Genomic DNA, 60967 nt, shown 5'->3' with positions numbered 1-60967 from the left:
GGTTTCCTCCGGGTGCCCCGGTTTCCTCCCACATCCAAGAACATGCGGGTTAGGTGGATTGGAATCTTTAAGCTGTTCGTAGGTGTGCGTCTGTCTGTGTTTGTTTGTCTGTATGTGGCCCTGTGACAGACTGGCGTCCTGTCCTGGGTGTACCCCGCCTCGCGCTCTATGACTGCTGGGATAGGCTCCAGCCCCCGCGACCCTTAATTGGACTAAGCGGTTGAAGGTGTGTGTGTGTGTGTGTATAGATAGATAGATAGACAGATAGATAGATAGATAGATAGATAGATAGATAGATAGATAGATAGACAGACAGACAGACAGACAGACAGACAGACAGACAGACAGACAGACAGATAGATAGATAGATAGATAGATAGATAGATAGATAGATAGATAGATAGATAGATAGATAGATAGATAGATAGATAGATAGATAGATAGATAGATAGATAGATAGATAGATAGATAGATAGATAGATAGATAGATAGATAGATAGATAGATAGATAGATAGATAGATAGATAGATAGATAGATAGATAGATAGATAGATAGATAGATAGATACCCAACTAACCTGTCAAGAAAACAGTATTTCCATCATTATCAAGCGTTCATGACCATAAATGAGCGCTGGAATGTGAGTGAGTGACAGTTTTCACCAACCCAAATCTGCCTGTCAGGCTGTAACCCCATTATTCCTTCGACAATTGAGCAAGACCTCAACATATTTATGTCCCTTCACTTGTGGCAGAAACTTGTTTTAACCCAAAGGAGCCAATCCACTATTGCCTCAGATCAGATCCCGCCCCCTTCAAACCGTTGAACATTAGCCTCCATAAATACAACATCGTCTGCAAAAAGAAGAGACGTGTTCGACTAGCTATAGCTGATACTTGGTTATGATGATTATTCACATGACAGGATGCACGACTTATGAATGACATCCCCCCCTTCACCCCCGCCACCCCACATATACATTTTTATTGTGTGTACAGCAACTGCAACCTAATAATTACATGATTATTGCTCATCATTGCTCATGTCCTAGACAGAATGACAAAAAAAACAACACTTCTCTCTTCAGTGCCAATTCTCACGTACGATGCACGCACCCCACCCTGCTGCTCCCTGGTTGTCACCCAGAGGGAGTGGCAGGTAGAGCAAATGTGCTACATGCATTCTGTTTTTTTACCTCAGGGGTAGGTATGGCACTTACGCAAACATTGCTGTGCCAGACTTCACAGTCTGAAGTGTCTCACAGCTCCCTGACTGCTAAATAGTACATGCAAATTGCTGCAGGCATGAAAACTATAAATTCAGCAATATCAGGATTTAGCAGCGCACCACAGCACTGCACTGACTGGTTCACAGTTAAATGCATGAACTTACAAGCTACCTTCATAATTTCAGGGCCATGCCCTAGTAGGAACTTTTATTTATTTATCTGCAAAATCCATTTTAGCTTTCTCTGCACACAGCCTGATTGCAACACCGACAACTTTCATTTCACTTTTGGGAGTGACAGAAGTGCACTTTGCTGATTCTCTTTTTGCATCAGATTTGAGCCCTTTAATTACCTCCACGCTCATGACTCAGAACAACACAGTTTTCCTTCACCTTTCCTGCCGCCTTCCTGTCAAATCACATTCAAAAGCCTGATTTTAAACAAGAGCCGCCTTATTTCTGCTGGAATCTAATGGGACGTGTTTTACAGTACTTAAGCGCAGTACTGCTGACTCTCACATTCGCCTTTTTGTCAACGGTTTATAGTGATAGTGTGAAGTTGGCCGTGAGAGCAGAGCCTCCCCTGATTCGGTGCACATTCCTGTGGTGTTACTGAGGAGCCCATTTTGTTCTTGTTCCCGCTCCCAGCGTGATTTAGTGCAGCAGAGATATAGGAGGGGCAGGCAGGGGTCAACCTCCCTGCAAGCCTGCACACAAACAGAAAAACAAGTGAAAATACTCAGTGAACCGAGGCTGATTTCTGAAAGATCTCTTATTTCTAAGCAACAAGTGCGTTGCTAATGAAAAGTATCCCCTTGAATATAAGGCAGAGAAATCAATAAACACTTAAAGGTATATAGTGGGGCAGATGTGTGAAAAAGATGTTCACTTCTGGCAGAAAGTGAAATTTTGCATACAGGGGTATTTTCACATACTGAATTCAAAAATTGCCAGATCCATCAGGTTTAACCACTGGGTTGGCTGCCATATTGAATTCCAATATGGCTGCAATGTTGAAACATTGATAGTCACATACTCACTATCTTGGGACACAGGTTACCGAATTTTAGTACACAAGAGTATTTTGATATGCTGAATTAATAATACAGTTATTAATATATAATTACTATATTGTTTAATACATTAGTTATTACTTTATAATACAGTTAATTTAATTCTACTCTACATTTCACCCGCCACCAGATACCACAAGTCCTGAAAAATAAAGAACATAAGTTAAGACATTACTGGAAAGAAGAGTGTCAGGCCTACTGTTATCCAAAACCTCTATTGCCTTCAAAAATATTACTGTATTATCAACAAAACTGAAATGGACGCTTTAACAAGCCTTTCACAGAACAGCCAACTGAAAATTGATAAAAATGACAGGTTAAGGTATGTCAGCCAGTCTTAAGTGTAAAATATCTGCCTAATTTACCTGTAAATGTACTCAGTGATATTCTACGCCATCAAAATATTGCTGCATATAATTTGGATTTCATCAAAACCAACAGCGTGTTTACCCAGGACTTCTGCTTCAGTTCATTTGAACTGGTCTCCCAGGAGAGTCTGTATTTTACCTGGATTAGTAGACCAACACTCTAACCACTGAACTGTCCTGACTCCTGCTGACAAATTGTCCTACTGACATTAAAGTGGATGACATGTCAAAGACTGGAGTTTACAATCTAATGAACCAATAACGTTGGCAGCCATCTTTAATTCTCGTTTTACTTCTGGATCCTTTGGGAAAAGTGCTTGGATCCGGCAAAATCTGAAATTAGCATACCTCAAAAATTCTGTTTGCAAATTTACATGCTTTCTTCTGGATGTAAACATCTCAGGCAATTTTTGTTACATATCTGCCTCATTAATACTGTAGGGCCACTGAGCTTTTAAAATTAAAATTAGCCATTATAATGTTAGGATTTCAGCAGAAGCTAAATGTTGGCAGTTCAGTAAAATGTGTGTTGCACTGCTTTATTAATATAGAACCATGTGGTCCAAATGCACAGCAGTTTCAGTCTTTCAATATAGTTCTTTACACATCTAATACAAAACCCTGAAAGTTTTTTTTTTTGCATCCTGTAGATGTTCTTGATGAAAGAAACTGAAAAATAATCTAATTTTAAGATGCATGTACCTTCAGCCACACCTGCTCCTAATTTTCATCATGCATGTGATGATGGTTGCTCCTTTCAACACGAAGGGACAGCAGCTCTACTCAGAGTTTGATATTTGAGCTTTTCACCTTGTGGCTTAGTGTAAGTCCAGATAACCCAGAGAGGAACCTCATTAACACCACTTGCATCAGCAAGGTTGTTCTTCCAGTCAGTACCCAAAGCTCATGACCATAGGTGAGCATGGGTGCGCAAATGGAGAGCCTTGCCTTCAGGCTCAGCTCTGATGGAGCGCCAATCGTGCTGTCCACTCCTGGGAATTTGCCACTCTGGAGTTCTTTGGCTAATCCGGTGACTTCTGCCAGGGAGACAGCACCAGATCCACCCAAGTCTTTCATCCTTGACTCCTTTAAGGAAGGCATGTCATAGAGTTGAGGAGATTCTGAAAGTGTTCCTTCAACTACCCAACAATATCTCCAGTCTAGGTGAGGAACGCTGTACTCTTGCTGAAAACAGCCCAGGTTAAGAATTTATTCCCTTTCTTGACTCGTCTTGCAAATTTCCAGAAGAGCTTTGAGGCTGACCGACAGTCATTCCAAACTCCTTCCACACCCGAGTTTTTACCTCAGCACCCACTCAGGCTGTACTCCTTCTGGCCTTTCCAGTACCTGCCTACTGATTCTGGAGCCCTCTGTGCTAAAAAGACACAAAAGGCCTCCTGACGGCTTCCCTCACTGCAACTGTCTACCAGTGGGTTCTAGGGTTACAACTGTGACAAGCAACGGCAACCATCTGGAAAGTCAGAGCAGCTGCTTCAACAATGGAGGCCTTGAAGATAGACCATTCCAACTGCACGTCCCTATACCTCCCCCAGAAAGCAGAAGATCTTTGGAAGTTTGAGTTAAAGGCAGTCTCGACATGTTCTTCCACCAAACATTCCCAGAAACCCAAATACTCATTTATGTTTTCCAGGTTGGATTGGTGGCTTGCCCTGCCATCTGGCCCTGCTCATGACAGTTGGGTGGTCTTCCAGGGATGTCCAACTGGGAGGAAGCCCCAGGGGAAAACCCAGGACATGCTGGCTCCCAGCTGGCTTGGGAATGGGAATGCCTATGGATTCTCCAGGAGGAGTTTAAGGGCCTGGCAAAGGATAAGGAAGCATAGGGTGAGCTGCTTAGTCTGTTGCCACAGCAACCCAGACCCAGATAAGGAGCAGAAAACTAATGAATGAAACCGAGGTATCTCCCACAGGTGGAATACAGATGTCTTTATTCAGGATATCCTGGCTACCTACAAAACAAACAGTGTGCACAGAATCTATTTCCAGCAGGGACCTCATACATTCAACATTCATTCAAGTTTCACATTCATCCACGTTCACACACGCATAATGAGTGTGTTTGGATTGCGGGGGGAAACCCCCAGAGACATGGGGAGAACATGCAACTCTACACAAATCATGACCTGAGCATTGTGGGGGGAATTAAGCCTTCGACTTTCTTGCTATGAGTTAAGAATGCTAACCACTACACCATTCAATTAAATTCAATTCAATTTCAATTTATTTTCATTTATATAGCGTCATATCACAACAAAGTTGCCTCATGGCGCTTCACACAAGTAAGGTCTAACCTTACTAACCTCCAGAGCAAGCACACAGGTGACAGTGGTAAAGAAAAACTTCTTCTGATGATTTGAGGAAGAAACCTCAAGCAGACCAGACTCAAAGGGGTGACCCTTTGCTTGGGCTATGCTACAGACATAAATTACAAAACAGTTCACAATACAATATCCAGGAAATGTTGGCGGTGCACATGAAATCAGGTTTTCCACAGCAGGATGGAGCTACACCTCAAACAGAGAGAAGAAACAGAACCAGGCATCAGAAAGACAACAAATACAATATAACTTGTCAGCATTAAACAACAAGAAAAACAGGAAATGCTAAGGTGATCACCGGCCACTAGCCCTAAGCTTCGCTAAAAGACCCAGAATTTAGATAAAGCTGAGGCCACTGCCCGCACTGTTTCCTAATAAAATGAATTTAAAATGTAAAAAGCATAGTTGCCAGTATGCTAGCCATACGAAAGGGAAAATAAGTACGTCTTAAGTCTGGACTTGAAAGTATCTACAGAATCTGTTTTATTGACGCAGGGAGATCATTCCACAGAACAGGGGCATGATAAGAGAAAGCTCTGTGACCCGCAGACTTTTTAATTCACCCTAGGGACACAGAGTAGTCCTGGACCCTGAGAACGCAGAGCCTGGGCCGGTACGTAGGGTTTAATTAGGTCAGCTAGGAAAGGATGTGCCAATCCATGAATAATTTTATAGGTTTGTAGCAGAACCTTAAAATCTGAACTCAAAGAGACAGCAAGCCAATGAAGAGATGCCAAAATGGGTGTAATGTGGTCAAACTTTTTGCTTCATGTCAAAAGTCTGGCAGCAGCATTTTGAACCAGTTGGAGAGCCCTAATGCTGGACTGCGGTAAACCACAAAATAGAACATTGCAGTAGTCTAATCTAGAAGAGACAAACGCATGAATCAGGGCCTCAGCATCAGACATGATGGGATGAATCTTTGCTATATTTTGCAGGTGAAAGAAAGCAGTCCTCCTAATATTTCTAATGTGGAGGTCAAAGGACAACGTAGGATCAAAAATTACCCCAAGGTTCCTCACTGTGTCAGTGTGATGTATGACACACAAGCCTAGGCTAAGCGTTAGCTGGTCAAATTGATGCTGATGTCTTACTGGACCAAGGACCATCATTTCAGTCTTATCAGAGTTTAAAAGTAGGAAGTGGAAGTTGGAAGTAGGAAGTTCATAATGCAACTTTCTTTGGTTACATCACCCATCACAGCTTCATGGTAGAGTGAACTAGACTGGGAAGCTTTACTACAAGAAGACATAAAATATACAAAGTGGTTGTCCATACATAGCCATATTAATAAAAAAAAGTATTTGTATGTAGCACAGCTCTGTTAGAGGTTAGAGTTAAGGTTAGGCATTAAATTAAGTTTAAAATTTCTTGTGGGTATGTATGATGACTTCATGCAATGACCCCATTGCAGAGTAGGTGCTGTGGTATAGGTGGTAGGGGGGCAGCCTTTTGACCCAGATGCGCAGGTTTCTATCACAATCATGTTATAAAGTTTCTTTATCCTACTTCAAATATTAAACATACAGTCTAAGCTATTAAATGACTGTGGTAAAGTTAGAAAGATAGAGAATTACAAATATTTTCAAAACACAGAAGTGTTTAAGAATTTTAGCCAAAAATACAGCTGTAAGACAAGTAAAGGCGTGTAGTACAATCATAATCACATGACCTAGGCTGACCAATTAGAAACACTATAGAAGTGCTCAGAATTTTGACTTTATTTCCAAGAAATGAATTGTCTCAGCTTTGATTCAGCACTTTAATTATACTTGTAGCTCGCGAAAAGAGCTTTGTCTTGATTACAAGTGGTTCAGAATAAGACTATAAGATTCATGTTAAACCTTCCTCCACATAGTCATATTGGTACTGAAAAATTTTGAAAAAAAAATTATACCTTAAGTGTTTATTATCGAGTCAAACAATTCAAACGAAATCATGTGTACAATATCTATAACAACAGCACTCAGCAAAACCAGTCAGTATCTGGTGTGACCACCATTTGCTTCACACAGTGCAGCACATCTCTTTCACATAGAGTTGATCAGCAGCCAGATGCCATTGAATGTGAGCATTTGCCCATTCAAGTTGGCTACGACGACGAACTGCAGTCAGTTCAAGACGCCGATGAGGATGACGAGCATGCAGATGAGCTTCCTTGAGATGGTTTCTGACCTTTTGTGCAGCAGCTGTTCGAGTGGCTGGTCTCAGTTGATCTTGGAGGTGAACATGCTGGATGTGGAGGTCCTGGGCTGGTGTGGTTACATGTGGTCTGCAGTTGTGAGGCTGGTTGGATGTACTGCCAAATTCTCTGAAATGCCTTTGGAGACAGCTTATGGTAGAGAAATGAATATTCAATTCACGGGCACCAACTCTGGTGGACATTCTTGCTGTCAGCATGCCAACTGCACGCTCCCTCAAAACGTGCGACATCTGTGGCAATGTGCTGTGTGATAAAACTGCACATTTCAGAGTGGCCTTTTATTGTGGCCAGCCTAAGGCACACCTGTGCAATGATCATGTTCTGTAATCAGCATCTTGATATGCCACACCTGAGAGGTGGAATGAATTATCTCGTCAAAGGAGAAATGCTCACTAACACAGATTAAGACAGATTTGTGAACAATATTTGAGAGAAATAGGTCTTTTGTGTACATAGAAAATGTGTCAGATGTTTGGGTTCATCTCATTAAAAAATGGGAGCAAAAACAAAAGTGTTGCATTTATATTTTTGTTCAGTGTAGTAGTGAATGTTTGCTGTCAACCATGTTGGTTCTTTTCGTAAAAAAAAAAAAAACAACTTTTATCATACTGGTGCTAAATTGTGGAATGATCTACCTGTTTCTTCCAGAATGTTACAGATTCAAGACTTTTTTAAGAAAGTTGTTAAATAATTTTTTTATGTCACAAATTTTAGTCAACATCCAGAATGATTGTATTAGACCTATTTTTTTAACCTGTTGTTACTATTATGTTATAGACTAAAGACTATTTTAAGAAAGTTGTTAAAGAATTTTTTTCTGTCACAAATTTTAATCAATGACAGGAATGATTGTATGTATGATTAGACCCATTTTAATCTGTTTTACTAGTATGTTATCGCTTAAAGACTCTTTTAAGAAAGTTGCTTAAATTAGTTTTTATGTTTTTCGATGACCTGAACGATTTTATGTTTTATAGGCCTATTTTACCTAAATTTTACTCTTTAAAGAAAGCGTTAAAAAACAATTTTTGTTACAATTTTTTTCAATGACCATAACTATTTTATGCATTATTAGACCTATTATACCTGTTATTACCAGTATGTTACAAACTAAAGACTCTTTTAAGAAAGTTGTCAAGCTGTTTTTACTCTTTTAAGAATGTGGTAAAAAAAAGTCACAGATTTTTATTAAATGACTGTAATAATGTTATGTATGATTAGAGCTATTTTTGCCTGTTAGGACGAGTATGCCACAGACTAAAGACTCTTTTAAGAAAGTTGTTAAAGAATTTTTTTATGTCACAAATTTTATTCATGAACAGAATGATATTTTGTATTACTGGGCCTATTTTACCTGTTTTTACTAGTGTTTTAAAGACTCTTTTAAGAAACTTGTGAAGTACTTTTTTATGTTAATAATTTTATGCAATGGCAGTAATGGTTTTACATATTTACCTATTCTGCTAACCCTTATTTTGTTTTGTTTTGTACCTTGATTATTATTATTAGTAGTAGTAATTTTTTTAAATCCATAGAATCACAATGGAAATAAGTTTTTTTATTATGCTATCCTTGGCAATGGCTGTTTTACATATTTATGTTTATGTTTATCTGTACTTTTATTGCCAAAATAAATCTAATCTAATATACACATAGTATTTTGTATTATTAATATGGCTACGTACAGATAGCCACTTCCTAAAATATAGGCTGGAGTCTCCCATTTACCTTCTGCCAAACTAACTAAGGTGAAATTCTTACTTGTAACTACCTACTTAATCAGGGGTGGATCCAGAATTTTTTGGGGGGGAGAAGTCTGATTCATTGCAACTGGGAAATCTGCTGAGTAGATTCTGCTCATTCATGAAATAGCAACATAATATTGTCACTGATATTTGAAAAACAGAATACTTTTAAGGAACTCTTTGCACTGTGAATACTAAAATAAAAAGGCAAATTTGTAAAGTAAAATATTCATTTGTATTTTAACCATATCTTTTATAATCACCAATGAACTTTTTACAGATTCAATTAAATTACATTTATTTTATTTGTATAGTGCCAAATCACAACAATGCTGCCTCAAGGCACTTCACATGAGTAATGTCTAACCTTACCAACCGTACAGATTGGCTGGGAATCTCTATAAACACTTTAATCTATAATAGTATCATGCAGATCACAGACATTTATCCTGTGTCTATGGACTAAACAATCAATCAATCAATCAACATTTATTTATAAAGCGCTTTACAGCACCGACTGGTGTCCAAAGTGCTTAACATTAAAAACACAAATTTACAAAAATAAAACACATATAAAATAAAATTTTAAAACAACACATAAAAAAAGAACATAAAAATAACAGAACATGTCACCTCCCCACTAAGTGTTAAAAGCCAGTTTAAATAAATAAGTCTTTAACTTAGATTTAAAAAGTGCTAGGTCAGGAATAGTACGTAACTCAAGAGGTAGCTCATTCCACAGTCTGGGGCCAGCTACCGCAAAAGCATGATCACCCCAGCGTTTATATCTTGACCTTGGAACATCTAAGTAAAGCTGGCCAGATGCCCTTAAGGTCCTACTGTAGGTGCACAAAGTTAAAATTTCAGTAGGGAGGTGCAAGGCCATAAATAGCTTTAAAAACAAACATTAAAATTTTAAAATCAATTCTAAAACAAACTGGAAGCCAGTGGAGTGAGTACAGGATGGGCGTAATATGCTCACATCTAAAAGTGTTTGTCAAAAGACGAGCAGCATCATTCTGCACCAACTGGAGACGTGCAAGAGACAACTGATTAAAGAGCTCTGGAAGTGTCATAGCAAAATGTTTTGCACGTGGAGAGAATGTGTGCACGTTTCATGATATTGTGCACTCATTTTATTATAATGTGCACACGTTTTATTATATTGTTCGCTCGTTTTAAGCATCGTTTGAGTAAAACAAGGGTACGATCTACTTAAACGTGGTCATAATTTGTAAAACGTGCACTCATATTGTCTTGACACATAAATGTTGGCTATTAGTCAACAAACCAGGAGACAGTGTGATACATTTCCCAATTAGAAATGGATCTGGTCAGAGTGTATCATCATGGTTTGGGTGCACAAGGACATACAGAGAACTCCAGCTACCCAACATGATATCATATGGAGCTTAAGCACATTAAAAAGGATGCTGAGGGTGAAGCGTCTTCCCATCGTGAGTATGACAATTTAGGTCATAATATGGAGTTCATTTTGAATGAAAGGAAAACATCCATCCATCCATCCATCCATCCATTCATCCATCCGTCCATTTTCTTCCACTTTATCCGGAGTCGGGTCGCGGGGGCAGCAGCTCAAGCAAAGCTGCCCAGACCTCCCGATCCACACACACCTCCCTCAGCTCCTCTGGGGGAACCCCAAGGCATTCGAAAGGAAAACGTGCACTCATTTTATTAATTCAAGGGCTCAATTAGAGGAAAATATGTGCATGTTTTAATATTTTGAGGGCTCAATTAAAAGAAAATGTGCACACGTTTTATTAAGTCAAGGGCTCAATTAAAGGAAAATGTGCACACATTTTATTAATTCAAGGGCCCAATTAAAGGAAAATGTGTGCACGAATTATCATGGCCAGGAAAACGTGCGCACGTTTTATTAATTTGAGAGCGTGTTTTATTAATTTGAGGGCGCAAATAAAGGAAAACGTGTGCACAAATTATCACAGCCAGGAAAACGTACGCACGTTTTATTAATTTGAGAGCGTGTTTTATTAATTTGAGGGCTCAAATAAAGGAAAACGTGTGCACAAATTATCATGGCCAGAAAAAAAAAAATCACTTTAAGCGACCTCTTCCAGGTTCCGTAATGGACAGATGACACAATGAAGAAATAATTTCATATTATTGAACACAGTGAGATATGTTCAGCTTTTTTCAATGAAAGAAGAAATTGCAGCAAACATAGGTTATCAAACTTAAATACTTTCCCTTGTTTTACTTTCTTTATTTTTTAAACCCTTTTCCTTTCATTAATTTTTTCTTCATGTTTTTTGTTTGTTTACATATTTTTATTTTTTAATTTTTTTTAACTGGTGGGGGTTGGATCCATCCCTGTATCTAACTAATTAATGGTGCCGTCATCTAGCTAGCCCCACCAAGAACAAAACCTCTGGAGCCACCCCTGGCGTAGGTGGGGCGGGGCAATGAGGCGCCCATCAAAAAATTTCTGTCTGCGCCCCTGCTGAAAGTACAATAATAGTATAGAGTCTGTGCCATAATATCGCAGGGCATATTTCCCCTTTGTTGGTAGGTGGAATATCCGTATGCGATGAGACGGATGAGCGAATCTTATAGGAATCCAGCAGCAAAGTTTTTACCGTTGTGAAGTTCGCTGTCAGTTTCAGTTTGGGGCGGGGCCGCCAAGGTGTGTCCGGCGGCTGAGTCACGGCCAGGGGCGACAGACAGCGCCGCTCAGAGCAAAGTACCTGCTCTCTTTAGGAGAAAAAAAGTCTGTGAATAACACACGACTTCTTTCTCTTCACTTATCACCCATCTCTCACCTGTCGCAAGCTGCTTTAACAGCTTTTATTTTGCGCAAAAGTGCGCGCTACTTCCTGCCTGACCAGTCCGCAAAGATGGCGAATACTTTAATTCTCTCTGTCTGCTTCATGCTGGTAAGTACGTTCAGGTTTTGTTTGGCGTATTTGTTGAGATAATATCTTTCTGAATGTTGTTTTTATTCGGGGGGACGTTTTATTCTTCTTTATTTTTGTTTTTAAGATGCTGTCCCGCGCGCTCTCCTGTTCTCTCCCGAGCTCCTTGACCGTCCGAGTGCCGCAAATGATCCCGAAACACTATGACATCGCCCCGAAATGTACGTATTGTGTTGATTAAATCTCAATGAAGCTACACGTAACTTAAGTCTAACGACTTTATTTTAATCACTCTTCGCCCCTTTGTGTCTCTGGATCCAGTTAACCCTCAACACTGTCGCATATTTGGCTTTTCTTTGAATGATCCAAGTTTCAACGTGAACCGACGCACCGGAGTAATTGAAGCAGTGTCCGATGTTTCAGTGGGACACGGAGGACGAAACATGAGCCTGTGGGTTTTCTACAAAAAGGCACCTGGAGTTTTACTCAGTAGCAATATTGAAGTTGTGCTTGTCCCTAAAGAAGTGTACAAAAGAGATGTAAGTAAATGCACGATTGTGTCCCTGTATAACTGGTTTGTAGGTCAGTATTGTGTTGGACACCGGATTTGACGCAACACCAGCTGCTTATGCGACTTATGGGACTTCTTTTAAGTAATAAATTAAAATGCAGGAAATAATATCTTATTGTACTTTCAGCCAAGGGTTTCAAATTACAAATGGGTTGCTTTCTCCTTGGTTGTAGATGCGGCAGCAGAAAATAGTGATGGGGTGGGCGGTGGTCTTTTAGTAGGTGTTGCACAGTAAAACTTTGAAGCAGCTTTCACATGTTGGCGGTAAAAAAACTGTCATACCAGTCCACACTGCAGAATAGGTGACGACATGAGGCGTAGTCACTTTTCATTGTTAACGGCTCTGACAGTAATTCAATTAAAACTGTACGGTCTTTGTTTTTTGTGTAAAAATGTAAATCATAAAAATAATTTTCTTTGGCACCACTATAATTTTATTTATTAGCCTTTTAAGTAGGGGATTTATAATATAACATTGCCAATATGATCAAAAATTTGCATTGTCTGGAAAAAATTAAAGTTCTCCTGAGGGGAAAAATTCAAAAGAACAGACATCCTTGAACTACTTACCGTAGCAACCCATACGGTCTATGACTACGTTTACATGCAGCCAATAACCCTTTCATAACCGGAATATTGGCAATAACCCGGTTGTACACAGCCATGTAAACGCCCGCAAAACCCGAATATGCTCATATTCCGGTTTTTAAAAACCCGAATAAGACCCCTAGGTTACTCCTTTTCTAACCCGAATATCAGGTCATATAAACGCGCATCGGGATATCCCCATAGAGAGGAACATTATTTTGTGTTCTGCGCATGTCCTATCCGCAAGGAATCTTGGTCTTTTGAGTACAGCAACTACTTGTATGCGGCGCGTGCAGCCCAGCGGACACCACAGAAGCAGATGTAAACAGTGTATTGTGTTCTGCGTCCTTATCAGGCGGGCCGGTCGCGGCAGCGGTCGGCATATCACCGCGATTGCTCTGCCTCTGATGCGCTTACCATCTGTGGCTCGGTAAACGCCACAATGGACCACTCTCACTGCCCCCCGCTATTCTGCGCGTAGCTGCGCCAAATCTGGCAACAGGTCCAGAGACGCTCGCTGTTTTGATGCGGAGGCAGCCCACAGGAGAGAAAAATGAGAAAATGTTAATGCCTGTTTGAGAAAAGTGTGTAGTGAGGGATTTTACACGAAGCAGGATTTGCACGAATGCCAGATCAAATCAAACACCGGTGGACGACGTGCGTCGCTGTTTAGACGGGGATATACCATAGGTATTAAAGGCACTGCGCTGCGGTGGTTTGAATCATATTTATCTAATAGATTACAATTTGTTCATGTAAATGGGGAATCTTCTTCACAGACTAAGGTTAATTATGGAGTTACACAAGGTTCTGTGCTAGGACCAATTTTATTCACTTTATACATGCTTCCCTTAGGCAGTATTATTAGACAGCATTGCTTAAATTTTCATTGTTACGCAGATGATACTCAGCTTTATCTATCCATGAAGCCAGAGGACACACACCAATTAGCTAAAGTGCAGGATTGTCTTACAGACATAAAGACATGGATGACCTCTAATTTCCTGCTTTTAAACTCAGATAAAACTGAAGTTCAATCAATCAATTTTTTTTATATAGCGCCAAATCACAACAAACAGTTGCCCCAAGGCGCTTTATATTGTAAGGCAAGGCCATACAATAATTACGTAAAAACCCCAACGGTCAAAACGACCCCCTGTGAGCAAGCACTTGGCGACAGTGGGAAGGAAAAACTCCCTTTTAACAGGAAGAAACCTCCAGCAGAACCAGGCTCAGGGAGGGGCAGTCTTCTGCTGGGACTGGTTGGGGCTGAGGGAGAGAACCAGGAAAAAGACATGCTGTGGAGGGGAGCAGAGATCGATCACTAATGATTAAATGCAGAGTGGTGCATACAGAGCAAAAAGAGAAAGAAACAGTGCATCATGGGAACCCCCCAGCAGTCTACGTCTATAGCAGCATAACTAAGGGATGGTTCAGGGTCACCTGATCCAGCCCTAACTATAAGCTTTAGCAAAAAGGAAAGTTTTAAGCCTAATCTTAAAAGTAGTGTCTCCCTGATCCGAATTGGGAGCTGGTTCCACAGGAGAGGAGCCTGAAGGCTGAAGACTCTGCCTCCCATTCTACTCTTACAAACCCTAGGAACTACAAGTATGCTTGCAGTCTGAGAGCGAAGCGCTATATTGGGGTGATATGGTACTATGAGGTCCCTAAGATAAGATGGGACCTGATTATTCAAAACCTTATGAGTAAGAAGAAGAATTTTAAATTCTATTCTAGAATTAACAGGAAGCCAATGAAGAGAGGCCAATATGGGTGAGATATGCTCTCTCCTTCTAGTCCCCGTTAGTACTCTAGCTGCAGCATTTTGAATTAACTGAAGGCTTTTCAGGGAACTTTTAGGACAACCTGATAATAATGAATTACAATAGTCCAGCCTAGAGGAAATAAATGCATGAATTAGTTTTTCAGCATCACTCTGAGACAAGACCTTTCTAATTTTAGAGATATTGCATAAATGCAAAAAAGCAGTCCTACATATTTGTTTAATATGCGCTTTGAATGACATATCCTGATCAAAAATGACTCCAAGATTTCTCACAGTATTACTAGAGGTCAGGGTAATGCCATCCAGAGTAAGGATCTGGTTAGACACCATGTTTCTAAGATTTGTGGGGCCAAGTACAATAACTTCAGTTTTATCTGAGTTTAAAAGCAGGAAATTAGAGGTCATCCATGTCTTTATGTCTGTAAGACAATCCTGCAGTTTAGCTAATTGGTGTGTGTCCTCTGGCTTCATGGATAGATAAAGCTGGGTATCATGTGCGTAACAATGAAAATTTAAGCAATACCGTCTAATAATACTGCCTAAGGGAAGCATGTATAAAGTGAATAAAATTGGTCCTAGCACAGAACCTTGTGGAACTCCATAATTAACCTTAGTCTGTGAAGAAGATTCCCCATTTACATGAACAAATTGTAATCTATTAGACAAATATGATTCAAACCACCGCAGCGCAGTGCCTTTAATACCTATGGCATGCTCTAATCTCTGTAATAAAATTTTATGGTCAACAGTATCAAAAGCAGCACTGAGGTCTAACAGAACAAGCACAGCGATGAGTCCACTGTCTGAGGCCATAAGAAGATCATTTGTAACCTTCACTAATGCTGTTTCTGTACTATGATGAATTCTAAAACCTGACTGAAACTCTTCAAATAGACCATTCCTCTGCAGATGATCAGTTGGCTGTTTTACAACTACCCTTTCAAGAATTTTTGAGAGAAAAGGAAGGTTGGAGATTGGCCTATAATTAGCTAAGATAGCTGGGTCAAGTGATGGCTTTTTAAGTAATGGTTTAATTACTGCCACCTTTAAAGCCTGTGGTACATAGCCAACTAATAAAGATAGATTGATCATATTTAAGATCAAAGCATTAAATAATGGTAGGGCTTCCTTGAGCAGCCTGGTAGGAATGGGGTCTAATAGACATGTTGATGGTTTGGATGAAGTAACTAATGAAAATAACTCAGACAGAACAATCTGAGAGAAAGAGTCTAACCCAATACCGGCATCACTGAAAGCAGCCAAAGATAACGATACATCTTTGGGATGGTTATGAGTAATTTTTTCTCTAATAGTTAAAATTTTGTTAGCAAAGAAAGTCATGAAGTCATTACTAGTTAAAGTTAATGAAATACTCAGCTCAATAGAGCTCTGACTCTTTGTCAGCCTGGCTACAGTGCTGAAAAGAAACCTGGGGTTGTTCTTATTTTCTTCAATTAGTGATGAGTAGAAAGATGTCCTAGCTTTACGGAGGGCTTTTTTTATAGAGCAACAGACTCTTTTTCCAGGCTAAATGAAGATCTTCTAAATTAGTGAGACGCCATTTCCTCTCCAACTTATCTGCTTTAAGCTATGAGTTTGTGAGTTATACTACGGAGTCAGGCACTTCTGATTTAAAGCTCTCTTTTTCAGAGGAGCTACAGCATCCAAAGTTGTCTTCAATGAGGATGTAAAACTATTGACGAGATACTCTATCTCACTTACAGAGTTTAGGTAGCTACTCTGCACTGTGTTGGTATATGGCATTAGAGAACATAAAGAAGGAATCATATCCTTAAACCTAGTTACAGCGCTTTCTGAAAGTTATTGTACTTGGCCCCACAAATCTTAGAAACATGGTGTCTAACCAGATCCTTACTCTGGATGGCATTACCCTGACCTCTAGTAATACTGTGAGAAATCTTGGAGTCATTTTTGATCAGGATATATCATTCAGTGCGCATATTAAACAAATATGTAGGACTGCTTTTTTGCATTTGCGCAATATCTCTAAAATTAGAAAGGTCTTGTCTCAGAGTGATGCTGAAAAACTAATTCATGCATTTATTTCCTCTAGGCTGGACTATTGTAATTCATTATTATCAGGTTGTCCTAAAAGTTCCCTGGAAAGCCTTCAGGTAATTCAAAATGCTGCAGCTAGAGTACTGAGAGGGACTACAAGGAGAGAGCATATCTCACCCATATTGGCCTCTCTTCATTGGCTTCCTGTTAATTCTAGAATAGAATTTAAAATTCTTCTTCTTACTTATAAGGTTTTGAATAATCAGGTCCCATCTTATCTTAGGGACCTCATAGTACCATATCACCCCAATAGAGCGCTTCGCTCTCAGACTGCAGGCTTACTTGTAGTTTCTAGGGTTTGTAAGAGTAGAATGGGAGGCAGAGCCTTCAGCTTTCAGGCTCCACTCCTGTGGAACCAGCTCCCAATTCAGATCAGGGAGACAGACACCCTCTCTACTTTTAAGATTAGGCTTGAAACTTTCCTTTTTGCTAAAGCTTATAGTTAGGGCTGGATCAGGTGACCCTGAACCATCCCTTAGTTATGCTGCTATAGACTTAGGCTGCTGGGGGGTTCCCATGATGCACTGAGTGTTTCTTTCTCTTTTTGCTCTGTATGCACCACTCTGCATTTAATCATTAGTGATTGATCTCTGCTCCCCTCCACAGCATGTCTTTTTCCTGGTTCTCTCCCTCAGCCCCAACCAGTCCCTGCAGAAGACTGCCCCTCCCTGAGCCTGGTTCTGCTGGAGGTTTCTTCCTGTTAAAAGGGAGTTTTTCCTTCCCACTGTCGCCAAGTGCTTGCTCACAGGGGGTCGTTTTGACCGTTGGGGTTTTTCTGTAATTATTGTATGGCTTTGCCTTACAATATAAAGCGCCTTGGGGCAACTGTTTGTTGTGATTTGGCGCTATATAAATTAAATTGATTGATTGATTGATATTCCAAATGATACCAGTGACCATGTATACAGGAGTAACTCTGCCTGCTTAAGCATGTAAACGGGTTATTCCTAATGATTCAGAAACCAGAATATTGACCTTAACCCGAATATTAACGCCATGTAAACGTAGTCTATGATAGCGACCATAGCGATTCACAGATCACGTGGGGGGCTTCCCCCAATTTGCACAAGGGATGCTGGGAAGCACATGGTGACAGCCAATCAGAGTAGAGAGGCACAATGATGTCAGCTGGCTGCTTGCTCAAACAAAATAATCCAAGATGGCAGAAAAAGCTCCAAAACAGCTTATTTCTGGATACATCTAATATCATATATTTTGTAAAGATTAGGGAGAAATAAACACCTGTAAATCTAAAAATGCTGTTTTTGTAACCAGAAAACACCTCTGAAGTGATTTACAAGACGTTACAGATCTTAGCATGCACCATCCTGTGTGTGCATCACGCAAGGTCAATTTGAGGTAATTTCAAAACCTCATGTATGCGCACATGCACTAACTCTTGCAGACAGCGTGAAAAGCCAAATAAAATTTTCATTATGGTATTCCCTTCAAGTAAATATGTTCTTGTCATTTAAATGAGCTGTCATTTTGCAACATGTTTCAAAAATAAACCAACATTAAAATGCTTGGATTTCAGCAGAATCTAAATTTAGTCAGTTTTGTGAAATTTGAAAGGCTGTACAGCTTGACTGAAAAAATATGGAGTTTTAATGTTTTGTACAGTGTTGTATTAACACAGGAAGCTCTGGCTCCGATGGGAGCTTAAAAAGTAATTATTTTGTAAGGTTAGATTAATTCCTCTCTGTAATATCACACAAAATATTCATGTTTACCTGCTTAAAACAGGATGAATCTCCACATGGTAATAGTTCGTATCTCGCTGTCCATCATTGTTAAAGATAAAACAACATCCATTATGTTGTTGTTACTGCGGCAGGTAGTAAAAGTGTAAAATTTGTAACTTTTGACAACAAGTGCTGTTGCGGTGCGCAGTTGTTCATCTTGCATAATTTTCTATAATCCTCTCATTGAAAAATAGTGGAGCACCCAGTTTATTGTCTGTTGTTTACAACCAACATGTGACTGCAGCGTTAAGTCATGAGTGAGATTTGTGTAACATCAGCAATAATTACAAGCATTTTAATTAAGATAACTTAGTTTTAACAGGGGCCTTGTGGTACCTATTTATCAAGTAATTTAGTGGCTTAGTTTACATTTGTATAATTTATTATGGGTTCAAAAAAGTGAATGTTTTACATGTACAAAGCTGTGGGCTGTGTACCATTTCTTTAAAAAATGTCTGCAGCATTGATTATTATTTATATTTGTTGTGCTCAGATGCTTGTTTTAATGTGTTTATGCAAAGTAACATTTTAAAAACATAAGCTAGAATGTTCAAGATGTGGAAACTGGCGCTGCTCTTGCCAATTGTTGAACATTCAAGTGGTATTATTCAGTTATTGTAATTTTGAGTAAGGAGTTTTTGTTCTGTAATGTGCCACGATTGGAACCATACTGTGACTTTGAACCCATGATTTGCACCAAATGGAGAGAGGTGTACTGCTGCACCCCAAGTATTTATGAAGACCTTTTCTTACTCTGTCCTTATTGCACAATTCTCTTTTCAGCACTTCTGAATTTCACAGTAAGGAGAAACAAACCTTATGCACTCTGACAGGGTGGTTATTTTTGGGAAACCTTTTGAATTTTTTTGGGCAGGTACTAGAGTGTTTGGTGCAGTTGAAGACTGGTTTATATAGCACAGGATCATATGTTGCATTTTCCTCAATGTCAAATATGACGTGAAAAATTAAATTTTATTCTCTGACTGTGCAGAATTGTCTCATGGGTTATTTGTGGCGCTAAATCCGTATTTTAAGCAAAAGGAGTTGGTTACTACTTTACTTTTCCAGTAGTACAGTAATACTTGCACTATAACATCATGTCAAATATATGTGTCTGTCTTGGCTATTGTAACTGTAATACTTTTCCTCCAGGGTACAATAACGTGCCTTCTTAAATGTTACTATAGGCACCATCTGAAGGTTTACTGAGGCGCTCCAAAAGACGATGGAGTCCTCCACCTTTTAACATATTGGAGAATCAGCCTGGGCCTTATAACATCGAAAAGGTAATAAGGATCTTAAGTTTGAAAAATACAGACTGTATGAGACGATATTCTCATCAAAATATTCTAGATCTCATGAGACGGGCTTCACAATATTTCCATGATAGAGTAAATTCATCAAGCAGTCTATGCAAGTCGTGTGAAATATTTGTTCTTTTTTATTACAGCAAAAGAGAATCGATGTTTTTTTAAAAAAGCAGTATGTTTGTTATTAGACTGAATATACAGCAATACAATTTACATACAAGAAAACAAAAATTGAGAATCTCTCTCTATCTGACTATCATATATATATATATATATATATATATATATATATATATATATATATATATATATGCATGCACACACAAAATGCCCTCTTTTGGATAAATGCTAAAACATGAAAATTCAGTAAGGTATATCTTCTATTATACATTTCAAATCCAAGGTGGAACTCTACTACTGTTTACTAAAGTACTCCTGAATATATATATATATATATATATATATATATATATATATATATAATGTCATTGTCAATGTCAGAATTCTATAATGTCATTTATAGTATAAAAAATTGCAGCTATTTCTTTGATAGAAAGGTCAAGCCAAGTTGTGTCTCACAAAAGTTTCTTTGAAATTTGTTATGTTTGTGTGTTTTATCAGTTTGAGAACACACACACACACACACACACACACACACACACACACACACACACACACACACACACACACACACACACACACACACACACACACACACACACACACACACACACACACACACACACACACACACACACACACACACTACAGCATATTGTATGTGTACATTGTTTATATACCAGTACTTATTACATGTTTTGGGTGCTCAGTCAAACAGTTGGAAAACTTCTCTTAACATAAGCCTTTCCATACTAACAGTTTTCCCATGCAAATCAAATGATCTGATTTTCACACCCAGACACACCCATAAGTAATATTGCTTTCTGTTGGCATCATTTAAAAGCACATTCTGTGCTTTCTTTTTCTTTTGAAAGAATGCCATTACTTCAACAGATTTAGCAGGACTGCAAGATGTTGGTTGTTTTTTTCCCCTTCCTTTTTTAACCTGGGATTTACCTGAGGCAGATTCTAACAGAAGTTGTGACACAATTGTATTTCCTTTTCTTTGCCTATTTCAAAGTGTCGCATACCAAAAGCAGTGAGTTGATGTAGATAAGTGATTTGTGAGTGGTGATTAAATTATGAGAAAAAAAAATTGATTGATATAAAACTAATAAAATCTTTCATTTCTTTTATAACCATGAGGTGAAATTATTAGAAAAAGAATTAATAGAAAACTAACAAAGTCTTTAATTACTTTTAGAACCATGTGATTAAATTATTAGGAAAAATAATTGATAGAAAACTAATGAAATCTTTAATTTCTTTTATAACCATGTGAGGAAATTATTAGAAAAATAATTGCTAGAAAACTAATGAAGTCTTTAATTTTTTTGGAACCATGTGATTACGTTATTAGAAAAATAATTGATAGAAAACTAATGAAGTCTTTAATTACTTTTAGAATCATTTGATTAAATTACAAAATTAATTGATAGAAAACTAATGAAGTCTTTAATTTCTTTTAGAACCATGTGAATAAATTATTAGAAAAACAATTGTTGAACTAATAAAGTCTAATTTCTTTTATAACCATGTGATTAAATTATTAGAAAAATATCTGAATGATAGAATATGAATAGCGCGAAACACACGCACATGTGTTGTGGGGGGAGCCGACATTCTGGCACGCCACATGTGCACAGTCGTGGGGCACTTAGGCAAATTTCACATCCAGCTTGACAGTGATTGTCTGCTGACTGTTGTGCTAATAGTACGACTGGCCACACATTTTCTAAGTGCCAAACGAGCGGTGTTAAGATATTCGTTTGTGTCAGTTGGAATTTGGCTGACATCTGCCGTGATAGGTATCGATGGGCTCGCACAGCGCACACTCTGTCTTTCAGCCGCTGGTGTGCGCAAATAGTTGTAGCAACAGGTGTACGAGGCAGCTACCATTTTACACGATTTGCACACGATTCCTGCTTCATGCGCACTTTATGCACAAATCGACCAAATTCGAAATATGTATGAAGGGGCTCTAACCAAAGCCACCTGCTTTAAAATAATTTTCACTATTATTCAGGATAAAAAAATGCACAAGTTTTGACATTAAAATTCAAATTCTACATTTTCTTTTTAAATCAAGGTCTTGTATGATGCCATTAGAAATTGTAGTGTGAAATAAATTCCTGTATCTGCCCCTTCAGATCCACATGCCATAGGTTCATTCTTGGCCAGTGCTAAATCGTCATAAAAATCAAAATTACCACATAAATTTCTTAATAATCTTGTTGACAAACAGATGTGACATGTGAAAACGTTGGACTGGATCAGGCAGTTTGGCAGTCATTAATGATAGGGTGTGCCCTATTTCTTTTTTTACTATTATTTTTTACCTACTACTTGACATATCACCCAAGATGGAAGGCAAAAAGTTTTGTCGGTTCAAACTGCTGAACATGTTTTTTATCTGGGATAAACTGGCTGATATTTCAGGACTGAGCCACACCTTGTGTCAAAATCTCAAACCAGCCAGAGGCATTTCTGTACAGACACAGGGAAATAATCTTGAAAGAGGCAGTCTATCTCAGTGGAACAAAATTCTTCATTAAAAACCAGAAGATTCAGGCTTCGATCTGGTCAACTGGAGCATGACGACACTCTACACACTACTGTATGTTTTTAATGTTGCATATTCTTAAAAAAAATTCAAAATCCCACAGGTGGACTCTGATGCAGCGTTAAAACAACAACAACCATACATTTCCAACAACACACACACACACAAATGGACCTACCTGCCCAATCTGCCAAGGGATATTCTGTTCATTGGTCCTGTGTACGAGTGAGATCATTTCAGGGTTTTTTTGTTTTGTAGATTGCCTCAGATTCAGAAGCTAAATTTGATGTGTACTACACAATCAGTGGTCCTGGTTACAACAGGCCTCCCGTGGGAGTGTTCAGACTCAACCCTGAAGACGGGATGTTGACTGCACTCAAACCAGTTGACCGTGAGGAGTTTCCAGTCTTTACCGTGAGTATGAAGCTATGATTATTTTTGGTCAGTGTTCTTAAGTGGAATTAGCTATTGGAAAGATGGTTTTGCTGCTCTTCTGTACTGATCAATAAAGTGTGACGTGACACATTGTGCATCTCGTGTTAACAGTATACAATGAAATGCTTTCTCTGTAGTTAACTGCCAGAGTTTTTAGAAAAGGCACCAATGAAGAGACAGACCTTCCTTTAGACATTCAAGTGTTTGTAGATGACGTGAATGACAACAGCCCAACATTCACAGACCCGTTGAAGTTTCAAGTGCTGGAGCAGAGTAAAGCAGGTGAGGCGGTTATGTGCTAGCATAGCATTTGCCGTTAAGCATAGATGATATTAAAATGACAAGCGACCATGTTTGACCCCACAGGGACGGATTTCGGGAAGGTAAATGCGACTGACAGAGATGAAGCAGGCTCACTTCACGTCAAAATCCGATATTCTCTCTTGTCCGGATTAGACCTATTTTCTATTCACCCAGAGACGGGTGTCCTCTCCACGAAAATCAGCACCCTGGACCGAGAGGTGAATATCGGCCTCACTGTGTTTTTAAAGTTGTTCATCAGTTCAATCTAACATGAAAGGGTTGCAGAAGGTTTGCCATTGTGGTACAAATTATTTCTATTTCATTCTGAGCCTCATCTCGTCTCTTCATTTGACTTATTTCTTCTTCAGGTAAAAGATAAATACTTGGTGACAGTCCAGATAAAAGACATGGATGGTGCAGACAATGGACTGTCCAACACGGCCACAGCTACCATTATGGTGACGGACATTAACGACAACCCACCAGAGTTCACCAAGACGTCTGTAAGTGATAACGTAACTTCAGACTAGACCAGCACACAGTGCATTCTGCCCGCGATGCCCAGTCTGATCTAAAAATGGCGCAGTCCATGATTATAATCATTTTATGGTCAAGTTTTATGGAAATTGGTTTTAAACTCAAGTTTGGTTGCTTACAGATAAATTAAAAAGGACCTCAGGTTAGCATGGTGCAGATATAGTAACAAACAAACAACTCAGTGGCCTGCTCAGGTTAAAAAAATGTTAAAATTCCTCTGTTTTTCTCTTTGTGGTGTACTGTGGCTTCCGGACTGTAAGTCGCATGTTTTTTTTTTCTGTAATTGATTTGATTCCTGGGAAAGTCCAATATAAATATTCATTGTAGTTATTCTTATTAACAACGGATGTGTGATATTTCGGTATACAGTAGTGTTCAGAATAATAGTAGTGCTATGTGACTAAAAAGATTAATCCAGGTTTTGAGTATATTTCTTATTGTTACATGGGAAACAAGGTACCAGTAGATTCAGTAGATTCTCACAAATCCAACAAGACCAAGCATTCATGATATGCACACTTGCCAGTTGATGTGTTCTTTGGCAAATTGTAACCTCTTCTGCACGTCTTTTATTTAACAGAGGGACTTTGCGGGGGATTCTTGCAAATAAATTAGCTTCACACAGGCGTCTTCTAACTGTCACAGCACTTACAGGTAACTCCAGACTGTCTTTGATCATCTTGGAGCTGATCAGTGGGTGAGCCTTTGCCATTCTGGTTATCCATTTTTATGGTTGATTTCTGTTTTCTTCCACGAGTCTCTGTTTTTTTTTGTCCATTTTAAAGCATTGGAGATCATTGTAGATGAACAGCCTATAATTTTTTGCACCTGCGTATAAGTTTTCCCCTCTCCAATCAACTTTTTTATCAAACTACGCTGTTCTTCTGAACAATGTCTTGAATGTCCCATTTTCCTCAGGCTTTCAAAGAGAAAAGCATGTTCAACAGGTGCTGGCTTCATCCTTAAATAGGGGACACCTGATTCACACCTGTTTGTTCCACAAAATTGACAAACTCACTGACTGAATGCCACACTACTATTATTGTGAACACCCCCTTTTCTACTTTTTTTTTACTAATAGCCCAATTTCATAGCCTTAAGAGTGTGCATATCATGAATGCTTGGTCTTGTTGGATTTGTGAGAATCTACTGAATCTACTGGTACCTTGTTTCCCATGTAACAATAAGAAATATACTCAAAACCTGGATTAATCTTTTTAGTCACATAGCACTACTATTATTCTGAACACTACTGTATAAGTTGTACCAGAATATTAAGTCACAGGGCCACCCTTACTATTTAAAAAAAAAGAAAAAAAAGAGAAGACAAGTTAATACAGTAATAAGCATTTTAGTACCTGTAAACATTGCCAGCTATCTGACCTCTATGTAAGTATTTTTTATCAAAGAAAATGGTTAACTTTAAGTGTAGTTATTTGGCACTTTTTCCTCCTCTAATCATTTTGAATTTGTTAATGTTTGGTTTTGAATGGTTGGACAGAGCATTTTAACTCTTCATTTGACGTATAGAAACTTTAAATGAGAGCATTCATTTACACTTATCTTTTTGTTAAACTTAATAATTAAGTCTCATTGTTAATGTTTTACTAGTTTGGGAGGTCCTGTGACTTATACTTCGGTGGGACTTATATACCAAAAAAAAAAAAAAGAAATCACTCATTTGTTATTAATAATGACCATTTATAAATGAAATCCCAGGAATCAACATGCTAAACAAAACAAACTCTAATAATAAAGAATATACGCCAATAATAAAATGTACACTGCAACAATGCATAAAAATCCCAAATTAAAGAGCTGATAATACAGAAACTTGTACATCTGTGCAACTTATACTCAGTAATCATAAATAATTAAAAAATAGTTCATTGTGAAAACAGCCACTAGTTGCAGTTTTTTTTTTTTTTTAACAGTTTTCACCCCGTGAAGGTAATTGCAGGGTTTTACACTTGTTTCCCGTTAAAAGTGGTGATTTTCTTTGTGTCCTTTAGTATGACGTTAGCGTTAATGAAAACGAAAACGAGAAGCTTCTCCTCCGGATCCCAGTTACGGACAAGGACTTAATAAACTCACCAAACTGGATTTCTAAGTTCTTCATCACTAAAGGAAATGAAAATGCTAATTTTAGGATCGATACAGAAGGAAACGATGGGCTTCTGTACATTTCAAAGGTAAGCAGTAATATTATACTCGCTGTAGTCGTTGTGATGTCTCACATCTGTTGTGACAGCAGCAGCTGATTTGCATATTTTGTGTCTCTCCGTGTGGCAGCCTTTAGATTATGAGAAGACCAAAATACAACAACTGGAGATTGAGGCTCGTAATGTGGCTGAGCTGAGTGGCACCCAGGCCACTTGGGCATCCATCCCTGTGCACGTAGCCGTCACTGATGTCGATGAGGGCCCAGAATTCACTGCTCCCACTGTCTTCTTCACAGTCAAAGAGAATGAACCTAATGGCACAACGATAGGCCGTTACACCGCCGTCGATCCCGAGACCAAGAGCAGCGACGGCATCAAGTGAGCATTCTGAAAACCATATGTAGTTAACAGAAACCATTTTTGAAAATTGCTTCTATATTTTTAATGAGTGTGACTGCAACTCCGTACTAGGAACACTTGAGGGCAGACTTTGACTTCAACTAAAGATTGCTCCTTTCCACTCTCTCCCTGTCAGGTATTACAAACACATAGACCGGGCCTCTTGGATCAGCGTGGACAAGAATTCAGGAGAGTTGAAGGTTGCAAACACAATTGATAGAGAGTCACCTTTTGTCCAAGGGGGAGTTTACAACATCACTGTGAAGGCTGTGGATGCTTGTAAGTTGCTTGTCATAGGCCTCCAAACACTGGATTCCATTCAGAGTGAAAAATTACAGTATATATATATAAAAAAAAGACGCATCATCATGCATAAGTGGTCAGTTCCACAAACCCCTGTCCCGCCTCCAACTCCCATTCAGACACGCCTCACCACTTAAACTTAGTTCATTTGGACTGACAGGCATTCTGAAATCTTTGCAGTTGCAATTTTCATGTCAAGGTATCAGTAATTATTTTGAACTAGAACGACCAAGAGAAACTCTCAAAACCAACTTGGTGCAAAATCAGAAATATTTTGACATCTGTCGACCTGTAAACCGGACTTTAGCTAAGCAGTAAAGTGTGTTGTTTAAATGACAAACATTACAAAGCGTTCGCCACACTGCATGAGGTTGTCACTTTCACAATAAAGGTCTGCTACATTGCTGCCGCTGCTTTTACTTTAAAATGTTATTTACAGTAGAGGACATTTAGGGAGATGAATAGGTAGCAGTGTTGTACTTTTAACTTTACTACCTGCAGCAGCATAGAACTGTTTACAGCAGATGTAACTTCACTTTATCATTTATATTATAAATAGCACACAGTTATTGTGAGAGGGTCACATTCACTCATGGGCGTGAATGTCATGATGATACAACACTTATAGTTCTTTTTCTGCTGTAAAAAATAAGAATTTGCTCCACAGACTTTTTTATTTTGGGTTTTGTGACATAAAGACAGGATCAAAATGATACAAATACCTACTTAGATTATTATTTCAGTAGTGCTGAAATTTTAAAATGTCTCAACTTGCCAGTGCCTCTTAGCTTCCTGTTAGTGATCATGATTAACAACAGCTGGTAGCTTTTGTGTGCCAACATAAAAAGCGTTTGACAGCACTTATATTCAAGAACGTGGTCTTTCAGTTTGAGAGCATGATTTATAAATTTCACTGGTTCTAAGACCTACCATGTCTTCATTCTCTTCTTGTGCTACGTGTACTTCTTTTAGTAGTAGTAGTACTGTTGATTTTTCTTCTACTGCTGCAGCTTATACAGCAGTTGGCATCCAGTTTAATGTTGCATTGCTCCCACCTTCTGCATTAGAGTGTGGATCAAACAGTTCATATATGATCAGATTAGATGGAGACAGATGATCTGTTTTGGTGACCCTCATCGAACAGCAGTGGCCAAACCATGGGGAAAATTGCAGTTGATTTCAGAAAACCGCAAATAAATAGCTTGTGCTTCTTTATTAAAGATGGTTATATTTGCTGCTTCTGTTTGCTTGTGGTCACCACAATGGATTTGTAGTTTGAGTTGGCCCAAGTTTATGCTGGATGCACTCCCTGATGCAAGTTCAGATGTATTTGGAGAGGATTTGACAACTCGGTGGATTAGTGGTTAGCACTGTTGCCTCACAGCAAGAAGGTCATGTGTTCGATTCCCACCTGTGGCCTTTCTGTGTGGTTCTTTGGTTTCCTCACACATTTAAGGTTAGGTGTATTGGAAACTATAATTGTCCAGGTCTCCCTTGCAAAAGAGATCTTGATCTCAATGGGACTAACCTGGTTAAATTAAAAGGATTTGAACCCATGATGTTCTTGCTATGTGGCAAGCGTGCCACCCGTTGCACCACTCTGTTGTGCAATCATTATACCCCGGATAAAAAACACTTATGAAAGAAATCAACATTCAATCGGAGGAGATGGTCTAGCGGTTAAAGCGGTGTGTTTCAGACCAGTGGCTCCTTGGTTCAAATCCCTGGTAGAGAGGGAAATCACAAAGGCAAGTGTGCTGCTCAGCTGCACACTTCAGGATAAATAATGGAGCAACTTCAGGATAAATAGCTTTTCTCAAGGGAACTTTAGTGATTTTCTTTTCTGTTCAGGGATTGAACCCGTGACCTTGTGGAGACAAACCTGCTTCTCTCAGCAAAAATACATGCATAATTACAATCATCTTAGCCTCAGGCTTTCCCCTGGGCTCTGGCTTCCTTTGTGGTATGGTGGAGAAACTGCAGTATGGGAAAACAACTAATGTCAATACAACGGCTTACTCACAACGCCAGCTCCACCCTCAGCAGTGACTGTCTGAACAAACACTTTCACCTGAAAACACCTGTTAAGGTGCGACATGACCCACTTTGTGACTGTGAAATTTGGGCTTCCCTCCCAGGTACCTATGGGAAGGCAACGTTTGTCAATAGTTAACACCTACGGCCACTGTTCCACTGCATGGTACGTGCTCAGCTCGGCTTTTTCGGGTTTATATGAGTAGGTTTCAGAGAAGCTGTGTCAGGCCTAACTGATGATTAAAGCAGGAAAACACTCAGAATTGTGAGACTTTGGTTGGAGATGGTTAACATTTAACCTCCAACTGATTCACATGTAAAAGGTCAGTTTAAAACTGGTTTTACGTGACATGACCGTTTTAATAATTACCTTATCTGATGAAGAGTTTAACATCATCGATTTTAATTTTCTTTTTCAGATCTGCTCTTTGAAAGCTAACACCTACATGAAAAAAATGTAATCTGTGGCTGTTTGTTTAATTAATGGTGGTTAAAGCTTATATGAGCCTGCAGCGCAAACGCCCCCTGATTCACACAACAGAATAATATTTTAGACAATATTTCCATGACTGCTAAGTTACATCATCATGTGAAAATGACTATAGTGAGTTACATCTACAAGACAAGTTTAAACAGATGTTTGGCTCGTGTGGATCACAGCAAAACGGGAAAGAAAAGAGCTTTGATCATTAGTCTGAGCAAAATAATGATAATTTTCCAAATTGTCTATTTAGTATTTGTTCTGCTATTTTGTTATTTTTCATTGACTCTATTTAAATAAAATAAACTGAAGCTTGGTGGGGTTTCTCGTTGTCCTGGCAAGCTGCCATGCCTGTACTGTTATAGGGGAAAATGCTATCACTGCATTATCATAATGCGCGGCAGGCGACCGAAGATGTCTTGAACAAACTAGCTAGTTGTCTATATTGTAGTAATGTATAGTTTCAGTATCACTGAACGTGATGTCTCAGCACTTTCACAACATGTTAGGTATACCAAAATTGGCAAAAAGGAAGGAAGAGGAAGAAGAACCTGCTACCAAAAATGAGTAGTGTCAAGCCGTTACCGTCTAGTGTAAAACCACCAGGTGGTAACGTGGTTTAAGAACACAAATGCGGGTCTGCTTTGGAGTTTGGTGCTTCCACGTTCATATCTGTCTGACATAAAGTCTGGTGATTTTCAGCCTCTAAGACGGGCACAGGAACGGTCGTCATTCAGGTGGAGGACGTCAATGACAACGTCCCAGTGATCCCTACCAGGGATCTGTTGTTGTGCGAGAAGCAGGGCGAGCAGGGCTCCGTGATGGTGGTGGCTGAAGACAAAGACCAATCTCCCTTTTCTGCTCCCTTCATCTTTGCATTGCCACCAGGCCACGATGAAAAGTGGACTGTGAAAAAACATAACGGTATGTGACGACACATCAGCACTCATCGGACAAACGCTGAGTTTGTGATTGGACCATTCATCAGAGCTTCTGGTCATTTCTGAGATAAAGTACTAACAGCAAAACATCAGGATGTCTGTAAGATGTTTATATCTTCCCTGACGTGGCGTGATTTAATTCTGCACAGGCTTTATTAATGCATAGTAATGTTTGAAAGTGGGCGTGTCTCTGGGGGACACTCAATTTTCAGTTAATGAAGGTGACCTCTGCGGCGCTGTTAACCAACTTATACTGCAACCTTGGCAGTTTTAGAAATGGACGTAACATTTTTAGTCGCCTCATTCCCAAACCACACAGCTCATATCACTCCGCTCATTATGATGACCACAAGGTCGCTTGTGGTTTTACATTGCAAGAGGGATATTTATTTCTTTTTTTTTTAAACCACATTTGATTAGATTAACTGACGTATATGCTTCAAAGTGTAGAACGACTACACAGGAGGAAAAGAACAATTTGCAAGATAAACGGAATGTCATTCTTAACTCTCGTCATCAAGGTTCTGGTTTTATTTCTGCATCTGTGGCTGGTTTTAAAAAGACCACTCAAATGAATATTTTTCACAAGTCTGGGGCAGAAAGAAACCATTCCATTTTGGGGCATAAATAGGGGAGCAGATGTGGAAAGTAAAAGTGTGTGTGAGAGAGAAAGAGCAAAGTATTAAGTCCTGAGCTGTTGGTGCTGGTGCTTACCTCCGGATTCCGTAGCGTCAAGCAGATGAGCGTCTAGTTCTTCAGTGAGCTACATCCAGTAAAGTTTGGGGCAACACTGCTGACCAGATGTGAGGGCTTATTGTGGGATCTGTTTAACCGTTGTTCTCGTGCAGTTTGCGGCACCTTTTGGGGAAAATTCAGTCTGTGTATTAAGAGCATGTGTAATATTTGAGCTATTTTCCTTGTAATTGTAAGAATCAACATCTTAAATTGGCTGTGTTTAAAGACATTCTTGCTAACTTGGATTTTTAGGCGTGCTTATCTCTGAAATGATCATGAAACCTGATTCCGGTCTGACCTACAACAATGACATTGAAAAAAATATTCTCCATCGCACTGTGTTACAGTTTCTGGAATCATTTAAGCCTAGTCATAATTTTTACCTGTGTGTGTGTGTGTGTGTGTGTGTGTGTGTGTGTGTGTGTGTGTGTGTGTGTGTGTGTGTGTGTGTGTGTGTGTGTGTGTCCCTCCAGACACGGCAGCAGCACTGCAACAGGTCAAAGAACTCCATACAGGGGTACATGAAGTTACCCTGCTTGTTACAGACCTGCAGGGCATGGGCAAAGAACAGACGGTGAAAGTGAGAGTGTGCCATTGCAGGAATGACGTCTGCCTCGCCAAAGATCTTTCGGTGTCACTGGGGCCAATGGGTATACTGGCTCTGCTGCTCCCTCTGCTACTCCTCCTGCTGCTCTGTGAGTTGCCGGCACTGCTGCACGCGAGGCAGCAGAATTTATGTAGATAATGAAACTGAGAAACGTCTGCCTGGGCATGTGTGGGAACTGCATTGAGAATGTTTGGAAGTTTAAGGCTCTGCTGTCACTCAGTCACACTTTTCAAACCAAGAAAAAAGCAGTGAAATGTAACTGATAAGTAATTATACTGACTTTGTGAAAATGTTGCATTTTGCAGACTGTAATCTTTGTAGGAGGTTAAGTTTGGGAATGCAACATGACGGGTCTGCAAAACAGTCTAGTCTCACGGTATTAGATCATGATGCCATCACAAAATGTAGTAGATCTTCGCAATCAGGAAAGCCCTAGAGCAGGTCGGCAAAACAGCCCTGTCTCATGGCAGATCGTGATAATATCACAAAAATCTACTGCATTTTGTGACAATATCACAATCTACTGCGTTCTTCTGGGTGGAGTTTGAATGTTCTCCCTGTGTTTTCACGGGTTCATTTCCGGGTGCTTCGGCTTCCTCCCACTTCCAAAGACAGGCAGGTTAGGTGAATTGGAAGCTTTTAAATTGGACCGTAGGTGTAAATGTGTTTGTCAATATGTGACCCTGTGATAGACTGGTGGCCTGTCTGGGGTGCACTCTGGGATTGGCTCCAGCTCCGATAAGACAGTCATTTATTAGTCCCACGATGGGGAAACTTGCAATATTACATCAACAAGTTACAGAGCAATTGTGCAAAGTGTGCTAAATAAGGTAAAAGAAAAATAAGTACCAAAAAACACGGACGGCAACTACTGTGCAGGAATAATCTACAATCCAATCTACAGTAAATACGCTATTTACAAGCAGACAAAAAAAAAAAAAAAAATTCAAGTTAAACTAATGTTTGGTAACTCAACTTGTACATGGTTATAGTTAGCCAACTTTCTGGATTTACACTTTTTTTTTACATGATGTAGATTTTTAATGGTTCTTCACTTTAAACGGTTCTTTAACAGTTTTTTTTTATCTAAGTTTCAGGTTTCCATTATAAAGCATGTAGAGTATGAAATTTGTCTTCCTATAGTAGAAATCCATAACCTAGCTAGCAGGGTGAACTTTAGATAAAAACCTAAAACATATTATATCATAGCTTCTGTTTCTATAATAACATAACCAGATTTATAGCTTAGCCTACTAGCTATAATTTAGTTTTACATCAAGTCTACAGACTAGGTAGATGCATACTCCAATCTTCTCCTGTATGAACACTTAAGTTTCAGGAACTAACTCCTATAATAATATGTAGTAACTATATTTCTTGTATATGCTGTTTACTGCCCTGTTTGTGTAAATGTCACTTATATACATGCTGTCCATATTCGTGAGCCGCTTAGATGGGTAGGGAGAGTTCCCATGCGATAAAAAAGCTTTTAAACCTACAATCCCTGGTTCTCAAGACCAGGCACCTAAGTGGCTCTGCTCCTGTTGCAAAAGTGTAGTGACACGGACCCACAACAGGGGGCGCAAATGAACGGTCAATAGATGAGCCAAAATATAACAATTTAATGTTGTGAATGTGCACAACGAACATACAGACAATCTCAGAATATCATAACAGTCAATACACAAAGGTGACGTGTGGGCAGGCTCGAGGATAGAAGACGTCTGTCCTAAGAAGAGCCGGAACCACACGATTTCCGCCGCCCCAGAACCTGGTGAATACTGGAGCCGCCAAGTCCCGAATTCCCAGGTGATCACCGTCCCCGACTGTCGGATCTGGTACTGCTGGCGAAGAACAAAGACAGCGGTGGGAATGCCACCTCCACCTCTCACTCAATAACTTGCAGAGTACTGTGGATTCCTCAGGGGAAAAGAGTGCCTTCAGCGCTCCCACAGCTTCCACCGACGGAGGAACTGATACTCCTGCAAACACTCACAATATACAAACAATATTGTAAAACGGCTGAGGATATTACCTCCAATGAAGTATGATATCTCGGCAACGAGGTGGAGATGACGTCTGGTCTTTATGGAGTGAGATGATGTTGAGTAGATGGGTGACAGCTGTCAAGAGGTAATGAGCGACAGCTGTCACCCCCGGCTGTGTCCATGGCGGCAGCGCCCTCTCGTGCCTGAAGCCCGCACTTCAGGCAGGGCGCCCTCTGGTGGTGGGCCAGCAGTACCTCCTCTTCTGACGGCCCACACAACAGCTCCTTTAAAAAAAAAAAAAAAAGATATTTAGGTGTACCTTAGAATACACTAATAGAGTTCCATTTGGAATGTATAATAGAAGATATACCTTACTGAATTTTCACAAGTGTACAAGCATTATTAGTGTTTTTCTGAGCAGGTAAATGATATTTATTTCAGAACATGCTCAACTTTTTTGCACATACTCCAAAAAATTCACGGAGAAAATGCAGAACATGTAAAACGCAGAAAAACTGATGCTAAAATAATGAAAGCTTTCCTTCTAAATCTGCTACTTGATTTAAACTGTTAATGGAGCAGTTTCTGAAATAAATCATTTTAAATTGGTGTAAATTGGAGCTGCAGTGATTAATTCACTATCCAACTAATCAAGCAATATTTTGATAATCAAAGTTGTCATTAAGAAAAATCTAAATTTTCTGATTTCAGCATCTTTAATATGGACACGTTCAGGGATATTTTACTATTTTCTTTCCTCCTATCTGGCAGTAAATGGAACATCTCTGGGTTGTGGACAAAAGATGTTTGACAGAATTGTTTTTCACCATTTTTTGATATTTTTGGGACCCATCATCTAATCGATAATGAAATTGTTAGCTACAGCCCTGTTTAGAAATAAATACAGACTTATAAATGATAACAAACAGTGCTAAAAGGTTCTGTGTGTCGACACTTAAAGCATCAAATTCACCTCAGAAAAAGGCATAATTTCACATCATTTCATTGCATTTATGTGCTCTTAAACCTTTCTGTATGTTTTTCTTGCAAATGTTCAGATTGAGGGAGGTTTTGTTTTCTCCTGAAGTTTTAAGCGTAATTTCCTCAGTTGATGACAGATTTGACAATTATGGAAATGTATAGGGGATAAACTCTGTTTACATAGTAACCTCATGTGTTTTACAAGTGCAGAACTGCTTGTTAGAACAATGTACATGTGTACATTTCAGACATATTTGCCTTGTTGTTGCAGTCTTATTACTTGCCTTTGTGTGTGGGATGAAGAGAGACAAGGCGCAACTTGAGGACTTTGCAGACAGCGGCGGAATCCTGCTCAAATCAAACACAGAGGCCCCGGGGGAAGAAGTGGTATGCACATGCAATAAAAGAGAGAAAGACTCCTGTGGGCTCCCTGTGTAAAAGCCCCGTTTTCATTTCTGTATTTTTTCTTTGTTTGTTTGATGGCCACTTTTTGTGTGCAGGATTCAAACCTCATCATTGTTCCAACTACTGCACTTGACGTACCAGGAACAAAGGGTAGCGTTAGCGCTAAGGGTGCTGGACTGGATGCAGATCAGCTGGGACTCAAGAGCAGAGACCTGGCACGCCACGGCACACAGAGCGGGACGTATCGTTTCAGTGACATGCAGAACGAATGGTCCGGGCAGTATGACAGTAGCCTCTATGCTACTGGACAGTATAACGTTAGGCATTTTGGTGCTACCGGTATGGCTGCTGACAACAGGAACCTCCTCCAAGACCAAAGTTTTCATCACACCTGGCAAACAAATGGCCGTTATTTACACCAGGTAATAAAAGTTTCACCAACTGTTAACCCGAACTGAGCTTTGAAGGTTGGTTTCACACCAGAGGCTGCAGTGTTACAATTTCTTTCTCTCTTTTTTTTTTTTTAGTTCTAGTTGAGCTTTCTTTCGCTTATGGTACTGGAATTACTGGGTGGAGTTTGCCATAGTCACCAATCGCTGATCAGTAGGGCTGCCACAAACGACTATTTTGATAGTTGACTAGTCAATGATTATTTTTTGCGATTAGTCGACTAGTCGGATCATACGTAATTTCCTAAATTAAGCCCTGCAGCATTTTCCGAGAAACGTCAGGGGATGAAAACATGAACATTTCCAAGACTTCATTTACAGCAATCATTCAGAAATGCAAACATTGTGGTACTTTATAGTAAATCTGTGTCAGGTAGGCAGTTCTCAAAAACTAAATGTCCATGCTGGAAGGAGACAAGTGAGGGAAGCCACCAAGACAACTCTGGAAGAATGTTTGGCTTCTGTGAGTGGAGAAACTGGGAATAGTGCAACATTTTTATTTTCATCTTCATTTTACATGTAGTCCCAACTTTTTCTGATTTGTGGTTGTTTCTGTTGCATTTCTGAAATTACAGAACTGCTGTAAAGAAAAGTGTGAACATTTTATTGTGTTTTAAAACTTTGTGGAGCAAATGCAAACACCAAACTCCTATAAAGAAGGAAAAAATACACAGATGTGCAGGAAAACTTTGATATAAACTGAACAGAACAATCCATATTTTTGTATAAATAAATCAGAATAAAATAGGTAACTCACTTTGAAATCAGTAAAACATAGCTGCAGCTTATAATAACTTTGAAAAATAACAAAAATCAGCAGCTTGTATTTTTATTCTTTTTTTTTCTTTCTCCTCATCGGTCAGGTTTTGTGGTTGAACACTGCATTAAGCTTAAGATTGAATAAATGCATACCTTTGGAAAATAACAGCTGTTAAAGTTCAGAGTTCTCACCTGCATTTTGTGATCTGTGCCTCTGACATCAGCTTCTCCACAGCAGGGTTTTATTTTTAACCCGTGTGTGTGTAATTTTTGCTCAGTTCATTTATATATTCTCATTTTTTAAGAATGTTTTAAGGATATTTGACCGTTTATTCTCATGATCTCATAAATTCAGTATACAACGCACACATGGTGTGAACAGGACGGTGCCATCAGAACCGCGCGGGTAGAGAAAGTGGAAAGAAGTAAAGGCAGTTCCACGGTTTGGTTTTATTGTGTGTGTGTTTTTTTTTACATGTTCTCAGGTTAAAATCCTCTATCTGCTCCGAGCTCGCTGTCTCAAGTGCACTGATGGTTCCCTCGCTCGCAGTCTGCAGCCAGTTGACTCCGCGAGCGCGCACACACACACACACACCGACAGCTCTGTCGGTAAACTGCCACTGTTTTAATCGGCCGTTTTTCCCAAAATTTAAACTTCCAAATGACAGCAGGAAGGCTCGCTGTCTAAAACTATGAATTGCGAGAAAAACAAAGACTTAAATAAAATAAACAACTCATCGACTAATAAATTAGTTGTCGACGGTTCCAGTGGTCGACGTAGTCGTGACTAGTCGACTAGTTGTGGCAGCCCTACTGATCAGTCAGATACACATGGTTCCTCGAGCGCAGGCAGACATCCATAACAGACATCCGTAACGTGGCATAAAACAAACACAGTGATGTAAAACAGTGAGAGGCACAAACCCATATTTGTACAGTCATCATCCACGTTATTAGGTACACTTTGCTAGTACCCATTTTTCCTTCAGAACTGCCTAAATTCTTCATGGCATAGATTCAACAAGGTGTTGGAAACATTCCTCAGAGACGCTGGTCCATAGTGGCATGATGGCATCACTCAGTCGCCCATTCAGCCAGTCTGCCCATTCTCCTCTGACCTCTGACATCAACAAGGCATTTTCACCCACACAACTGCCGCTAACTGGATATCTCCTCTTTTTCGGGCCATTCTCTGTAAACCCTAGAGATGGTTGTGCATGAAAATCCCAGTAGCTCAGCGGTTTCTGAAATACTCAGACCAGCCTACCTGGCACCAACAATCCATGCCACATTCAGACTCACTTAAATCCCCTTTCTCCCCCCATTCTGATGCTTGATTTGAACTTCAGCAGGTCGTCTTCACCACATCCACATGCCTAAATGCACTGAGTTGCTGCCATGTGATTGGCTGATTAACTGTTTGCATTAAGAAATTGAACAGGTGTACCTAATAAAGTGGCCGGTGAGTGTATGTTGTCAAGTTAAAGGTGTGATAAACATCATTTTAAATGATAATACAGCAGCTAAAAGATGTAGTGGGGTAGTGGCATCCTGCACAAATACTAAAGCAGCAGTGCCCTTTGTTTGTGTTGTAATCTGAGCTTTTCCACTCCCCTTTTACATTGGCAGACCGGCCGTGCATGCATGTTTAGTGCATGTGAGCCTCACCCTATGAAAACGTTGCTCCTGTCCATGTTTGTAAAGAGACAGTAGTGACGAGTGACTTTCCAGGAATTACTGCTCCCCAAGAACCTGCTTTCAGAGGCTCAAAAGGCCTCTGACCAAGAATTGGATTAGAATCAATAAAGCTCTGGCTTTTCCCACATGGAGAGACCTCTGAGCTGCTAAAGGGCTCCAGCAATACCCAAAGAGAAACCAGTGTTTTTGTCTGACATGCTGGTGCTATTGTGCAACAAGTACTGGCATTATGTCATTTATAGGACCTTTCTAAAAAATAAATACATTTGGCTTTCAATATGATCACTGAATGTTCTCTACTTTTAAGATTAGGCTTAAAACTTTCCTTTTTGCTAAAGCTTATAGTTAGGGCTGGATCAGGTGACCCTGAACCATCCCTTAGTTATGCTGCTATAGACTTAGACTGCTGGGGGGTTCCCATGATGCACTGAGTGTTTCTTTCTCTTTTTGCTCTGTATGCACCACTCTGCATTTAATCATTAGTGATTGATCTCTGCTCCCCTCCACAGCATGTCTTTTTCCTGGTTCTCTCCCTCAGCCCCAACCAGTCCCAGCAGAAGACTGCCCCTTCCTGAGCCTGGTTCTGCTGGAGGTTTCTTCCTGTTAAAAGGGAGTTTTTCCTTCCCACTGTCGCCAAGTGCTTGCTCACAGGGGGTCGTTTTGACCGTTGGGGTTTTTCCGTAATTATTGTATGGCCTTGCCTTACGATATAAAGCGCCTTGGGGCAACTGCTTGTTGTGATTTGGCGCTATATAAATAAAATTGATTGATTGATTGAATGTCAGTGTGGAACGCTGTTGAGAGAAAATGTAAATGAATAAAAAGGTCACAACAATCAGGCAGCTCATCGATGACAACAAGAGACGTGACTTGCTTTAAATTGACATAATCTTCACTGTACTTGAAGTGCAGTGCAAAAGTGGGAGGCAAATCAGCAGAGACGGTACAGCCCTGACTCCCAGCAGTCTCGGCTACTTTACCCCAATTAGCTCGGCTGATTTTGATTTAAAAGCCCTTAAAATCAGGAAGAGGCTGAATTACGTTTTAAACAGGTACCACACGTTTGCTTTCTCCCAGCTCTAATATCAGCTGTTAAATAACCGGTAACCCCTCCAGGTTTTTTTTTAATCACATCTTATCCTTGGTAAACTTTAATATTTTTCCTCTTTTGATGAAACGCTGCCTCTCTGTGTAATATCTGCCTGTCAGTCAGTTCCTGTGCAGTTTTATTGTATCACATTGTGCAGAGTTTCCTCTGTTCCACCTGCTGAAAGTCCACAGTGACTCAGAACACGCTAACGCTGCATCACACTTTTGTCTGGCAGAAGTTGGTCTACCTGGGGACGGAGGAGGACGGCCGCTACGCAGACGACGTCCTCCATTCCTACGGCTTTGAGGGTGTCGGCTCTGTCGCTGGCTCTGTGGGCTGCTGCAGCGACTTCGGCAACAATGACAATCTGGAATTTTTAAACACCCTCGGGCCAAAGTTCAAGACCTTGGCAGAGGTTTGCAAGAAGACATGAACGATGAGCGTCAATGTGATTGAAATGGAATCTGAATGCTTGGCACGCCCCTGAACCTGAATGAGAAAAGGAATATGCAGGCGTTGCCTGAGCATGCAGACTGCTGTTTGTGCGATAGTTGTTCCTCCCCTTGGCTGTATTCTGGTTAAAAATCTTTTGCACTGAATACTTTTACAGTAAGATGTACATATGTTTTGGTGTTTTGCGGATTAGTAGCGGTTATTTGCGCTATAACAGATTTAGTGTATCATTTGGGTGTCTTGAGTTGCTACCTACTGATGCAATTTTGCATTTGTGCAACTGCTTTTAATTTCTACCATGCTTTTTAAAACTGGATTTTTCTTTTTGAAAAATAAAAATGAACAAAAACATGAGTACACACCGCATGGGCAAGTTAATTCATCAGTTTACCGGCACGGCAGAGTGAAGCACATTCCTGCATAATGATTGCACACTGGTAACAGGCGTGGTTTTTGCGCCATAGAGTGTCCCTGTGAAAGTTTACAGGTGTGTGTATGTGTGAGGGTTGGTGTTTTATGGTCCTGTCAGAAAGCAGGATTGATTAGATATAATTACACAAACATTTGAATTGGCACTGAATCATCACGTTTAGGCAGCGCCGCCGTCCTCGTGTCTGTACAAGTTGGTAAAAAGTCGTGAAGATCTGCTGACTTCAAAACGCGCAGCAGCAGCAGAGGAGAAGTCTAATTCCAGTGTTTACTCCGCAGTCGTAAACAGGCTGTAAGAGATTTAAAGGCAGCTGTAACTCTTAACACACACCTGCAGCTTACATCCTGTGGAACACTTTCGTAGTATGAATAAAAAGCTTTTGTGATCCTGTGACTTGTGGGAGATATTAGCACAGAGCAACACTTGTTCTGTGCACTTTGTGTTTGCACTCTGGTGAATGTTTCCTGGGTGCAGCGGCGCTCTTGCCCGCACAACGCCGAGGCTGCTGAACTCGTCACATTCTCATGTTTGCTGCCAATCATTTACAGATGGGAGTGGTGCATTTCTTTAAAAAAAAAACAAACAATATTTGCTTTTGCACATTTTACAATATAACAAACACTTCATACGGCGCGATCTTTAAACAGAAATTCACATTAGAATCCAATCAAATAAGAATACATTTAAAATGATAGGATTCTGCAGATAACATGCACAGGCCGTTATGAATAAAGCAGTGGAAGAAATGATTTGAAATCCAGATTCAAATCCCTCAGTGTGTTCTTGATCTTATTAGGCTTAGGAGCATTATAGATTATTCATGTGATAATGCAGAACAGGCTTTGGTGCTCCTGAACGCATCATGTTTTGTTCAGCTGACGCGCTTCATGTGTCAATGAGACTAATTAAAATCACCAACTGGTGAAAAGATTACAGGGTCGAGAGAGGGCGAATCTGTTTTTGATTGAAAATGTGCTGAAACAAATGAGTTTGGGGGGGGGGGGGGGGGCATTGAAATAGTTAAAAAATGCAGCAATAATATCATTGATTACAATTGTACTGTTAGGATTATAGGAGGATGTGAACGTCGATGGTTTCTGCTCCAAATCCCACTGGGACCAATTAGGAACATCTTCAAAGGAACCTAAAAAAAGAAAGAAAAATAAGGAGTTACCTAAATATCTAAAAAAAGAAAAAAAAAAAAGGCACAGATAGCAGCTTCGTTTACCATAATTTTAAACGCATCCTTAAAGATGCATTCCTCTGCAGAAATAATACTGTTTGTGTGTCTGGTATTTGAAGCACATATCTTAAAATTCACAGTAGCTCAAAGTGTTTGTTATATTTGGGAAGAATTTCATGAATGTTTGCCACCTCATTGATACTTGACGTAGTACAACACGACCTGCCGTAATACTTTGGGCTTCGACTCATTCCAGGTTTGCAGATTAATTAGTGAGTGGGTGTGAAAGTGTCAAAAACCACAGAAGAAGTTGGACGTGGGCGTACCAAGCGTCCATGGTTCATGAAGTCTTCCTTGCTGTGTGATGACTTCTTTCTAAACAGCGGCTTTAGTGTATCTCCCCCCCCCAAGGCCACTGTGAGTACTATATTTTCTGGAGTACATGTAAATTTTAGTCACATCTGTCCAAAAATGCATCATGGCCATGTTGCATTTGCATAAAATTAAATTGCGTTAAAATGTCCTACTGCTTCAGGTGATGTGAAGCAAAAATGGAGTTAATTATAATGCAAACACTGCATTAGTGAGCAGACGGTCATAGGCTAATTAATATTATTGTACGAGTCACAAACGACCCAAGAATAAACTACTTAATTTCACTTTTGAACAGATGATGTCAAGAAGGAGCTAAACGTGCACGTTTACCTCACAAAATGTGAAGTTTTTAATTGATTATACATTTTAAAAACATTTAGCCTTACCTTAGCCTAAGCATCCTCTGCCTGTCCCACAAAGTGGAAACAAATTGAGTGCAGAGTAGTGTTAAGGTTATTCCCTCTCTTGAAGAGCATGGGTTTTTCAGTTTTGAGAGCATGATTTATTAATTTCACATCATCTAAAACAGCATGTCCTCATTGAGATTATAATCCTGTTTTATGGCAGTTGGTGTCTGACTTAAGTGGTGCATTACCGCCATCTTCTGCTCCAGAGTGTGGATCAGACAGTCCGTCTTTAAGATCATGAAACAGGAGCAGCTTGTTACATCTATAAACGGTGCTATCTTGTGGCTATAGATGATAATGCATAATTTGTTTTCAAAATAGAAAAGCAAGTGAAAAGTGCGACTTGTAGTACAGAAAATCTGGTATGAATAGATAAAGAAGACCCGTCAGTTTAGGATGTGCCCTGCAGGCATCTGAACTGTGGCGCTCGCATTCAGGCTTGCCAGGTGGGTTCTACTAGTCCGTGAACTGGGATATCCCTGGATGTCCCATGACATGACAATGTTCTGGAGTTATGGGGTAAAAATGGCAAAAATGGTGTCAAAGGTCAGTTTCAGTTTGTACAGGGGTCAAAAGTTAAAGTTGCTCCAATTTTGGTAAAAAGTGATGCAAATTATTGGTTGAAATAAAAGGATTAAAAATGGAATAGTTTTGACTGTTTTTGTTGAGTTAATAGCAATTTAAAAATGAATAGTTTGCACCATCTGTCATGCTTAGTTATCATGTTACAGGGTAACATATGTCATACGTCATAGAATCCAATGGACGTCGACCTTGTTTGACCTTTACTTTGGAGACCAAGTATTCAACACAGTCAAAACTATTCCATTTTTAATCATTTTATTTCAACCTATAATTTGCATCACTTTTTACCAAAATTGGAGCAACTTTAACTTTTGACCCCTGTACAAACTGAAACTGACCTTTGTCACCATTTCTGCAGTTTTTACCCCATAACTCGAACATTCAGTTATAGATAGTACAAACTATACCTTTTTGGAATCGTTATGATCAGACAAATAATGTGGTATAGTTTTCAACATGATTGGAGCATTTTTACATTTTGACCCCTGTGTAATTCTTTATTGACCCCTGCAGCTCATGTCAGCTCTGTCAGCTTCAGGATGGCTCCATATCTGAAAATAAACAGTTAATTTAGAATTTGTGTGCCAAATTCCATGCTTTTATCACAAAACAAACAATTGTTTTGCTGTGCCGCCCCACTAGAAGTATCAACCGGATCCCCATTTACAGCAATGACACAGATAAGCTGTGTAATTCAATCGACCACTTTGAGCGTCCGCCCTTATCACAGTTGCTTGAGCCATCACTTCCAGTCATTTCTGTGAAGATGCAATTAATTCTAAAGCAGTAGCGTGAAATTAATTTATTGCTTGTAATTAGTTTTGGGCACACTGTGAAAAACAGTCTCTGCAGATAGGGCGTTTTCAGCCTGCGCTGATGTGTTTGAGGACACTTGGCTCCAGCTGAGTTCAACATGGAGCTGCCAAGAACGTGCACCTGAATGCATCACCATGCTGCTGATACTCCCCTTTTGAATTATAGCCAGAAAATGATGAGGCAGAAGGTGTTTTAGATGCTATCGCTGCATGAGATGAAGTAATATCTTCAGAGACTGCCACGCAAAGAAAAAAAAAAAAGTCGCCTACATGTGGAATTTAGGCCAGTTTGTGAATAATGTCATTTGTGCATGAGTGTTACTGGATGCTTTAAGCCGCAGCCACATTATTGTGATGTATTACTGAACGAGAGTGAAATTATAGATCGTTTCAAATGATTTACACATCACTAATCATCTATAATTCATAGCCACTCTTCATCAAAAGAATTAACAACACAGGCTGCTGTTACTCTCAGGGCCACCAGGTGTCACTGTTTCCTTTTGTGTGGGTTTGACATAGTCCCTGGAAGTGGCTTCGAGGTTTTGTTTTTTGTTTGTTTTTTTTAAAGGTGACTGATCTTTCTGTGCCTGTAGCACGTAGAAGCAAACACCTGAAACTCACTTCAGTTAAGCTGTGAAGTCAGGGCGGCGCGGTTGAATAAAAGGGATGTGACAAGTTATGGCAGGGGCACCGTGGTGGTTTGATGTGGCATATGCCACCCTGCACAATTATCACATGCACTCATTCGCCTTGGATAATACTTGGCATCGCTCCTGTGACAAGTTCAGGCTGCTCTCCGCGTGTGTTGTTTCACCTCCATGCTCGTTACAGCGACGGTGAGATTGGAAGCGAGCGACAGAATGTTAATGCGGAGGGTCAATCTGCCACAAGGGCAACAACAGGTTCCTTAAAACTACCGCGCTTAATGGTTCTGACATTTAGAGCTCCAAAGGACAATTGCACACGTGCCACACTTTAATTAATGAGGATGTTCAAAAGAAGGATTATGTCACATTTTTTGTCATTTAAATGGTGAAATAAATTAACGTGACTCTGGATAACTAGACAGGGGGCCACGGTGCATTCTGGGGGCCGGCGTTTGTAAGAGGATACATGCTCAAATTAATGGATCGGTTTATACTTATTTAGCCATAGTAACAGGGTAAAAAAAACATTTAAAATCAGCATACGCATTTTCAGATCGCCGTTTCACGGCATTTAGGTCAAAAACTTTAATTTTGTTGTGGCAAATGTTTGATACTTTGATTGAACTAAAATTGTATTTATTTATTTATTTTTATCCAAACATGTATTTCATTTTTATTTAAGTATTTAGCCCAATATTTAGATCATTTTTGTAGATATCTAGGAAATTAAATATTTAGGTAAATATTTATTTTTAACCATTAATTGGAACGTTTTTACATGTTTATAAATGTCACACAGCAGAATGTACTGTGGCACTGTCAGGTTACCTGATGTCACGCCAATACTTTATTATAAATGAAATATTTCAGGAAACAGATTTTTTTTTTAGTGAACTATTTAATTTACCATTCCTGCAAATATTTACATAAATTAGATATATATACGATATATATATATATGTGTGTGTGTGTGTGTGTGTGTATTATAACAGGTAAAATAACTATTGATTACGTCATCATTTTTCTTATTAAATATATTTCTGAAACGTGCTATTCGGTACTTTAACATTTCCCATAATCCTCCTGGTCAACCCCTGTGCTTCCCAGAATGCACCGTGGTGCCAACAGAGTTCCGGCATCTCACAGCAAAGCGAGGATGTGGATGACGTTGATTCAGCGAGTTCACGGGCGATTATGATGATGACACGTTCTCCCAAGTTGAGAGGGTTGTCTCTCAGAAATGCAGTTTTGTGTAATAAAATGGAATATCACAAAGGAAAAAGTATTGAACACACTTACTGAAATGTATTTAATACTTTTTACAGAAGCCTTTGTTGCTAATGAAGCTTCAAGAAGCCTTCTGTCTGGAGAAACTAGTCTCATGCGTTGCCCAGGTGCGATTTTGGTCCATTCTTCCAGACAAACAGTCTTCAAATCGTGAATGTTCCGTGGACCTCTTCTCTGAACTCTGATCTTTAGTTCTTTCCAAAGATTTTCTGTTGTATTCAAGTCAGCAGATTGGCTGGGCCATTCTAGCAGCTTTATTTTCATTCTCTGAAACCAAATGAGAGTTTTCTTGACTGTTTTTGGGATCAGTGTCTTGCTGAAATGTCCACCCTCATTTCATCTTGTCAATCAAAATTATATGTGTGCCAGAATATTTAAAGCTGTACATAAAAATTTAAACATTTAGCTAAACATTCATTCATTTAACGAGCTAGCTTAATTGGCAGGGGTTCTAAAACCTAACCCACCAATCATTGGATAAAAGGCAGGATACTACCGGACAGGCATTTAACATTTAACTAAATGTTTGGTTGTATGCTAATCTAAATATATAATATCAGTATTTATTTTAAAAAGTAAATATGTAGTTTAGAATTTGGAAGTAGATATTTAGTTAAATGTTTATCTAAATTGCATTTGGTAGCTACGCATGATGTGCAACTAAATACTTAATTGGAAATGTACTTTCACGTTTAGATATATAACAACATTAACCCAAGTAGTTTACACATTTATCTAAGTACTGAGATGATTATCAGTATATTAAAAAACCTAATCATGTTTCTTTTGTAACTACACATTTACAGTGGTGGGCACAGCTAACCAAAACTTTAGCGTCGATAACAATCAGCTAACTGAAAAGTTATCTTTTATAAAGCTACACCGAAATTTATCAGAAGCTACAGTCTTGCAGTATTGTCTCCAGTACACTTATAACTACTAACAAGCTGATTTTGAGTTTTAACACAACAATCTCTTCTGGTAGCATCAAAGATGACCACAGACCCAAACAATGAGTCAGCACTTCTATCTTTGTGCACCCTGCCCCCTGCTGGAAGCTCCTGTTTATTACATAGCTTGCAGCAGTGAAACAGTTGAGAGGAGCAGCAAAGTTCAACTTTCTACTCAATAACTGTCGCTGTGAGGCGAAGGACTTGGAAAATAAAGCAGTGCTGGCTTATGGTTTGTGATTTATAAATAAAATTAATACTGATAGAATAACTCCATTAATGTCAATTCTGTAATTTGTACAAAGTTAAAATATAACATATCTTTTCATTTTAAATAATGCACTAATTCTGCAGTTTTGTAACAAACACAGACAGATGCGAAAGGGATTATGGGTAAATGAGCCTCCACTAACACTGATTGGTTGACTCATTCATTCTATATAAAAAGCAACATGTTAATGTGATGTGACGTGTGTGTTGGTATTTAAATATGCTTTTGTAAAGTATGCCATTTTTTATATGTAAAATAAATAAATAAATAAGCCATTTGCAAAAGCCAACTAAGTCAAGTTGTGATTTGAAAACCATCTGACGTAACCGGGGTCAAAATGCATTGAACACTGCCATCTACTGCCACCCAGATGCTCAGCCCCTTACCCATAATCCTTTGCGTACAAGTTTTTTTTAAACAGCAAAATCCACAACGACAATTGTAAATGAACATTATACAACCAAAATGTATACTTTTATTTATTTAGCTGCAGTAAGAGGCTGCAACAACTCTCAAGCACACAAAGAATTATAATTTATGGGATATCTCAAATTAGGACAAATACTGCCATGAATACTACTGGCCAGTAGATGGCAGGAGAGACTTGAGCAAACAGGAAAATATTGGAAAAGCAACCTGGGGCCTGTACTACGAAATGGGGTTAACTTACTCAGATGTAACCCAGGGTTAACTTCTTAAACCGGGGTTGACAAAACCTGGTGTTCTCAAGTGGTGTTAATCGGTACTACGACGCTGATTAAGATGTTGATTTGTTGAACCTGTGTTAACCTAATTGGAGTTTGTGCGCGTTCACATAAAAGGGGCAGGTTGCAGCGCACGTCACCATTTTTCAGTGATGGCGCGGTCACCTTACTTTACCGATGAAGAATGCACGATTATTATGCGGAGCTACGAGGAATTTAAATTAACATTAAGGGGGAAATCGAACACATCATCTGCCAATAAAGCAAGACAGGCTTGTTGGTAACGTATTGCTGATCGGGTAAATGCGTAAGTACAATTTAATTGTTCTCCAAATCTGTTACAGATGACTAACCTGTGGAATGTCTGATATGTGTAAAATAATGATCTTCTTTCATTAATTACGCCCAGATGCAACACGATTCAGAAGTGGGACTAATAGATGTTAGGTTAATTTAATGTTTCCTACATAGGCTACCTATCAAAGGATTTAAAGCCATTAATGGTCATCCTGTTAACATAGTTACATATATATCACTTTGGCATGAAGGTTATCCAACAGGACAGCCCCATGTGGGGAGAAAAAGAATGTGAAATATGTAATTATAGTAATTGTATATTAGAATATTTAGAAAAATCACCCAAACCAAAGCAACCCTTATGTGGCTGAAATAAGTGAAAAGAAGGTGAGCTTAGAGTGGACTACACGATAATGGGTATATGAAATAGACCGAATAGAATGGCTATACCTGCACATTGATACTGTGAAAAGATTTGCGATTGACATAATCGCCCTCGTTCTCTCCTAGGGGTGCACTGATTGGGATTTGCCTGCAATTAATGGCTCCTATTACTCTTGGGAAACCTAGGAGAAATTGTTATTGATAAGCCCCACTTTGCCTAATTAATGGACATGCATTAGACCTATTTTGATATTAGTAATTTGCGATTACATAAAACCCTTCTTTGATTTGCATTGCGGATAAATGGCCAGGGAAAACGACAAATGCATCCAACAGTTTAGATAGAGCAAGTACTACCTTGCGAATCATACGACATACAGTATTCTTGCTCAGATGTTCAGCATCACCGATGGAATACATAAATTGTCCACTGGCAAAATATCTAAGCACAAGGCACATTATCTGCTCGATCGTCAGGGCATTGCTACGATGGGTGATGTTACAGACGTCTGGCCCGATCAGCTGACAAAGATAACGAATTCCCTCAGCTGAGGATCTGTATCTTTCATGGAGAATATCGTCTGGGTATGTAAGCGGATTCTGGCGGTCTTTAAAAACCCTCGCCCTGCGAAGAGAGCCCCTCACAATTTGTGCCCCAATATCAAACGGATCATCCAGGTAGGCCGGCATTGTCTTCGGAGTGATTGACAGTGGATGGGCGGTACTTATAAAGGGAGTGGTTAAGCAAAAACATCAAGCTAACCTAGAACATAACCTGCTCGGAGCAGGTTTGGCACTCAGCGTAAATTGCCATGGCAGCATACCTCGATCAAAACCTATCCATCTTTCGTAGTACGGGTTAACCGGGAAGTTACTCCACACGTCATCCACTTACTCCCGAAGTTACCCTGATAAGCCAGTAACCCCGCTTCATAGTACAGGCCCCTGAGCTTCTACTGAAATTTAAAACAAACACAATAACAAGTAACAACATCTATAAACCCAGAGAATATGTTCATGGGAGTTTTAGGCAAAATATACAAAGAGCTTAATGCTGTTGTCCATGTGGAGCCTGATCACAGCATCTCAAATGCATTTCTCCTGTCGTGACTGTACCCATAATGCACTGAGCAGCAGAGCATGTCCACACTAAAACCTTCAAAATTACTGCAGTACTTTAAAACTAAAACATGTAGCTGATATTTTCACGTTGTAAAACTTCAGAAGTGACGTTAATTTAAATAACATGTCCGAAATTAGTTTGGTTAAAATTGTAACCATAAGTTAAAACTGTATGCCTCTGGATGACTTGGGTGATATTGCCTGTGAATTAGTATGGTCAGGAGTAATATTATTGTGACCAGACTGCAGAGGATAGAGTGGTTTCTCTCTAAACCAGCTCTCCTCTGTTTATAGAGAACAGAACTGTCTATCTACTACAAAACAGGTAAGTGCTAAATAAAATCTTTTATATCAGATTTAACAAAGGATTTTATCTGTTAAAGCTTTATTTATTTTGCCTGCAAAAATGTTAGTGCTTTAAAAATTATTTATCGAAAGTCTGAAAAGCTAATCCAATAATGAAAACATTATCTTTGATAATTAGCGGAACTGTGCCCACCACTGCACATTAAAACATTTAGCTAAATATTTAAGTAGATAATCAGTACATAAATATGTTAACTAGATATTTAGTTAAAAATGTAACTGAAAATTTAGATTTTCAGCTCAACATTTTAGTTACACAGTCATCAAAATATTTAGATACATAACCTAAGTATTTAAATATACATATTTAACAATAATTAAATTACATTTGTAACTAGATACTTAGATTGATGTTGAGATATATGTTTGTGTACATCTGTAAATATTAGGTTACATATTTAGTGAGTCTCATTACATGTTAAAAATATGTAAAATATTACAGTACATACTAATTACATGTAGAACCTAAATATTTAGTTAAAGCTCTACAAAAATATTCAGCTCAACATTTAAATATTTAGTTATACATTTTGGTCAATATGTCTTTTTTTAAGTTTAGCATAAAAAAAATTCAGATTTCAACTTGAGTGTTAGTGTAGCTAAATGTGGAAATATAATTATATATATAATGTGGAAGAATAATTAACTAGCGTATTGCCCGTGGTGATCCACAGGCTCTAAATTGGGTAGTGTTTATAAAAGAGGTAGCTGACATTTTTTTCAAGGGTGGTATTAAATTATGCAAAACGGGTATAATGAGTTGGAATGGTGTGTGAGTCCAGAATGTTTTAGAACCTTAGACCTCAACAATTTTTAGAAAGGAACTCAACCCTTTTATTTACTGTTACTTATGTCATTTTTTTAATGTTAATTTACTGTCTTAATGTATTTACAAATTGTTTAGGTTTTTGTTGTCATATACACACTATTATTATTATTATTATTATTATTATTATTATTATTTTATTTTTACTTTTATTTTGTCATTTGATTTTTAAATGGACCACAATGGAAAGAAGTGTTTTCACTTTCTTGTGTCATCCATGTACTTTTAATGTATTTACAATTATGTATTTACAACAAACAAAATAAAATCACTCACCACACTCACACTTTTAAAATAAAGATAACTTACCGCCCTCTGCTGCAATGGCATGTGAGTCTAGAATGAAATTAGTATTAGCGACATCATTGTTCAGTGTACGAAACAGCAAATTTGTAGGGAAAGTGTAGTGACATGGACCCACAACAGGGGGCGTAAATGAACGGACAATGGAAGGAGTCAAATTATAACACTTTACTGGTGTGAATGTCACAACCAAACACAGCAGAATCAGAATGTGCAACAGTCAATTAATAAAAGGTGTCGTGTGGGCAGGCTCGACGATAGGAGACGCCCGTCTGGAAACGAACCGGAACCACACGATTTCCACTGCCACCTGAACCCGAGGAATACTGGAGCCGCCAAGTTCCGGAGTCCCCAGGTGACCACAGCGGTCTCAGCTGAAAAGGAGCACCGTCTTGCACAGCCTCCTCAAAAATGACCGGTTCTCCTGCAAACACTCACAATAATAGATTTATCGATCTCACAAAATGGGCTGAGAGTATTACCTCCAGATGAAGATGATATCTCGGCAGTTTGGTGGAGGTGTCTTCCTGCTTTTATACCAGATGTGTTGATTAGTGACAGCTGTCACGGATGATGGGTGACAGCTGTCACCACGGCTTGTTCCTGAGGCGGCAGCGCCCTCTCGTGCCTGAAGCCCGCACTTCAGGCAGGGCGCCTTCTGGTGGTGGGCCAGCAGTACCTCCTCTTCTGGCAGCCCACACAACAAAATTTCTCTGATGAAAGTTGCATGCGCGCACAGCTGCTGTAAGCAGATGCTTTTAATTTGACAAAACAAGACAGTGGCAACCACTAAACATTTCACCCATGGTACCAACATGAGACTTAAGTCACTCATGGTAAGAGAAACATAACCCTTAACTATACTGACTAAACCAATTGAACTACAAAAACACAATAAATCAAGATCACTAGCAACACTGGTAAACTAACATAAACCACAATAACATCTAAAACCTCAAAACCCAGAACTCCCATGGTGCATTGCAGCATAATGTCGTTTACTGCACTGCAAAAACGGTCACTCTCAAAATAAGACAAATAATCTGAAATCTAGCCAAATTGTCTTGTATTAAGCAAAAAAAAAAAAAATCTGCCAATAGGGTAAGAAAAATTTACTTGGTTAGAATTCTCAAAATGAGCAAAATGTCTAGGCACTGAATATTCCAAAATGTGCCTTGAAACTAGACATAATTCTTACTTTAAGATTAGCTCCTGTCTTAAGGAAACAATATTGCTCCTTTGCTTGAATAATTTGAAATCCATTGTCTTTCCTCGTTACTGGTTAAATACAGCTTGATATGAGCTGGAAAAGCTTATTAAGAAAAAGTGAGACACATTTTCCCAAAATAATACATTTTTTCTTATGTAAAAAATGCTTGACAATGTTATTTTTCTATTTAGACAAAAATTAAGTCAAATTTTCTTTAAACAAATCTGTTTTAACTTTCTTAGATATCAGTTTTTGCAGTGTGGTTGGCTAAAATGGCTAATAATTAAATGTTAGTCATATCAACTTTCCATTTTCGCAGCATTCGTTCTTGACCCAAAATACGAGGTCTATTAGAAAAGTATCCGACCTTATTATTTTTTCAAAAACCATATGGATTTCAATCACGTGTGATTACATCAGACATGCTTGAACCCTCGTGGGCATGCAAGAGTTTTTTCACGCCTGTCGGTTACGTCATTCGCCTGTGGGCAGTCTTTGAGTGAGGAGTCGTCCACCCGCTCGTCGATTTTTTTCATTGTTTAGGAATGGCTCAGAGACTGTTGCTTTGTTTGATAAAAAAATTTTCAAAACTGTAAGGCACAACTGAGTGGACACCATTCAATCGCATGTCATTCAAATCCATATAGTTAAAAAAAAAAATAAAAGGGTCGGTTTATTATCTAAGAGACCTCGTACACAAGGATACCAAACAGCAAATGTCAGTTCTCCCTGGTTGTTGTGTGATCAAAGCCACACACACACACACACACACACACACACACACACACACACACACACACACACACACACACACACACACACACACACACACACACACACCACACACACACACACACACACACACACACACACACACCACACACACACAAGATGAGCAGAGGATGCTCAGGTTGTCAACAAATAAATTTGCGAAAATTATTGTGATTGAAATTAAAAACATTGTTTGTCAAAGTGAGGCTGGAAGGGACTTGCATGTTTTTCCTTCATATAGTGCACGTCATCATTAAATGATTCAAGGAATCTGGAAGAATTTCCATGCATAAAGGTCAAGGACACAAGCCCAATGTGAACATCCATGATCTCTGAACCCTCAAGTGGCACTGCATAAAGTAAAGAAATTCATCAATAGCTGATATAACCAGGTGGGCAAGGGATTAGCTCTGGAAACCTTAATCAGGCATAATAATACAAAGGTACATTCACAATGCAACTTCAAACTTTACTGTGTCAAAAAGAAGCCTTATTTTAACTTTACCCAGAAGCAGCATCAACTTCTCAGGGCTCACAGGCATCTGGGTTTGACCACCACACAGTGGAAATTTATATTGTGGTCAGACAAATCAATATGACATTTTTTGGGTGGAGAAACTGACACTGTGTGTTGTGGAAGAAAGATAATAATGACAATCAAGAATGTTATTCGCAATAAGTCCAAAAGCTAGGGCCTGTCATGGTATGGGGTGTGTCAGTGTCCTTGGGTGAAGGTAACTTGCACCTTTGTGATGACAGCATTAATGCAGAAAAGTGCATTGAGATTTTAGAAGATCTTTCCAAGGATGTACATGCATTTTTCACCGTGACAATAAAAAACTGAATTCCGCATACATTACAAAGGCATGGCTGCTGAAGAAGAGGCTACGGGTACTGGACTGGCCTGCTTGCAGTCCTCACCAGTGCCCAGTAGAGAATGTGTGGAGAATTTGTCAGTGAAAAATGCAACGACAACTCCGGATATCAGCAAATGAAATGAAGTTGACCAGAAAATCATTAAATATTAAAACCTATGTCTTGTCACAAGCCGGCTCCTAGCTTGCGACAAACAAATGAGGGGAGACAAGGTTTAGGCCAATCAACAGAGTTTTATTGTAAATCATAATTAACTTTAAATAAAAAATAAAGATAATGAGGTGTTACGTGTCAATATGTAAAATGTACGCGGTGCATGAACGTGTATGTGCAAAGATGTTTGAATGTGTAACCAAAACCAACAAAACCAACAAAACTAACCAAAAGGGTGTGGGTCAACAGAGAGAAAGTGTGTTGCTGGAGCCCTGCTAGCCACAGGTGACTCCAATCAAACATGGTCCTGCCTCTGCCTGCAGGAGGACCTGCCCCTGCAGGGCCATGACTATATATATATATATATATATATATATATATATGTGTGTGTGTATGTATATGTAAACCCATTTGCAAAGGTGGGACGAAGTCACCATCCAGTCACTCTCAAGTCATGAATCAGCTAGGTCCAAGTGAAGTCTCAAGTCATAATGACCACCAACCAATTGTTTGCAAGCTGACTTAAGACTTGACTCGGGACTTGCAGATTGATGACTTGAGAATGACTTGACAGTGACTTTGTCCCACCTCTGCTCATTTGCATTCTCCATACTTTCCCAACTCTTTGGGGTTGTACTTGAAACAAAATCTATAAAATAAATGACAGAAAGCAGACAAATAAGCTTAAGGATTCAATTTGGGGTTAAATTCCAGTTGTTTCTTTTGTACTGCAGTTGTATACTCACATTAGGAATTGTCCTTTTAATTACTTACCCACGTTTATATTATAACCTTTTTAATTTACCTTTTGGTAAGGTTATACTTGTGTGAAGCGCCTTGAGGCAGCTTTGCTGTGATTTAGCGCTATATCAAAAAATGAAATAAATAAATGAAATTACTTTTACACAACACTGTTTGTTTGAAACGTGTTTCTTCCTGACATTACCGTCCACATCATTAATACAGAAATGAATATACATCTCAGATATTAATTACATAAAAACAGTGGAAAGAATCGGTGAGACGTCTGGCTCTTAATTAGCACAAAGGATTCAACTGATGAACGGTGGAAAAATTAATGAATTCAGTGTGTGACATGACGTACATTCAGAACGTGGACGCCATGAAGACACTGTTGCCAATTAATTGCTGTCCAAATAAACAACTATGTTGACGTACTCTTTTCCAATTTACTCCCCATCTTTGTATTTGTTTTCAAAGATGCATCTTTAGAGATAAAGAATATAAATAAAAAAAAAAATAACTGCAAAGGGCTACTAATCACGTTAAAGAGTTTGTAGTTTCTTCAACATCTACCTTTTTTAAACCTGACCCATTTTATATGAGCGAAGCCTCGCACAGCTCACTCATGGTACAGGGCGTCCTAAACAGGAAGTGCCAATTTTCAAATCCACAGTAAAGCAGGAAATGTTCAAATGTCAAACACTTCCTGGAATGGGTGGAGCTAGAGCGAAGGCCAGGGTTTCACTGGACTCTCCTGAAATCTGATTGGACACAGATGATTGATATGTCACGGCACCACACGTCTGGTTGAAACGAGCTGCATTTTCAAATCAGTGAGTCACTTTGACTGCTAGCTTCCTCCTGTCCAGTAGTTGGTGCTGTGTACCACAAAACGTTGTAATCCACCTTAGTAGAAGAAGAAAAATGTTTGCCTCAGATTTGAACTGAACATGTCGTTTGAACTATGGAACTAAGCACTTGTTGGCTTATTAGTGCAGCAGATAAAAACAATCCTTCAAATGGTGATACAAGAATCAAATTCAGCACAAATACAGCCGGAGCAAAATTAATGGAGCAACTTTAACTTTTGACCCCTGTACAAACTGAAACTGACCTTTGTCACAGTTCTTGCTGCTTTTACTTCATAACTCTGTAACATTCAGTCACAGATTGTCCAGACTGTACCTTTTTTGGAATCTTTATGATTGGGCAAATAATATGGTGTAGTTTTCTATATGATTGGAGCATCTTGTAATTTAGACTGGAGGTGGGCAACTTGTTCCAGAAAAGCCAAGAGGGTGCAGGTTTTCTTTGCAGCCATTGATTCCACCAGGTGATTTCACTCATTAACTGATTCCATCTGCTCAAAGTGATAATCAGTGAAATCACCTGGTGGAGTCAGTGGCTGCAAAGAAAACCTGCACCCTCTTGGCTTTTCTGGAACAAGTTGCCCACCCCTGATTTAGACCCCTGTGTAATTCTTCAATTGATCCCTACCTGGCTGCCTATTGAAAATTCAAGTGACCAATCAGTTTTTTTTTTTTTTTTTTTAAGAGTTTATGTCTATGGAGTATTTGTGCCAAATTTGATGTTTGTATCACCATTTGCAGGATTTCACTCTAAATATTCTCTTATCTGCTGCTCTATATATGAGATGTAAGATGCTGCTCCTCAGTGTTTCTCAATTGCCCTCAAAAGTATTGGAATACTTAGTATTTCACACATTTTAATTTGTTTATTTCCATTTCAAATACATTTTTTTTCTAAAATTATCTTCCTTAACTCAAACTGAAATAAAATGAATAAATAAATGAATAAATAAATGAATTAAAAATATAAAATCCAGCTTCCTGATGAAGTGGTGTAGAGGAGGATTTTCTTAAAAAGAAGACCTGAAAGTTCAGCTACAATTTGACAGAAAGTACATTTGAGATGAAAGACTAGATTTGATGTTTTGGTGAAAGAAACTTTTATATTTCTTCATAATTGATGTAAATAAAGTCCACGACATATTCAGTGACTTGGAAATGTTCATGTTTCCATCCCCTGACTTATCTAAAGAAAATGCAATAAAACTGATTATTATTTACAGGTTTTATCAAGTTTTAGAGATTTGCTTTCAGTTTGAATTTGAGGAAGATAATTTTAGAAATTTTAATTTTTTATTTTTTTGTATTTAAAATGATGTAAACAAATTAAAATGTGTGAAATACCAAGTGTTCCAATACTTTTGGAGGGCACAGTATCCTAACCTTATGACGAGTGCAAAATGAGTGTGGTATTATTACTGTTTTGTTTAAGAAGGTTTAATTTTCACTGTTGCTGCATTTTGTGTCAAATCATAGTCACATCGTATATCATATTGATATGACAATTCAGTAAGATATATCTTCTATTATACATTCCGAATCTAAGGTGAAACTTTACTAGTGTTTACTAAGGTACACCTAAATATCTTAAAAAGAAAAAAGAGAGAGTAGAGCCACTTAGGTGCCTGGTCTTGAGAACCAGGGATGGTAGGTTGAAAAGCTTTTTTATCCCATGGGAACTCTCCCTACCCACCCAAGCGGCTCAAGAATATGGACAGCATGTATATAAGTGACATTTAACGACAATATATATGACAATATTGAGATACAAAATTTGGCCATATTGTACAGCCCTACTGTCAACGAGCTGAAAACTTTGAATATTAATTTACATCTACATTAAAAAATGTTAAAGGTGATAGAGAATCAAAATCATCTTTTTCATGTTTTTGGTGTTAGTTCAGAGTCTCCCCGCTGTGGGGAATACACACGAAGTGCCAGCAAGTTTCAGAACTTCTGTTTCAAGTATTTCTCCTTTTTTGAATTGCCGCTAGAAAACAGGCCAATCCGTTTTTGAGAGAAAAGTTACGTCACTTTTTCACCAATAGCCCACACACACCCACACCCACACCCACCCCCTTTCACACACGCCCCTTCAAAATTAATTATTCATAAGGTTGTGCCCACCCATTCGTAACACTCGAAGAGAAGCAATGGCGAGCTACAAGTGTGCTTTCCCAGGCTGTTTTAGTGGACTATGATCTTCCCATGGAAAGCAATGTACGCGATCACTGGCTTTTATTCATTTTTAACCGCATCCCCAGTACATACAACCGCCGACTATTTCTTTGCGCATTTCACGGAGGACTGTTTCACAAACCTTGCACGATTTCGAACTGGCTTCAGTCGGCATTTAATACTCAGTAGAGGGTCAGTTCCTACTCTGCGACAAAATCAACCCCAGCAATCAGTACAGCCTGTGAGTATCACATTTTCTTTTGTTTTAAATTTGTGTTGCGCCATATTCCTGTTGTAAGAATTGCACGTTAGAATGGCACGTTAGCTCTGGTTTGTTCCTCTAAAGGGAATGAGCTAACCCCTTAGCAGCTAGGGATGTGTATCAAGAACCGGTTCATTTTGGGTATTGTTAAGAAATGACTCGATTCACCGACATCAATAAGCTTTGTGCTTAACGATTATGTTATCGGTCCTTCAGAGTGGCTGTTTTTTTGGGGGGTGTTTGTCAGGAAAATGATCATTTCTATATTGATTACAGACCCTGCAGTGGGTCCGTAAACAACGTTTCTGCAGCGCGGCTTTGCTTTGAACCTTGAACCAATTGAAGCAGTGCTTCACAGATTGAAGCAATGCTTCGATTATTCTTTCTTTCTTTTGCTTAATTTTCTCCTGCTAAAACCCAAAGAGCATACATCTGTGAGTATTAATTACCTTTTCTATGTTAAACAGACCTCTTATGTTCTTCTGAAACAGTTGATAGATGTATTTTATAACTTATAAACGGGAGCGATGCTAATGCGTTAGCATGTCTATGGCATTTTCAATGTTAAAAGTTAGCATTGCAGCCATCATCACGTTCGGGTGCATTTGTTTTCAAATTGTAATATTTCTTAAATTTATTTTTGTTTATATATTAATAATCTAATAATTATTATATACAATTTTAGAGAAAGAGGCAAAGAAAAAAGCCTGAATAGAAACACAACAGAAAATATAAAAGCAATGAAAATAAATAATGCTTTTTTTTTTCAGTGAGAGCAAGGGCAGCCAATCAAACAACGGCAACCGATCAGCGCCACCTACTTGCATTTCATAATGAGGTTGCCAAATAACCCTTACCAAAAAATAGTACTGATACGTATATAAAAAGTAAACTGGAAGTATACTTGAAACATACTTGCATGTACTACATTTTGATAAGGGAAGCTCCGAAACAACGCCATTAAAGGCAAAGGAGGCATTCTAAACCCAGCATAGTAACATAGCTGTTTCAGAGAGCCTTTTAGGAAGGTTCTGAGCCATTACAGACCCAACCAATGTTTTTTGGGCTACATATCACATCACAGAACAAGGATTAATGCCCCATTCAACCTCTCTCTATCACCTTTACGTGGCAGGGGTTAAGAGGGCTGTAATTAGGGGTCAGCTGAAAAGCAAAAAAAGTAAAATGTGTTGTGTGGGCCGCTGAAGAGGAGGTACTGCTGGCCCACCACCACCAGAGGGCGCCCTGTCTGGAGTGCGGGCTCCAGGCACCAGAGGGCGCTGCCGCCTCACAGGAGCAGCCAGGGTGACAGCTGTCACCCATCACCTGAGACGAGACAGCTGATATCAATCAACAGGGAGGTATATCAGCAGGACGGCATCTCCACCTCATTGCCGAGATATCGCTCTACCAAGGGGGTAACGTATCCAGCCAAACGGATCATCTTTTGACCATTAAATACTTTTTGCCTTTACACAGAAAGAGAAAAGACAGCAGGAGACTGTATTTGGATAAGTACTCACATTCCTGCACTCACCTGTATTTTCCTGACAAGAGGTGGAGGTGGTGTTTCCACCCTGTGTGTTGCTGGGTGCAGCCGCACCCACACCTGACTGTATCTGTTCCTTGCCAGCAGTACCGGATCCGACGAGCGGAGGCAGTGGCCACCTGGGGTTCGGGACTTGGCGGCTCCAGTATCCCCGGGGTTCGGTGGCAGAGGAAATCGGGTGGGTTCCGGTTCGACTCGGACAGACGTCTCCTATCGTCGAGCCTGCCCACACGACACCTTTGGAATTCGGTTACTGCTGTATTTGTAAATCTGTTGTGTTTGTTGTGTGAGTTCACAACAGTAAAACTTTGTGATTTGACTTTCTCCATTGTCCGTTCATTTGCGCCCCCTGTTGTGGGTCCGTGTTCCTACACTTTCCCAACAAAATGCTTAAAAAGGTGGGGAGTATGGGGGGCAGAGCCCCTCCAGAAGCTGAAAGGCAAAATAAGGAAAATGCTTAAAAAGGTGACGGGGGGCAGAGCCTCCCAGAAGCTAAAGGTTTAGTTATGCTTATGGTCCAAGAACCATTTTACTGAAAAAAGTCTGAAGGACCTAAAGGACATGGTTAGATGGCGAGGAGCCTTTTCCAAGTATGTCAGAGGCAAATAAAGAAAAAATGCTTAAAAAGGCAGAAAATGCTTAAAATGCTTTAAAAATCTGAAAGGTTTTGCAATGTTAATGCTCTGCTGAGCATTTACCTCAAAATAAAGTCTGAACAACCTAAATGACATGGTGAGATACTGACGAGCTTCACTCGTTCATGTCTGTGACATATGCATATTAGACAGTACCAGTACTGTTAATTACTTACTTTTAGTTCATAAAAAAAGCTCCATTTATTTTTCAGTTATGGTTTTGGCAAAAGCCTTACAGCTGGATGTCCATCCAGATCCTGAAGCTTTATTTTTTACAACTAGTGCAGCGCCTATTGGAAGTTTGTTTTCCTATAAAAATTGGGAGCTTACGTGGATTTCTCATAGATGGTCGTATGAGGCTGTGTTTGAAGGTGTGATGTACAAAGAGGTGCACTTACGTTATATTATTATTTGAAGATAGTATTTAATATTGTTTTAAAAATCAGTTTTATTATCAATTTTATGAAAATAAAAGGATTTCTATTAAACAGGTTATTGAAAGAGAGTCAGACAAAATTAAACAGAAAATTTAGAATATTTGAAACAGCAAAAGTATCCTGCCTCCTGAACACAGTTTATTTAAACTTGAACTCATAGTAAATGTAAGATTTTATTCATCTTAGGTACTTGCTGAAATGTTGTACAAATTGTAGGAAAATATAAGATTTTATTCAGCTTATGTACTTGCTGAAACATTGTACAAATGGTGAGAATTTGTTGGTGTTAGCTAAAATCCCCTTTTTGCTAAGGTCTGCTCAGTGTTGTCAAGTTAAACTCAGTCGCAAGGAACATTGATAGCATGCATTTCACAGTAAAAGTATTTCCTGGGATGCTGGCATTAAAAGTTTTATTGTGAAACGGTCCGAGAAACATGAACTATCTGATGTTTAACTTTGCTACCAGTAACGTCAGTGAGCCATGCCATCTTGGAAGTACAAATGTTACAATGTTAATCAAAATAAAGGTTTCAAAATAAAGATTTTGAAAATTAGTTCCCAAAATTTTCATAATAAAGGATGCACATCATTGTGCTATGCGCAAGTCATATCCGCAACCTGAGGCCGACAAATAGATTATGCGAGCCACATACTCACACTCACACAGAGATAGATGTTTGGGACCACCACCTTCCTGCTTTGCCCACCATTTAAAAAAAGAAAAAAATGTTTTTGCTCTATTATGTTATTCTGAAGATACAGCGAAATCTAAGCCAGTTTATCGACTGCTTATCTGCTTTCTGCTGCCACAGTATATGTCACTACGCCATATTTGAAGACCAACGTTCCCGTGGCCACAAATGCTCCTGAGGTTTAACACTCAGCTGAATCTTGCTACATTTTGCTACTACTTTGTGCCACGTGAACAATACCCCTTAAACTCACCCCGAGGCACAAA

General features: G+C 39.1%; 1 protein-coding gene across 1 annotated transcript; it reads left to right on the top strand.

Moving 5' to 3' along the window:
• Window positions 1-11603: 11603 nt before the first annotated feature.
• Window positions 11604-39724, top strand: dsc2l (desmocollin 2 like). The gene is made up of 16 exons (XM_034183280.1): window positions 11604-11869; window positions 11976-12069; window positions 12170-12387; window positions 19805-19903; window positions 22869-23024; window positions 23183-23327; window positions 23412-23566; window positions 23717-23851; window positions 25898-26077; window positions 26178-26425; window positions 26583-26725; window positions 29967-30188; window positions 31414-31635; window positions 34788-34903; window positions 35017-35343; window positions 39153-39724. The coding sequence occupies exons 1-16, from the start codon at window positions 11831-11833 to the stop codon at window positions 39348-39350; spliced, it is 2697 nt and encodes an 898-aa protein (XP_034039171.1). The 5' UTR covers window positions 11604-11830; the 3' UTR covers window positions 39351-39724.
• Window positions 39725-60967: the final 21243 nt, after the last annotated feature.

Source organism: Thalassophryne amazonica, chromosome 12 (genome assembly GCF_902500255.1).
Source record: "Thalassophryne amazonica chromosome 12, fThaAma1.1, whole genome shotgun sequence".
NCBI lineage: Eukaryota > Metazoa > Chordata > Actinopteri > Batrachoidiformes > Batrachoididae > Thalassophryne > Thalassophryne amazonica.
Note: the sequence above shows the minus strand (reverse complement) of the source record. Positions and strands in the feature narration are given on the sequence as shown.

Bases quoted from the DNA above. Each gene is read 5' to 3' on its own strand.
- dsc2l (XM_034183280.1), top strand. From the start codon at position 11,831: ATGGCGAATACTTTAATTCTCTCTGTCTGCTTCATGCTG. The intron at 11,870-11,975 runs GTAAGTACGTTC...TTTGTTTTTAAG, and splicing joins TCTCTGTCTGCTTCATGCTG to ATGCTGTCCCGCGCGCTCTC. The intron at 23,328-23,411 runs GTGAGGCGGTTA...TTGACCCCACAG, and splicing joins GCTGGAGCAGAGTAAAGCAG to GGACGGATTTCGGGAAGGTA.